The sequence below is a fragment of the Tasmannia lanceolata genome, unplaced genomic scaffold (assembly GCF_043159265.1).
Source record: "Tasmannia lanceolata isolate RefF3 unplaced genomic scaffold, GAP_Taslan_0.1 ptg000003l, whole genome shotgun sequence".
Lineage (NCBI taxonomy): Eukaryota > Viridiplantae > Streptophyta > Magnoliopsida > Canellales > Winteraceae > Tasmannia > Tasmannia lanceolata.
Genome location: NW_027518680.1, coordinates 9918347 through 9979294, shown reverse-complemented (window position 1 = coordinate 9979294; position 60948 = coordinate 9918347). Strand labels below are relative to the sequence as shown.

The 60948-nt window shown below is 38.4% G+C and overlaps 1 protein-coding gene, 1 long non-coding RNA gene and 1 pseudogene across 3 annotated transcripts in view; all 3 read right to left on the bottom strand.

Moving 5' to 3' along the window:
- Nucleotides 1-432: 432 nt before the first annotated feature.
- Nucleotides 433-23552, bottom strand: LOC143864967 (uncharacterized). Its single transcript, XM_077375775.1, has 6 exons — nt 22405-23552; nt 19140-19259; nt 16740-17917; nt 4359-5247; nt 3165-3284; nt 433-1950 (listed from the first exon to the last, which is right to left on the bottom strand). The coding sequence occupies exons 1-6, from the start codon at nt 23282-23284 to the stop codon at nt 770-772; spliced, it is 4368 nt and encodes a 1455-aa protein (XP_077231890.1). The 5' UTR covers nt 23285-23552; the 3' UTR covers nt 433-769.
- On the bottom strand, nt 11760-13039 carry LOC143850527 (uncharacterized). Its single transcript, XR_013236005.1, has 2 exons — nt 12373-13039; nt 11760-12307 (listed from the first exon to the last, which is right to left on the bottom strand). It is a non-coding gene; the product is annotated as an uncharacterized LOC143850527 (long non-coding RNA).
- Nucleotides 23553-40764: 17212 nt separating the features above from the next.
- Nucleotides 40765-60948, bottom strand: part of LOC143864951 (uncharacterized) — a 23357-nt pseudogene continuing 3173 nt past the window's right edge. Inside the window, exons 3-9 of the transcript XR_013241412.1 lie at nt 60297-60948; nt 54615-54885; nt 54168-54271; nt 53698-54055; nt 45345-46290; nt 45089-45253; nt 40765-42208 (exon numbers count right to left, since the gene is read on the bottom strand). The exon at nt 60297-60948 is cut by the window's right edge and continues 525 nt beyond it. The product of XR_013241412.1 is annotated as an uncharacterized LOC143864951 (transcript). The remainder of the gene's footprint in view (nt 42209-45088; nt 45254-45344; nt 46291-53697; nt 54056-54167; nt 54272-54614; nt 54886-60296) is intronic.

Sequence of the window (60948 nt, the reverse complement as noted above, 5' to 3'; positions counted from 1 at the left end):
TTAAAGCATTCCTCTAGCATATACTTCACTAAATATTAATCTGATTCAATATTAAGAACATCTTGGGATTTGTAACAACCCTTAAAAGCAATTTAGAAGAGTATAAATTGATATTTAAAGTGGGGCAATGGTTGTCTTGGCCCGGCGTCCTCTTGGGGTATGCTCAAATCATTTTCCTTGTAATAATGTTTGGCTTGATTGTGAGTTATTTTCATTAGCGGGACAAAGTAAGAGAAGCTTTCCATGACCCAAAATATCAAGTGATCTTAACCCCTTGATTTGTTCCATTTAAATAGTTAATTAGAAAATAAGAAGGCAAATGGTCCATATTCATTTGTGTGGCCCTCTAAAAGCAAAGCTCGTCTATACTAATTATCATTCAAAGTTTTTGGTAAACACAACTGGAATTCGTTTTAAACTATACCAAACCACTAGTAAAACACCTAAAAATGTGGCTTTTTTTACTGTGGTAAAATCCAGGGCTTCACCAAATCAACTAGTAGAAAATGCACCATCTTCTACCTTTTAACTATTCTGATATATGTTTACATTACAACCAAGCAACATTATAGGAAGTCCTACTCAAAGACTACTTAAAGACAACCTTACTACTATTTCACCAAAAGACCACTAGACTACTACTGTAACACTTGACTACTATTGTACCAAGGTAGTTAAGAATACCAAACAGACCCGTAGTCTGTCTTGATATTTTGGTTTGTGAATACTAATTTGGTTTACCGGGTGGTCTTAACAACTTGAAGGGCAATTATCGTCCCATCTCCAATTCCAATAAGTTTTGGGGTCGCAGACTATCTTCCCCAACTCCATGGCTGCTATTGTAGCTTCTTGATGGCTCAGCTAGCAAATATTGGGTCTCTTCATGGTTTTGTTCAACCCAGGAGTGCACCGCCAACCTTCTCAACCCATCGAGCTCGGCAGCTACATCTTTCATTAACGGCCTTTCTTCTCCTTTCACTTTCAAGCACCTTCTTGCAAGTCCAGCAACTGCATAGAGTTGCTCTATCCCTCCCTCGCCCACAATTCGATCGTCCAGGATTTGCAAGAGGCGGTTTTCTTTCATCGATGAAATGAAATACATTGATAGGTTTCTCTCATCCACGGACCTCTCGAGAGAAACTACTTTCTTCCCTGTTAAGAGCTCCACAAGAACCACTCCAAAGCTATAAACATCACTCTTCTCTGTTAGTTGACTTGTTTGAAGGTATTCTGGATCCAAGTACCCTATGGTCCCTTGCACTAAAGTGGTTATTTGAGTATAAACCAAATGAATCAGTTTTGAAGCACCAAAATCAGAAACTTTTGCCGTGTAATTTTCATCTAATAGTATGTTGGTAGATTTGATATCTCTGTGAATGATTGGCAAGGAAGTCGCTGAGTGCAGATAAGCAACTGCTCCTGCGGCTTCAGCGGCGATTCTCAAACGATTTTCCCATGAAATGGAAGGCATATGATCCTCACCATGAAAATGGTGGAAGAGGGTTCCATTGGAGATAAATTCATAAACCAATAAGGGAACTTCAGTTTCCAAGCAACAACCCAACAACTTCACTACATTCCTATGGTTGATTTCTAAGAGAATAAAAATCTCATTTATAAACTGCTCGATTTGCATTCCATCTACTACTTTGGACTTCTTAATAGCAACTATTCTGTGATCTGATAGAATTCCTTTGTAAACCGTACCAGAACCCCCTCGACCAACGATTCTGCTCTTGTCATAATTGTCAGTTGCCTTTTTGAGCTCCTCTTCAGTAAAAATCTTGGTTGTCTCGATAGCACTCTCATGGAAAGGATTTTGTTGTTGTAATAGCAAACCTCTGTTTTGTTGGAAGAATTTCTCTTTTAGTTTGATGACCTTTCTGGTCCTTAGTCCCCAGTGTATACAAGAACCGCTAACAAGTAGAAATACTAAGCTTATACATACACCTGCATTAACACACATGACGCGAGTGAGATATTGAAATCGTAAAGGATTGAGAAATAAAGAGGTGATGGGACCTCCATGCAATCAATTTATGGGAGAGATAAGAACCCCATTGACAGCACCCCATGAGTTGAAATGGCCGCATCTGTTTTCTGCAAAGGTGATGTGGTAAAACTTCGTTTCGATACCTTCATGCGATCGATTTTTGGTAAAGCAAATTACAATCACATATGAGTTCATCATTTTATTTTCTCATATAACAATGAAATCATAATACATAGTTGATAAGGCATTTAATCTACTAAACTCCGTATAATGCTATAACCTGGGTGTCCGTACTTGTTTTTGCAAACACACCCTTTAGTTTAGTATTCTATTAGTTTGAAATTTTCTTCCTTAAGCTTTTTTGAGAATCACTTATTTGGTAAATAACATAGATCATTAGGAAAAATGCCAAATAAGTGATTAGAAAAAATGCCATTCGAAATAAAAAAAAATTAACAAATTAGAAACTAATAGAAAAAATAAAAAACACATAGACCATTAGAAAATAAAAATAAATAAATACCATTCTAACACATGATCATGCTTTTAATAAATTAGAAAAAATTCACGAAAGTTAAAGTAACTTACAACTGCCATTAACAAAAGGAAAATTAAAAGATATCATCAATTTATTCCAAAATTAACAATATACTCTAATGATGGTTTTTTGAACATTGAAAAATAAACAATGTTATTTTAGAAAAAAAAATAATATTAGATGATATCATAGAATTTTTTGGAGAATTTTTTAAAGAATTTTTAGCCATTTTGTAATAAATTTAACTGAGTGAAATGAAAACTCAACGAGGATAAAAGAAACTCAATGAAGTAATTAATAACTCAATTACTTGATGAATTTTTTTGTAAGAAAAATTAGGTACAAATTTCTAGAAATTAACCTAACCTACAACTGTCATTAACAAAAGGAAAATTGAAAAAAATAAATACCATAAAAAAATAAGGGTATTTTGAGAATTTATAAATAAAAAAATATGGCTATTTGGAGAAAGACAAGATGATAAGGATGTTGTACGGTCTTTGAAAATTTTTACTATTTTTTAAGAAATTATAGGCATAAAATTTATCCTTGCCTTCAATTATACTGATACTTTTTTTTTTTGAAGAGTTAGAACAATTATAACCTCTAAAAAGAAGATTAAGAACAGATTACCTATAACAACTTGGGTGGCTGGAAAATGAGTAGAGTCGGGAATGCAACGATAACCTCCTTCAATATTATGGCAATTCCCTTTGATGCAGAGATTTGGATTAAGCGTGCATTCATTAATATCTACAGAGCTCTCACAAGCAAGAACATCTTTCGTAAGTACTTAAATAAATACTCCTATGAGGGGTGATAGATGAAAGGGCCCTCTTTATGCAAGGGCCAGAGAAGGGCCCATGAATAGATCCACGTCCATTTTTAAGTCGTTTGAGAAACTGAATTCGGTTGCACTTGATGACGTGGATATATCCAAGGGCCGTTCTTTAGCCCTTGCATAAAGGGGCCCCTTGCATCTATCATTCCTCCTATGTGGGAAACAACGATAATTTGCCAAAGAATAGTAACTGATTTTCCAAGGTGAAGATCATGTTTGGCAACCATGAAATTTTAAGCTATAGCTTAAGAGGTCCTGTTTTTTTTTTTTTTTATATCCAATGACTCATTGATTTTAAAAATCCACATGTAGGCCAAAACCCAAAAAAGAGGGGCCCCACGCGAGGGGGAGTGTTGGTATAAATGATTGAATCATGTCAACTCTAACCGCTCCTTGCGGCCATATGTCCTCCTTCCACTCTTCGCCTTTAAAGATATTGCGTATAAAGAGAGCTTAAGCTTTTGGAGTAGTTTCTCAATATTAGCTTACAAGTGTTGAGAGAGGGGTATAGGGAGAAGAGGGAGGGGGGGGGGGGGGAGAATTGATAGGACTTTAGTTAGGAGATGGTTCGAAGTGGCTGAAAAATAAGGAAAACAGAAACTCCGTTTTGAGTTTGAGTTTTTCTTTTCCCTGTTTTCTACCCACTTCTCATCCTCACCTCACGCATACTCATAGTAAGGAAAATTCCATTTTAAACGGCCTTTTTTTTTAATAACACGTGTTTTGCAGGTTTGCCATTTAATACTTCATTTAAAACATTTTATGAGAATTTTTTAATAGGCGTTTTAAACACTCTATAAACCAATTAGAGGAGATTCCATTTTCTTATACAAAAGGAGTTGCAAAATGATGCTAACGAGTTATACTTTTTTGTCATCTTTATAATATTGGTGAGCTGACATGAGAAAATTCCCGGTCAACCAACTCAACCAGTTTCTCTACCATGTTTTGGTTTGAGTGTTTGCATAGAGAATGAGAAAGAATACCTTGGCATGCATCAGGAAGGTAAGGGTTCCCTTCGAACCCCTTTGGGCAATAGCAACGATACCCACCACTGTTCGAATCATTACAGATACTTTTCAGGCCGCATCCATAAGTAGAAGGGTTTCTCCGAGCTACTTCGCACTCTTCATTACCTATCACCCAGTCTAGTACCCTTGGGAACTTTCTCTTAGTTTCATCAGAGAAATTTTGAACGGAGATGAGTGGAATGGAGAAATTGAAGTAATCCTTTTGGACTAAAAAGGCGTAGCTACATGGACTGAAATCCTTGGTGCGAGTATAGTTGGTAAAGCTTTGAAGGGAGAGTTGCAAGTACTTGAGATCCTCTGGGATAGAGGTCTGGCAACAGCCAATGCCGGAGCACGTCCCGTTTCTTAAGCGCTCTTTGTTAGCGCAAATTGAGACACATCCAGTAGTGAAGTCTGTAAGACTGGGGCCTCTGATAAAGGCGAGGGTGTCGCAGCCAATGGCAGTGAATATGTTTTGTGTACTGGAAAAAGTGTATGGGGTTCCTGTAAAATTAGTGGACCCACTGGACCGATTTTGCCCGGGGCCCATCTCGGAGTAACAGTCCCATCCCATCCCACCAGCAAGGCGTATTTGCCCTTCTTGTAACAAAATCTCTAGAACCTCAATTTCAGGAAGGTATAGGAATGGCTTAGGAGGGTCAAAGGCGGTGTTGCAGGTTACGTTGAACCAGTCGTTGATGAAACAGTTGGGATCTCCAATGCCAAAAGGATAGGGAATGGCGATGTTACCGCATTTATCTTGGCACCCAGGTTTAGCTATTGAAGATGCTAATGCTGTTGTTAGCCATAACAGCTGAAGCAACACATAAAGTGCCATCTCTCCTTTGTTTTTGTATATCTCTTCTTACCTACTTATTACATAAAAAGAGAGAAGCCCGGATGATATATATAATATTTGATGAGAAAGGTTGTAAGCGATATCATCTGTTTCTACGCACCGAGAAAGAAATTAAGGAAATGTGAAGCAAGGATTGAAGCTAGTGTCATACGCGTTGGATAAAAAATGACACATTTGCATGTTAATACCTTCGTGCAATGGGGACACAAGAATTTCTTGGCAAGGCCCACCACAATCGAACCATGAACACATTTTTCTCAATCTAAGTGAGTGGCGCTAGCATCCTCCAAGCCATATATGACTTCAAGTCTTTGGGATAAGTAAAAGTCACAAATAGCGACAAGTAGCCATGACTGACTAATAACCCGGGGGTGACCAAGACTTATTCTCCTAATTTTTATCGGTTTGCTGACTTCTGAGGAACGAGAAGGAAATTCAGACCCTTGAGGTATCTTCCTTCCTCTTGAGGATTAGGTAAAACCACAGTTAGCAAGACTTTTAAACAAAGCGTGTTTTTATTGGTACTTCCTTTAAAACTTTTACATTAAACAAAACACCATTTCTTTTTAGGAAAATGTTTAAAACGGGTTTTAAACACTTTTTTTTGGCTAAACTTTCCAATTTTACCCCGCCATATTTGTAAATTAATGACAAAATGCAACCTTTTTGGCTTACTATAGGTAAGACCCTTATATTTTGTCTTGTAAAAAATAAGAATATAGCATCACGTGAATGAGGGTTCAAGTCTCTTCCCTTTTTCTATCTTATGGTTGTTTTGGTTTTTTTTTTAATGTTTGTGAGTTGGGGGTTGAGTGGTTTGCTCCTTCAATTTTAAGTGTTGCCATTGATAGTGAGGAAGAATAGTTTCATGCCCATTAGTTGCATGTTGACCCGACCATGTAAATCTTTCACCTCTTGGGTTCGTTTTTTCTTTAATTATTTGGCCGGGTCATATTTTTCTAACAAATTAATGGCGCCGATGGGAAGCCAAAAAAAAAAACAAAGCTTGGCCTAATGTGGGCCCATGCCTTATACAAGTTAAAATTTCGAAGACCCTGACTTTCTAAAAGATCTTTCTTGTTTGGATGGTAGCGGTGGGTGAAGCTTGAACTTTAAAAAAAGGAATACATTCAGTCGTAAGTCTCTCTCTCTCTCTCATTTACTACTGACCTAGAATTTTCAACTATGGCACAACAGCTATGAGAATTTTCATCAGTAAACAAGTTCTAATCCTCTTAAAATTTCACGACATGGGAGTAGAAAATGCAGTCATCTACATGGGAATCAGTCTCGGGGCTCTCGGCAGATAAAGAAATTGAACATAAGACACATTTTGTACTGACCTAGAATACACAGCTCCTCATACGCAGCCCATAGAAAGGGATCTATTGACAAAGCCTGCATAAAGTGATCCACCGCACTTTTCCTTCTATCAGTGTACCTAAGATGGCCAAAATAATACCAATAGATGATGTGCAGAAAATTTTAAAATGTAGCTGAAACACATACAACTGCACATAAAGATATATATAAATGCATTGAATAGTTCAAGCATTTCACATTCATTTGTGACCATGCAATGAACTTACGAAGGGAGTTAATAAGAGCAAAGACCACCAACATAATATTAACTTATTTAATTCATAAAATATATGCAACTCTTTAATCAAATAAAATCAGCTCAGAACTTAGTACAATACAAATACTGAGATTAAACAAAATATTTAACCATAAACGATGCCTCTGAAGCAAAGAAGAATTGAGGAAGACAGTAGAAGTATAAAAATGATTATATTACTTAAATTAATATAATTTCTTTTTAATGACAGACTTCTCCATTTGCTTTCTCCTTGCTAGCACGTTGCAACGCACGTGCACTTTTACTAGTCTCATATAACGGGAGATTTATATGGTGTAAGCCCTTATAGTCCCGTATTTTTTTAAACGTACTGTACTGCTGATGACACCATTGGATGATCCATACCATCCATTTGATGGGCCACGATTTAAATATATTGTGGCCCAAAAATTATTTCCATAGGATGATCCTAGTCCTCCGATCTATAGAGGTACTGCATATATAGATTGGTCATATCTATTTCAGAATACTTTTTGAGTCAGGGTCTCTATACATTTCGAATTGAATTAGACTACCAATAGTGTCTTAGGTCAGAATACTTTTTGAGTCAGGGTCTCTATACATTTCGAATGAATTAGACTACCAATAGTGTCTTAGGTCCTACTTTTTTTTTTGATAGGTAAGCTGGGGTTAGGCAGGGACCCCTACCGGTTTATTTGAATATAGAAAGATGATACAATAAAAGGCACAAAACAATCTATGACTCGGAACATGTGAGAGATGGAAAACCAAGGCTTAGAGCAAATGGACGACAATCACTAGCCCTAAGAGATCTAAAAGCTCAATCCTTGTGAATTACATACTCAGCTAATTTGGTTGGGGTATATAGGGTTCTTTGTGAGCATGTTTGGCCAATTTTTCTTCTAAACTATCTGCCATGATTCATTTGATTTCTCAAGTTCTAGGTTCTTTTCTTCGCATTTATCTTCTTGCTCGGTTTGGATAAGGTGGACTTGATTACGGTCATCCGCCTAGAAAACTTTCTTTTTTTGAGGTTCTCTGGCACCATCTGTGATTGATGGATCATCTTCCCTGTCTGAAGAGGATTCAAATGAGACATCTTCAAGGTTGGAATAGTTAGGACTTTTGGTTGATTTTCTAGGGAATTGTGCACTCTCTTTTTCTTTCTTTTCCTTTGGTTGATTCAAATAAAATATTGCGCAGTCACAGCTATTAGAGACTTTATACTTGGAATTGATTATATATCGTTGATCATAATAGACCCCACCTTTGATTGACCACAATGGAAAAATTGCAACCCCGGGAGGAGGAATGAACGGTTGAAAACTAACACGGGCAAATCTTTTGAGACCACCACCACAAACGGTTGTGATGTAGTGAGAAACTTAACGGTTTCGATTTTGGGACAAAAAGGACTGGGCCCCACAATTGCGGAGAGATGTGGAAAGTTGAAAATTCAGAACAAAATCGTGGAAAGTTGAAAATCGACGGCTATAAAAAAAAGTTTAATTTCTCCATGTAAAATAAATTACAAGAAAATCTGTGATTGGTTGAGAGATTCAAATTCGAGCTCCTATTGGTTCAATGATGACGACAAAAAAATAAAAAACGAGGAATAAAATTAGTTCCTTGCACCCGAAGGAAGTGGTATATCCGCCCCTTCTGATCACCAGGAACACCCCCTGTCAGCGTTTGAGGCAATCATGGGCATTGAATTCTTCAAACAAAAGTACAACAGCTCTTCTTTAGTCATTGATGATGCACTGACAGGGGGGTGTTCTGGCGGATATATCATTTCTCTATAAAATCTCTACGTTTCTACACTTTACACTTTTTGTTTCGTTTTTTTTTCATGGAAATATCATTTCTCATATACTTGCGGGGGTTAAGCTTTTAGGTAGAGAGGCAGCCGCGATACTCACCCTGCGCATTTTAGTTCTTACATTATTAGCTACTCTAAATTACGCCCTAGGTTAAATATGCACACCTTGCTCTTTTTTAAGATTAAGATGAGTCTTTTTTGTTGGCAGAATCCCTGCTGTTGGGTTCCCTGTTTTGGCTGTTGAGCATTGTGTGCCTCTTCCTTCTGCCGGTAGAAATGAAAAATGTGGGTGAAAGACAAATCGAAGAAGGGCAGGAAATTGTGGCGGTGGTGGTAGGAAAAGCAGGAAATGAGGAATTAGGGTTAGGGTTAGGGCTGGTTTTTATGAGGCGGCGATGCAGAGCTACGCAAAGGAAGATGAAGGACGTAGGGTTGCCTCTCCAAGCCGTTTTTGGTTGACAATTCTCTTGTTTGCTTTGGTATCTCTTAGTTCTTTTTTACATTTAGTAGGAGTAATGTCTTGTACTTTGGACTGCATTCTTTTTCAATTGGTGGCATTTCATATTGGGCGAAGATCTTAATGGACGCGTGGTTGTTTTGTTAAAAGATAGGTCTTTGTGAATGACCATCTAACGGGCCCTCTGTGTATCAAAATCCACTTTCATTTAATAAGACAAGCATGGAAGATGGGGAGAAGAATACTGAAGTGTGGTAAGTGGTGTTTGGTTGCATGGCTATGCTCGAGAAGATTAGCGGAAGATCTAGGAGAGAGAGAGAGAAGAATTTTCTCCTCTTCTTTCACCAAAATTCCACCAAAATGGTGAAAGACGGGGAGGAGATTAGAAGAGGGAACATTTCTACCACATAGGCACCATGTAGGAAAAAACACAATTATGATCTCTGGAAGATGTCTGGGAGTCGAATGGAGTTTCAATGCAAAATGACAACCAAACATGTATTGGGCAGATTAGTGGAAGATCATCGGCGTTTCAAACGCCAGTGATCTGCTTGCTTTGAGCAACCCAACCAAATATGGCAACAAACTAGCAATGATTATTTTATGGGTAAGCTGGGGTTAGGCAGACCCCTGCACAAAGAAGCAATGGTCTATATTCACGGGCAATAAATTGGATGGTTTGAAGGAATAGTCCAATGGCAGTTGATTTTGATATGTGGTACATCCATATCAAGATGAATGGTTTGGATCATAAATCAAGTAGCAATTACGGTGTTGATAAATTGATGCAGGGTAAGTGGCCCATGGATGCTAGATATGAGGCAATTGACTTTAACACTCGAAATACAAGGTTCTTATGCAGTTAACTGTTGGTCATTCCACTTAAAATTCCTTGTTTAAGTGCAATTAACTGTTGGTCATTCCACTTACGGTGCGTTTGGATTGCAGGAATCAGGAATTGGTATTGGTATCAAATTCCGTTCCAATTCCTTCGGTAAAGGGAGTGACAATTCCAAATCTCTAGTTTGGTAAGCACGGGAATTCACCCTGGAATTTAGAGAGAGAGAGAGAGAGAGAGAGAGAGAGAGAGAGAGAGAGAGAGAGAGAGTTCATCTTCTTGAATTCACTGGTTCTTCCTCTATCCAATCCCCTACCTCCCTACTCTTCCCTACCTGCTAGGAACCCATAAAACTACCTCCCTCCTCTTTCCTACCTCATGACACCAAGAAAACTGCATTAACATACATCATATGAAGTTGGGAATCAAGAAAAAAAATACAAAACCCACTTCAACAGAACATCAAAATGAAATAATGACAGCAGGAAAAAAATAAAAAACTATAAAACATATCACAATGGAACATCAAAAGAAACTCAGATTAGCTTTGAGTTCAATTGAATGAGCCACCATCAAAAGAATAACAAAAAATAAATCTAGGAAAAGAATGGGGTTTAATCCATATTGCAGAGCACTATTTGCTGCAAAAAATACAAAGTAATAATGCCGGGTTTAAACCAGATTGCAGGGTTTGATCCAGATTGCAGGGCTTAATCCACAATAGAACCCAGATTGGGTGCAATCTGGGTTCCTTCTTATTTTTTTCAAAAAAAAATAAAGTAATAATTCAGGGTTTAAATCAGGTTGCAGGGTTTGATCCAGACTGCAAAATCAGAAGAAAATAAAAAAAAGCGTGCAAAAATCATGGGTTCTTCCTCAATCTAGACGAAACCCAAGCTTTTAGGCGGAAAGCCAAAGTCGTTGATTCAGAGAGATAACCCGGTCTTTTTTTAGGAGAAGGCATTATTTAATCTTGATATTTTTGGGAGATATTTTCTCTAAGGGAGAGATATTTTGAGAGAGAGAGAGAGAGAGAGAGAGTCACTCGGGAATCAACGCCTCCTCTTGGGGGGGGGGGGGGGGGGGGGGGGGGGTTGTGGGTTTGTGTTCCGCCAAATATTCCCCTAGGCTCTGTTTGGTTAGATGAGATTTTAGTGGAAGCAGTAGTCAACAAGGAGGTGACAAGGGTGGGATATGTGTAGACTTGTCTGAGAAGATTAGAGGGAATTTTGGTAGTGTGTTTGGTTAGATGTCAAAACATGTGGGAGAATAGAGGAGTGTCATTAACAAAATAAATAGTAGAACAGAGAGAAAGAGAGAGAAAAGTAATTATTACACATGGCATTTCATATTCTACTCTTCTCTCCTCTAAAATTTACCAAAAACAAGGTTTGGCATTGGAAAACTAGGGGAGGGGACAATCCCACCACATAGGCGCCACCTAAGCAAAAATCTAATAATGATGTCTCTTTTATGTCTAGTAGTCCAATGGGATTTGAGCTAAAAAATGACAACCAAACAACATTTGGTATTTCATAATCCTAGAAATGCTCAGCCGTCTTCCCTACTTTTTGCAACCAAACAGAGCCCTAGATATTCCGCTCGGGTTTCCTGATTACACGCTATTGTGACACCCAAACGCAGGAATTCGTAGAAAATGAAACAAATACCCATTCTATTTCCCTATTCCAGCGTACCAAACGCACCCTTAAAGTTTCTTGTTTAAGTGCAATTAACTGTTGGTCATTTCACTTAAAGCTTCTTGTTTGAGTTTCTTCGAACGACAATTTGAGCACAGATGACTATCAAGAATTATGCAAGAGGAGTTTAACCTTGTTTACTAGACTAAATCCAAACAAATTGTGAGAGTCTGCTCTTTGAGGGCTTAGTTCAAACACCTTGCATGTAGACTTGAATAAAGTTTCAGGATAACAAATTGCTTTAGTATCTCACAGCCCAAATAGAGTACTACGTACGTAGCCTTAGTACTCAAACAGTGCCACTTCAATAGCAACATCAAATGCCAAAACACAAACTTCCACTCAAATTCCAAAGGAGGAGATGGAACACACGCGCAGGCCCTATGGCAGAAAACGACCAACATTTGTTCCAGATCTAATGGTATAGAGGGCTGAAGTTAAATGAAATTGCTGAAGAATTGTAGTAAAAAACTTAGAGGAAGCTGAGCGAAGCGAGGCGGGAATAAGGGAATGTAATGTCGAAAAGAAACGATTGGATGGATGCCCGGGCATTGAGAAGGCCGGCCGCTTCCTTCGGACCCTTGCTCTTTGCGTTATTGTTGGATGGAGAAGAGAAGAATAAGGTTAGACTGTCTCTGGGCAGCGAAACCTACGATTGAGGTCTTTAAGTTTGGGAGCATACAACATAAAAAGAGAGTCGTTTTGTAATCTTACCAAATCGGTGCCCTTGTTGTTTGTTCATGGTGAGTGACCGTCTGTCGCCTTCTCGCTTATCGAAAGGCTTCTCATCCCTTTTTAACTCCCTATGGTACCCCCAATTCTCCTAAGCTCTTAGTTCCATCCATACACAAGCATCCCCTTCTCTCTAACAACAGCAAGTAGGAAACTACCTGTCCTCTAACAAGCAAGTAAGCCAACTACGAGGATGGAGGGCTATTTCAAATCTAGAACTTATGAAGCATCCGATGAAGCGAGAGCTAGCTTTTTAGCTGAATCAGCTGAATCTCTTGTGAATCACAAGTAGATCAAATCAGAGAACAATACTCAGGCGTTCATAGATCTGAGGCACATTGCTCAGGGTTTCTAAGCATATTCCAACAGAACCTTTGGATAGCACATGGCAGATCGAGTTTTTTCACAAATCATCCAAACATTCACATGATTTTTACACCAAATGGAAGAACAAACTGAGGACAATATGTATCACTTACAGGTATGTGTTAGAGGAGGTGATTTACATAGTAAACTCATGAAGAACTCGAATTTTCAGCATCCTTTACAAGCTCAATTCAAGAAAATGAAGATTAGGAAAGGAAGCTTGCAATTCAAGCTTGCAAATGTCAAAGCCTCTTTTTATTCCCAAGCTCAAAGCTTACAAATGTCGAAGTCTAAAATGAAAAATGAAGGCATTTGGCTTTCATAGCCAATTGCAAAAGCATTATTGCCTAAACTACCCCTAGGCTATTAGTAAATGTCTAATAAGGAGAATACTTGACAATTACAAAGAAACACACTAATGCCACACTTACCACTAATGACATAAGAAAAATCCTAACTAAAGAGCAATGAAGGGGATGCTCCTGCATCATAAATTCACCCCCAATTTCTCCTCCGGGCCATCTCATAAAGCAAATGGCGAGGTCACGGCAATATATGTCCTTGATAATTTCATTTACATGTACTGTGGATATAAAAGGACAGTACATACCATTAATTAGATGGGATTTGCTATGGCATTTTACGAATATCAAAATCGATGTAAATCAAAACGTGACATTATTACGATTGAAATTTTGAAATTTCGGTCAAAATTTTGTTTTCCTACTTCCGATCGAAAATTCGTTTTCCTGAGGCGGATTTCTCCAAAAAATCTGGAATTAATTAGGGGGGATAAAATAATACTTTTTTTATTTCATTGGATTTCAAATGAAATTTCAGTTTTGGTGAGTACCAAAACGCATTTGCGAAACCAAAATTTAAAACCTTGCTTGCGAGATGAGTTACATGGAAAGGTACCGCTTCTCCTTGGAGAGTTAGAGTGATTATAACCTCTAAAAAGAAGATTAAGAACAGATTACCTAGAACAACTTGGATGCTTGGAAATTGTTTAGGAATGCAACCTTCCCCGTGTATCCCGTAATTGCCATGAGTGCCATTTGGGCAGCTGCAACAATAACTTCCTTCCGTATTATGACGATTCCCTTTGTTGCAAATGATTTGGATTAGCGGCGCATTCATTAACATCTACAGAATCCTCACAAGCAAGCATCTCTTAGGACTTAATTAAATGTGGGAAATAATGAGAAGTATCCAAAGGGGAGAGAGAGACAGCACCTTGGCATCCGTTTTGTGAGCTAAGGATTCCCATCACAACCATGGTTGCAATAACAACGATATCCAGGACCGTTAGTTGAATCACTACAATTACTCTTCTTATCAAGGCATGCATACGTAGAAGAGTTTCTCTGAGCTTCTTGACAAGTTTCCTCCCTTATCACCCAGTCTAGCTAGTACCCTCGGGAAACTTTCCTTATTTTTATCAAGAAATCTTGAAGAGAAAGAAGTGGAGTAGAGAAACTGAAGTAATCATTATCCACCAAAAAGGCATAACTGCATGGGCTGAAATGCCTGGTCCGGTTATGGTTATCAAAGCTTTGAAGGTAGAAATCCAAGTACTTGAGACACTTTGGGATAGTGGTCTGGCAACAACCAATCCCAGAGCACGGCCCGTTACTTGAGCTCTCTTTGTTAGCGCAAATTGAGGAACATCCAGTAGTAAAATCTGTACCATTGGGCCGCTGATATAGGCTAGAGTGTCGCACCCTATGGCAGTGAATTTGTTTTGGGCATCCGAAAAAGTGTATGGGGTAGCTGTAAAATTAGTGGACCCCTCAGACCAATTGCCTACAGGGTTAGACGCGGAGTAACAGTCCCATCCCATCCAACCAACCAACCAACGCGTATTTGCCCTTCTTGTAACAAAATCTCTGGAACCTCAATTTTGCAAAGGTATAAGAATGGCTTCGGAGGGTCAAAGGTGGTGTTGCAGGTTATGTTGTATCAGTCGTTAATGAAACAGGTGGGATCACTAATGCCGAAAGGGTAGGGAATGGTGACATTACCACATTTATCTTCGCAACCAAGTTTTGCCATTGAAGATGCTAATGCTGTTGTTAGCCATGAGAGCTGAAGCAACACATGAAATACCATCTCTGGGTTTTATTTTCTCTGTCCCTTCTATCCAAATTTCATATAAAGCTGGATATATAACCAACAAGGATTTAGCAGTTGATGAAAGGCCCACGACAATTTCATCATGCACCAATAGTGGCAAAGTCTCTAGTCTTTTGGATATGCTTCTAGTACTCTCAGATTTTAGGATTTATACTAAAGGGGAGAGAGGGATGGTCTGTCTACTCCCCCCAGTTTAATCAGTCTCCGTTCAAAAAAAAGAGGGCTTAGATTTCATTTATTTGTTAGTTAGGGAGTTTACTTGGATTTTTTTAATGAAAGTGTGAGACGTCAGACAAGGCTAATTTGATATAGTAAAAGGCAATCGATCACAAGCAAAGAAAAGCCTCCATGAAAAACAATCTCATTAAGTAACGAAGAATATGAGAGGGTAGTGCCGTAGTGCCAAGTGAGAAAACATATAAAACATATCGGGCCAATGGGAACCCTGACTGAAACACAACTGGTCTTGCTTGGCCCAAAGTAAAGCTACTTATTATTATTTTTGCCGGCTGCCACAAAAAAAAAACGCCAGAAAATATTAATATCAACCGGCACTCTTACAAAGTAGATTCTATATGGAGGACTTCTAAACTCAAGGGCGCCCTTGCAAAAATGGGGTGAAAGGGCGCCTCCATTGGCTGCAAGCGTGGTTACAATACCTCTGTTATATGATGTGTGGCAGTATACATTCTTAACAAGTAGGGTACGGCCCACACAATAGGATGATCCAAACTGTCCATTTGTTGGGCCACAACATAAATTAGTCATGAGGGCAGTATAGGGAATTTCGCGGCCGACTTTTGCATGAGATAAAAGCCACACAGGCCTGCAAGAGAAGAGCCACATGCATCAGCTCTCCCTTGTTTCATTACATCACTAGCCACTTTTCCATGGCTAGTGATGTGATGAAAAGCCTGTGCAGAGGAAGTTAATAATAAGGGAAGTAGGGTCGACATTCCATGTTTTGATAATAGTATACTGAGGAATGCTAGATTCATAGGTACCCCTGCAAAAAAGAGGGCAAAGGGCACCCTTTCAAAAAAGTACGATCATAACTATCTTCAATGGATTTTGACCAATGGGGGAGCCCTTTGTCCCTTTTTTTGCTAGGGCGCCTGTGAGTTAAAGCATTCCTCTAGCATATACTTCACTAAATATTAATCTGATTCAATTTAGAAGAGTATAAATTGATATTTAAAGTGCGGCAATGGTTGTCCTTGTAATAATGTTTGGCTTGATTGTGAGTTATTTTCATTAGCGGGACAAAGTAGGAGAAGCTTTCCATGACCCAAAATATCAAGTGATCTTAACCCTTTGATTTGTTCCATTTAAATAGTTAATTAGAAAATAAGAAGGCAAATGGTCCATATTCATTTGTGTGGCCCTCTTAAAGCAAAGCTCGTCTATACTAATTATCATTCAAAGTTTTGGGTTGCCATGTCAGCTCGAGGGGTGTTTGGTTTGGTTGCCAACTAGCAACGGAATTACTAGGAGATTACTTAACTAGTTAGTCCAACACCTAAAAATGAAGCTTTTTTATTGTGGTAAAATCCAGGGCTTCACCAAATCAACTAGTAGAAAATGTACCATCTTCTACCTTTTAACTATTCTGATATATGTTTACAATACAACCAGGCAACATTATAGGAAGTCCTACTCAAAGACTACTTAAAGACAACCTTACTACTATTTCACCAAAAGACCACTAGACTACTACTGTAACACTTGACTACTATTGTACCAAGGTAGTTAAGAATACCAAACAGACCTGTAGTCTGTCTTGATATTTTGGTTTGTGAATACTAATCTGGTTTACCGGGTGGTCTTAACAACTTGAAGGGCAATTATCGTCCCATCTCCAATTCCAATAAGTTTTGGGGTTGCAGACTATCTTCCCCAACTCCATGGCTGCTATTGTAGCTTCTTGATGGCTCAGCTAGCAAACATTGGGTCTCTTCATGGTTTTGTTCAACCCAGGAGTGCACCGCCAACCTTCTCAACCCATCGAGCTCCGCAGCTACATCTTTCATTAACGGCCTTTCTTCTCCTTTCACTTTCAAGCACCTTCTTGCAAGTCCAGCAACTGCATAGATTTGCTCTATCCCTCCCTCACCCACAATTCGATCGTCCAGGATTTGCAAGAGGCGGTTTTCTTTCATCGATGAAATGAAATACATTGATAGGTTTCTCTCATCCTCGGACCTCTCGAGAGAAACTGCTTTCTTCCCTGTTAAGAGCTCCACAAGAACCACTCCAAAGCTATAAACATCACTCTTCTCTGTTAGTTGACTTGTTTGAAGGTATTCTGGATCCAAGTACCCCATGGTCCCTTGCACTAAAGTGGTTATTTGAGTATAATCCAAAGGAACCAGTTTTGAAGCACCAAAATCAGAAACTTTTGCCGTGTAATTTTCATCTAATAGTATGTTGGTAGATTTGATATCTCTGTGAATGATTGGCAAGGAAGTCGCTGAGTGCAGATAAGCAACTGCTCCTGCGGCTTCAGCCGCGATTCTCAAACGATTTTCCCATGAAATGGAAGGCATATGACCCTCACCATGAAAATGGTGGAAGAGGGTTCCATTGGAGATAAATTCATAAACCAATAAGGGAACTTCAGTTTCCAAACAACAACCCAACAACTTCACTACATTCCTATGGTTGATTTGTAAGAGAATAGAAATCTCATTTATAAACTGCTCGATTTGCATTCCATCTGCTACTTTGGACTTCTTAATAGCAACTATTCTGTGATCTGACAGAATTCCTTTGTAAACCGTACCAGAACCCCCTCGACCAACGATTCTACTCTGGTCATAATTGTCAGTTGCCCTTTTGAGCTCCTCTTCAGTAAAAATCTTGGTTGTCTCGATAGCACTTTCATGAAAAGGAATTTGTTGTTGTAATAGCAGACCTCCGTTTTGTTGGAAGAATTTCTCTTTTAGTTTGATGAGCTTTCTGTTCCTTAGTCCCCAGTATATACAAGAACCGCTAACAAGTAGAAATACTAAGCTTATACATACACCTGCATTAACACACATGACGCGAGTGAGATATTGAAATCGTGAAGGATTGAGAAATAAAGAGGTGATGGGACCTCCATGCAATCAATTTATGGGAGAGATAATAGCCCCCTTGACAGCACCCCATGAGTTGAAATGGCCTCATCTGTTTTCCGCAAAGTTGATGTGGTGAAACTTGGTTTCGATTCCTTCATGCAATCGATTTTTGGTAAAGCAAATTACAATCACATATGAGTTCATCATTTTATTTTCTCATATAACATGAAATCATAATACATAGTTGATAAGGCATTTAATCTACTAAACTCCGTATAATGCTATAACCTGGGTGTCCCCTGCCGTTAAAAACCTTATAAATATAAAATCAATTTTATGTCGAAAGAAACGGAGGAGCCTAACTTGAAAATTCAATCATAAGAACACATATTTTACATGAAACATAATTTTACACACAGACACACAGGTTGGGGCTCATTTGTAGCTGTGTTTTTGCACCCTTTAGCTTAGCATTCTGTCATATAGTTTGAAATTTTCTACCTTGAGCTTTTTTGAGAACCACTTATTTGGTAAATAACATAGATCATTAGGAAAAACGCCAAATAAGTGATTAGAAAAAATGTCATTTGAAATAAAAAAAATTAACAAATTAGAAACTAATAGAAAAAATAAAAAACAGATAGACCATTTGAAAATAAAAATAAATAAATACCATTCTAACACATGATCACGCTTTTAATAAATAGCATAGATCATGCTTTTAATAAACAAAATGTATCATGGTTTCTAATTTTTAATAAATTAGAAAAAATTTATGAAAGTTAAAGTAACTTACAACTGCCATTAATCAAATGATGGTTTTTTGAACATTTAAAAATCTATGATGTGTATGGTATCATAGAATTTTTGGAGATTTTTGTAAAGAATTTTTAGCCATTTTGCAATAAATTTAACTGAGTGAAATGAAAACTCAGCGAGGATAAAAGAAATTAACCTAACCTACAACTGTCATTAACAAAAGGAAAATTGAAAAAATATAAATACCATAATAAAAATAAGGGTATTTTGAGAATTTATAAATAAAAAAATGGCTATTTGAAAATTTTTACTATTTTTTAAGAAATTATAGGCATAAAATTTATCCTTGCCTTCAGTTATACTGATACATTTTTTTTTGAAGAGTTAGAACAATTATAACCTCTAAAAAGAAGATTAAGAACAGATTACCTATAACAACTTGGGTGGCTGGAAAATGAGTAGAGTCGGGAATGCAACGATAACCTCCTTGAATATTATGGCAATTCCCTTTGATGCAGAGATTTGGATTAAGCTCGCATTCATTAATATCTACAGAGCTCTCACAAGCAAGAACATCTTTCGTAAGTACTTAAATAAATACTCTTATGAGGGGTGATAGATGAAAGGGCCCTCTTTATGCAAGGGCCGGAGAAGGGCCCGTGAATAGATCCACGTCCATTTTTAAGTCGGTTGAGAAACTGAATTCGGTTGCACTTGATGACGTGGATATATCCAAGGGCCCTTCTTTAGCCCTTGCATAAAGGGGGCCCTTGCATCTATCATTCCTCCTATGTGGGAAACAACGATAATTTGCCAAAGAATAGTAACTGATTTTCCAAGGTGAAGGTCATGTTTGGCAACCATGAAATTTTTTTGTGTGGAATATTTGTTATAGTATAAATGATTAAATAACACCAACTCTAACAGCTTAAGCTTTTGGAGTAATTAGTTGTTTCACATGCTAAGCTATTGCTTAACTGGTCCTTTTTTTTTTTATCCCAATGACTCCTTCATAATAAAAATCCACATGTAGGCCAAACCCAAAAAAGAGGGGCCCCCACGCGAGGGGGAGTGCTGGTATAAATGATTGAATCATGTCAACTCTAACCTCTCCTCGCGGCCATATGTCCTCCTTCCACTCTTCGCCTTTAAAGATATTGCATATAAAGAGAGCTTAAGCTTTTGGAGTAGTTTCTCAATATTAGCTTACAAGTGTTGACAGAGGGGTATAGGGCGTATAAAGAGAGCTTAAGCTTTTGGAGTAGTTTCTCAATATTAGCTTACAGGTGTTGACAGAGGGGTATAGGGAGAGGGAGAGGGAGAGGGGGAGGGGGAGAATTGATAGGACTTGAGTTAGGAGATGGTTCGAAGTGGCTGAAAAATAAGGAAAACAGAAACTCAGTTTTGAGTTTTAATTTTTCTTTTCCTGTTTTCTACCCACTTCTCATCCTCTCCCCACGCATACTCATAGTGAGCAAAATTCCATTTTAAACGGCCTTTTTTTTTAATAAGATGCGTTTTGTAGGTTTGCCATTTAAGACTTCATTTAAAACATTTTATGACAAAAAACTTCGTATTTATAGGGAATTTTTTAATAGGCGTTTTAAACACACTATAAACCAATTAAATGCGTTTTTTTACCAAATTTCCAAAATTTCCCTACAATATTTTGTAAATGACAGAAAGGGGGTGTCAACGGAACCACTTTGGATTGGACCGTCCTAGGTCTCAGTCAAGATCCATTCAGATCCCTTATCGGTCGGATCAGATTCGGAGTGTTCTTCAGATCCTACTTCTCATGTCTTAGTCACGATCCATTTCAAATCAGACCGTCCATCGGAGTCTCCTAGTAGGTCCTTCTTACATTGCACACAGTTAAAATTCTCAAAAGAGGGCAAGGGCGAGTTGGAGCGGTCGGCAAAGACACTACGGATTAGAGACTTAAAGTCAATGATTAGAGAAGGAAAAGAAGAGGCTGACTTAAGACTTGAGACTAATGAATGACAAAATGCTGAAAATAGAAATATATAGCTCGAAAAATAGATATGGCATTTTTTACCAAAATACCCTTCAAATAATACTTAATGTTATAAAAATTTAAGGGTATTTTCATAAAATAATATAATAACATCGGATTGAGGGCTGTTCCACAGGCTTTTATTACTCGTCTGGATCCGATTGATAATTTTTTCGAATCCTATGATTGGGATCCGAAATATGCGCATGGATCCTAGTAGTGTGTCTACGTTAGGGGTGTCAACAGATCCACTTCGAATCGGATCCGCCTATTTCTCAGTTATGATCCATTCAAATCCCTTATCAGTTGGATCGGATTCGGAGTGTTCTTCAGATCCTACTTCCTGTGTCCCGGTCACAATCCATTTCAAATCGGTCCGTCCATCAGAGAGTCCTAGCAGGTCCTACTTACATTATACACAATTAAATTTTTATAAAGAAATAGCTCCCAAATGACTCAGAGCCCTAGTACTTGCGCAATGATGGAAACCCATGAACAGAGTTGTTCACCAAATGAAATCCAAACAGGTCCTTTGAATACACAAATGGATAAAACTATGTTTTTTTTTTTGTGGTTTTGACTAAAACTCAGAGACAGCAAATAGAAACTGAGCTAAATATCTACACTTTAAGTAATGTAAATTTGTCAACTCAATAATCATAACCGAACATACTTATAAAATGAAGCTTTTACAAATAACCATGGCATATTGAAATTGAAAAAAAAAAAAAAAAAACGGAATGGAATGGAACACTAAAGACCGCAAATCATCAGAACGGCCTGTGAGATTGAAATCCCATAGGCAACCCAAAGGGGGGGGGGGGGGGGGGGGGTGTGAATTGGGTTTACAAAAACTTTTGCTCTTTTGAAAGATTTAAACAAATTAATCCAAAGAACAAGGTAAACAAGAAATGCACAAAGAAGACAAACCAAGATGCGCAAGTAAAGATAAGAAAGAGAATAGAGTGCACCGGGATTTATAGTGGTTCGGTCCTCAACATAGAGGCATGTTCCACTCCACCAAGACACCTTGATGGCTTCATTAACCCAATCTTCTTGTGGTGAGGATTAAACATTTTACAACCGATGGATCCACACCTCACCACTTGCCGTCGGAGAAAGCTTCACATCTCCAACACTCGCTTTTGGAGATGACTCCATGGCTCCAATCACTCGCCAATTAATTACTAGGATAATGAATCAAGAAAGAAGATAACTAATTGCCTTCTAAAGGCTACAATGAGTGGAGATGATGTTTAATCTTGATCCTATGTCCAATCCTTCCTAAAGATCCCGAGAGAGGCACTAAGGAGGTTTATATACTCAATTTGGCCAAGTGGTTGAAAAGTTATGGATGTTTTAGTAAACTGTGTCTGTTAGTCATAGTGTAGTTAATGCATTTGTGAGTTACTAAGTTATTTATAAGTTTAGAAGTCCCTAAACTAGTTAGTGGACTAGTTTGAATGTTTTTTTATCTTGTATTCATCTATAAAAAGGATAGAAAACATTTGTAATGGAATTTTAAGTTGGAGAAGAAAAGATTTTAAGTATTTTCCAAGAATTTCACTTCTTGTTATCCCTCCACAACCCAAAGGATTGAGTTCGTCGATCTGAATGGCATCATTTTGTTTGAGAGAGAGAGAGAGAGAGAGAGAGAGAGAGAGAGAGAGAGAGAACCTTTGCATCCGTTTGTTAGATAAGGGTTGCCACCGTAGCCACTCTTGCAATTACAACGATAGCCAGGCCCGTTAGTTGAATCAGTGCAGCTACTGTTCAACTGATCACGGCAGGCATACGTAGAAGAGTTTCTCCAAGCTTGTTGGCACGTTTCGTTCCCTACCACCCAGTCTAGTACCCTTGGGAAAGTTTCCTTTTTTGTAGGAGAGAAATCTTGAAGAGAAAGAAGTGGAATAGAGAAATTGAAGTGATCAATATCCACTAAAAAAGCATAACTACATGGGTTGAAATCCTTGGTCCGGTTGTGGTAATCAAAGCTTTGAAGGAAGAAATGCAGAAACTGGAGACCCTTTGGGATGGAGGTCTGGCAACAGCCAATCCCGGAGCAAGACCCATTGGTTAAACTCTCTTTATTAGCACAAATTGAGGCACACCCAGTAGTAAAATCTGTACCATTGGGGCCTCTTATATAGGCTAGAGTGTCGCACCCTATAGCAGTGAATTTGTTTCGGGTATCCGAAAAACTGTATGGGGTTCCCGTAAAATTAGTGGACGCACCGGATTTATTGCCTCCGGGGTTAGACACGGAGTAACAGTCCCATGCCATCCAACCATCTATGCGTATTTGGCCTTCTGGTAACAAAATCTCTAGAACCTGAATATCGCCATGGAACAAGTATGGCCTTGGAGGGTGAAAGGTCGTGTTGCAGCTTACGTTGTACCAGTGGTTCATGAAACAGTTGGGATCTCCAATGCCGAAAGGGTAAGGAATGTCGACATCACCGCATTTATCTTGGCACACAGCTGGTTTTGCTATTGAAGATGATGCTAACGCTGTTGTTGTTAGCCATAAGAGCTGAAGCAACACATGAAGTACCATCTCTCCTTGTTTTCTTCTCTCTTGTTAGTTCTTTGATTACAAAACAAGAAAGAAGCCCGGATAATATATATAATATTTCATGAGAGTGGTTGTAAGAGATATCATCTCTTTCTATCCTTGGAGAAAGAAAGGAAATGTCAAGCAAGGATTCAAGTGTCATACGCGTTTGATAAAAAATGACACATTTGGATGTTAATACCTTGGTGCAATGGGGACACAAGAACACGAATGCCGACACATTTTTCTCAATCTAAGTGAGTGGCGCTAGCATCCTCCAAGCCATATATGACTCCAAGTCTTTGGGATAAGTAAAAGTCACAAATGGCGACAAGTAGCCATGACTGACTACCAACGCGGGGGTGACCAAGATTTATTCTCCTCATTTTATTGGTTTGCTGACTTTGGGATAGGAATCTTCTTTGTTAATCAGGGCCCAGCATGCCTTCTGAAGAACAACGACAGGAAGCTGCCAAAAAAAATGAAAGAGAGAGCATAGAAGGAATGTTAGGAATTTCAGACCAGTGAGGTATTATCTTCTTTCCTCTTGAGGATTGGGTAAGACCATAGTACCCTTCCGTTGAAAATTCTGAAACTTAATTTTTGAAATTGGTGTGCCGTTCAATACTTTGGTTTAAAACTATTACATTTATAAAAAAAAAAACATCATTTCTTTTTAGGAAAATGTTTAAAACGGGTTTTAAACACTTTTTTTTGGCTAAACTTTCCAATTTTACCCCGCCATATTTTGTAAATTAATGACAAAATGCAACCTTTTTTGCTTACTATGGGTAAGACCCTTATATTTTGTCTTGTAAAACATAAGAATATAGCATCACGTGAACGAGTGTTCAAGTCTCTTCCCTTTTTCTATCTTATGGTTGTTTTGGTTTTTTTTTTATGTTTGTGAGTTGGGGGTTGAGTGGTTTGCTCCTTCAATTTTAAGTGTTGCCATTGATAGTGAGGAAGAATAGTTTCATGCCCATTAGTTGCATGTAGGCCATTGACCCGACCATGCAAATCTTTCACCTCTTGGGTTCCTTCTTTCTTTAATTTTAGGGTTTTGCCCTATTTTTCATTCCTCTGTTTTTTATTTATCTTGTTTAGGGTTTAAGCGATTTGTATTTTAGGGTGAGTTTTGGAAATAATGCATGGATGGCTTCACTCACTTTTTTGGAAGACAAGTGGTTGTATAAGAAAAAGTTGATGTAATACATGAATGGATGGCTAAACATTTTTTGATTTACTTAAATCTTCTTTTTTTGTAATACACAAATTGGGATGTCAAACATGAAGCACATTTAATGAAAATAACATCCATTTCTTTTGTTATTTCTATCATGAGCAGAATTGTAATGCCATTAGAAGAGTTGCTATAGGCAGGGGGCTTTGGAGCAGAAGGGGTTTATCAACTCTCTGGAAGGGGGTTAGTAACTTTCAAAAGTAGGGTTACCAATTTTTGAATGGGCTTATCAAGTGCTTGAAAATTGGCCGAGGGTTTTCAAGTCTCTAGGATTGGAGTTATCTAGTATAAAAAATGGGGTTACCAATTTCCGAATGGGGTTATCAAGTCCCTGAAAATTGGCCAAGGGTACTAGAGTTTTGGAAGGGGGTTTTCAAGTCTCTGGGATTGGGGCTATCTAGTATAAAAAATGGGGGTTACTAATTTCTGAATGGGCTTATCAAGTCCTTGAAAATTGGCTGAGGGTACTGGAGTTTTGGAAGGAGGTTTTCAAGTCTCTTGGATTGGGGTTATCAAGTATCAAAATGGGGTTACCAATTTCCGAATGGGCTTATCAAGTCCCTGAAAATTGGCCGAAAGTACTAGAGTTTTGGAAGGGGGTTTTCAAGTATTTGGGATTGGGGTTATCTAGTATCAAAATAGGGTTACCAATTTACGAATAGGCTTATCAAGTCTCTTAAAATTGCCCAAGGGTACTGGAGTTTTGAAAGGGGGTTTTCAAGTCTCTGAGGTTGGGGTTATCCAGTATCAAAATGGGTTTACCAAATTCCGAATGGGCTTATCAGCACGTTTTTACTTCCTGTTTTTTTCACTCATTCATTTTCACATTTTTTTCTTTCTACCGTACGATTCATCTTCCTCATCCTCATCCTCCATTGAAAGGGAGAAAGAGAAATGCAAAACCTTAAAACAAATGAAAAACAAAACCTAGATATTGAGAGATAGATGGGAATGAACTCACGTTTCAAATTTTTGAGTTTTTCCGCCTTCAATGGTATCTAAATGATGAAGATGACTGGTAAGGTAAAAAAAAACAAAGTTGAAAATAAAAAAGTAAAATAAAAGAGGGAAAGAAGAGAGAAGAGGAAAAAGTGGAAAAGCAAAACGTGTTGCTTAAGAAAAGGGCATTTTCGTCCCGCTTTTAATGACAAGACATCTTTTGTCCCTCGTGGATAATTTCTGAAAAGCATGAATCATGTTGATAATTCCACCTAATTTTTGTTCCCCATGGGTAATTGATCTAAAAATGAATACATTCAGTCGTCTCTGTCTCTCATTTACTATTGATGATTTGACAACTGTTTAAATAATAGAGATCATGCCAGTGCGCTAGGGGGGTGAAACCCCACCTCGCGCACCAAGCGCACGTTAGTGTATCGTACAACTCTCTCCGTAGGGCAAGTTGCGTTTTGCTTTATGCGTTTTGGTGGGCCCCGGTATGCCAATCTCTTTTAGAAAAGGACAAAATTGTGGGCCCAAACACCTCGTGATCTCGCACATGCCAGCTCACACCCAATACATCAGATGCTTGGAATACGTTAGTACAAGTACGCTTCGCGCCACGTGTTAGGTATCCCCACTGCCGTACGTTCCTTTACAGAGAGGAATACCATTCATTTTAGTCAGACGTCAACGAGACGAAATGACTAAAATAACCTCATTTTGTCTTTGATTTATAATAGGAATTGGGAAATGATATCCGCACTCCTTTTATTTATCTTTCATGCAAGGACGATATAATTGCATAGTTTTGGTTAGGGCTGCAACTCGGGTCGGGTGAGTCGGGTTTTGGAGAACCCAACCCTACCCGAGAAATATCTCGGGTCAGGTCGGGTCGGGTTTTTTTTCGGAAAACCCACGATTCCCAAGCCCGGCCCTACCCATGATAAATCTCAGGTCGGTTCGGGTCGGGTCGGGGTTTTTCACATTGATGCAAATTTTTAAGGAAAATTCTTGTTTGGCAAGGCAACTCAACTCATAGAAGCAGAAATTATACTCACATTACACTTGAATCAAACAATGATGTAATTACACTCACATCACACTTGAATCAAACAATACTGTAATCAAACAATGTTGTAATTACAATCAAACAATGCTGAATCAAACACTTGAATCAACTCAACTCATAGAAGCAGAAATTACACTCACATACAGTAACAGTGGGTGCGTGGGTTTTCACTTTTAACTTTGGGATAATTACATCTACACCCCCTCTAGTTTCTGACACATCCACTTCCACCCCTATAGTTTAAAACGTGACAAATACACCCTGGTGGTTTCAATTTGTTTAAGGTTTGCCCCCTCAGCTGAAGGTTCGTCCATAGATTGAAGGGTTAGGATGATCCGATGGAGCTGATTTTTTGGGCACACCATATCTATGTCAGGACCCATCAAATGAACGCTTTGGATCATCCAAATAATGTGGGCCCCTACCCAAATCCAAACACTACCAAAATATCATCCAAATAATGTGGGCCCACATTGTTTGGATGATCCAAAGCGTTCATTTGATGGGTCCTGACATAGATAGGGTGTGCCCAAAAAATCAGCTCCATCGGATCATCCTAACCCTTCAATCTATGGACGAACCTTCAGCTGAGGGGGCATACCTTAAACAAATTGAAACTACAAGGGTGTATTTGTCACATTTTAAACTATAGGGGTGGAAGTGGATGTGTCAGAAACTAGAGGGGGTGTAAATGTAATTATCTGTGGGACCCGATCCCGCGAGAGGGGTGGGGCGCGAGCCGCCACGCCTTCTCTTGGTCTCTCGTACCCACGCGATTGGCGTGTGCATTTTTATGATTGATTTTAATTCAACTTTTATGTGAACTTGGGATCACTAAGGCAATCCGAATTCCACACAAAAGAGACTGACAGAGTCGCCACCTAGATGTGGGATCTAGGACCCATAATTAACCAGAAATCTAGACTCGCTACCTGGTTACGAGAATGGAATGTATGGGGAGTTATCCACCACATGCATCATTCCTGCCCGATAATCGGTCTTCGATTCCAAAAGCTAACTCTTTTAAATTTATTTTAAATGGCTCATTCAACTCTCTGTTAATATGCGAACTAAGTGACATGCATCCTATGATCTAATTTCAATGTAGATCCTAAGTGTGTATCTGTGGACCCCGATCCGAGGACAGTGCCAAGGGACGCGAGATCCCTCCTGCAATCCTCAAAGATCTCCACAACGTGAAGGAGAGCTCTACCAGGGAACTCTCGAAACTGTTGCCACCCTCACAGCATAGCATGAGTGGCGATATAAAAAGAAAGAGATACATCCTGATCCGGAGCCAGGGCTCGAAACCAAGATATATCTGAAAATAACTCAGAGTCGCCATCCATGGATGCGCCATGGAACCAAAACAAATGCTCTGTTTGCAATGGATAACCAGAGATACAAAAGGTCCGTGCCCGATGATGAATGGAGAAGGTCCGAAGAGCGCCCCCAATTCGCCCGAGTGCGAACACTTGGTCTCTTATGCCATTTATTATTAACCTCGAAGAGTTTTGGGCAAAAATCATGTGAAATGGGAACAATCCTCAGGAGTCGTCTACCTAAGCATGCATTTCCTGAGGATAAAGATAATAAGCACCCATAAAATAAAATGAAAGATGTGTCGCCTAATGATTGCTAGGTTATGAGTGACATACCTAACTGGTGTCTAAGTTCTGGTGGACGAACACATGCATGCTACAACTACAGGTATAAGATCTGCACAAGAAAGTAAGAAAACATAACAAAATATACAATATAACAACACAACAAATCCTAAGACTCTAAACGATTTAGCCTGAGTCCTTGGATGGTCTGATGTTCATCCAAAGAAGCCTACGTATCCCCGCCTCCACGAGAATCAAGGCAACGTAGTTCTTCGCGCCTATTCTAAGCTATGATGCCTAAGACACCTAGCCCTCTATCCTAAACTCGATCTAAAAGACCGGACCAATTATTAAAGTTTATTGTACGATTATTTAAATTCCAGTGAATTGTGAATTTTAAGACACCCTATATGCCCTAACTAAATGCAGATTAGCCCTAAGCTAATACAGGCGGTTCCTACAACCTACGTGTAACTAGGCTGTATGCCCTAAAGAAAACAATAGGATTGCTAACGTATCCAAGACCTAGTCATCAGTCGGCGATATGAATCGCCAACTGACCGGACGGAGGCGCTCCTAGCTAGGACAAACTCCTAACTCTAAAACAAACACACAACAAGCACACAACAAAAGACAAACTCCTAACTCTAAAACTCTCTATCTAGGACAAACTCCTAACTCTAGAGGAAGATCTTATTGAAAACAAGGTTTTGAAGAAAAATGGTTAAAGCATTTATTTACAAAGTTTGGCTGGACTTGAGATAAGAATCTCAAGCTGCACTACGTACCTCGTGGAAGAGGATCAAGCCAACGTAGTTCGAAACGAACTCTCAAACTACGCTATAAACTCAACACTTTAGATTTTTTAAAGGTTTTTGATGTTTTCACCCTTTTGGTCAAAGACCGGAGGGAAAATACAAAACAACAACCTAGAGTTAAAAGGAGAAACTAGGCTCTAATAATACCATTATAAGAGCAAATGAGTCCAAGACTCTCTAATAGCAGTAACTGACGAATAAATGAGTCAAAGACTCTCTAATAAAAGCAACCGAAGGATAAAAGAGTTAAAGACTCTCCAAACTGTTAATGAAGGGTATTTTATGAACATTTAAATCCACTTTGCTGAGTTGGTCCAATGGGGAGTCCTTGCAGCTGGTTTTTGCATAGGAGCACTTCAATTTAGTATTCCTCTTACAAAAATCCTACTAACAACCATAAGCGACTTTATATTTTCCTATATTTGGCCATGTCTGGAGCCAGAAATTTTGTTTCATAGTAAGTTAGTGTCTCCAAGTGATGAGAGAAGGTTAGGGCGGGTGGGAGCAGGAGTGAGATTTGAGAGGGTATGACTTAAGCGAGGGTTTGAAATGGCTAACAATAGGAAACAAAAACTTCAACTCAAAATACAATTGATTTTTTTCTGATTTTCAGCCACTTCTCACCCTTATCAAAGTTGTGACCTCTCAAATCTATTTCACTTCTCTCCCTCATCAAAGTTGTACCCTCTCAAATCTATCTCCTCTCCCCACCCAACTATATTTTTGGGGTGATCCGAGCCGGTCATTTGATAGGCCCTGACGTAGATAAGGGGTGCCCAAAAAATCAGCTCCATAGAATCATCTCAACCCTTCGTACTGTGGAGGTGAAAGAGGGGGAAAATGGACGGGTAAGTGGGCAAATTTGTACCCGCCCATTTTCCCCTCTTTGACCTCTACAGTTTGAAGGGTTGGGATGATCCTATGTAGCTGATTTTTTGGGCACCCCCTATCTAAGTCAGGGCCTATCAAATGACCGGTTCGGATCACCCCAAAAATGTGCTACACATTCCTCATGTAGAAATGATAACTAAAACAGACCTCTGCTTTTCCTTTTCCTACTATCATATTTTCCATGGTGTGAACGCACATCATTTTTACTTATTTCAAAAAAAACGTACAACACTCTTTATTTGTCGTTTTTAGACCAGGCTGAAATTCCGAAATTCAGAATTTGGGAGTGATAAATCGACCCCCATATATCTTAAATCGACCCCTATATATCTTAAATCAACCCCTTTTAACGGAAAACGTTAGGGCATGTGAGCTGTACACTTGTAAGGTGTTTAACAGCATATGAAAACTTTATTCACACGCCCTAACGTTTTAGGTTAAAAGGGGTCGATTTAAGATATATGGGGGTGGAATTATCAATGCCCCTAATATATAATATTTCAAGAGAGAGGTGTTAAGGCATGTCATCTCAAAAGAAAGTGTACAGCAAGGACTACTGAGAGACATGAATTTTATGGCAAGGCCCACCACAATCGCATAGTGGCACTAGCTTTTGGGATAGGAGTCTTCATTTTTAATGGCTGTTGAGAATCATGCAAAGCCAAAAAAGCATCCCACGTCACAGAGACACGTCACAGACAGAAACATCCAAAGAGAAGCTGCATGGTTAAGCCGGTTTCAGTTTTCTTGTGGTTTTAAACCTCTTATTAGCAGGTTTTAAATACAGTTTTCCCAGGGTTTTATCCATTGAATTCTGAACTGATAATTATACACAAAACACAGAATATATCCAATGGTTTAAAACTTGTTATTAGCAAGTTTTAAATTCAATTTTATTGAGGTTTTAAACCTAATATTAGTATGTTTTAAATTTAGTTTTATGTGACCATATGACTGCTTTTATAGATGTATTACACTCCATTCACTGCTTTTAAACTTGGTTGGTATTCACCTAATGTAGAGATAAAATGCACATATACCCTTTAGTTGAGGCTGATACAACTTTATTTTGCCCCATTTTATTTCTTTGTGAAGGTTACAGTTTAAAGAAGTGATCTTTTGAAGATGTTTATTTATAAACCAACAATCATACCATAAAAGGCACAATTTATTCGAATATTTTAAGATATATGCATGAAAATAACCAACTTCTACAGAAAAGCAATTCCGTCAGCGAATGGGAGGCAATTTCTGTCAAATAGGAGAATTGTTCCTTTATTTACAAATGTGATACCACAAAACTTGGTGTCAATCTATGATTGGTTATAATGCTATTGGCACCTCTTTTCCTTTCAAAAAAGGCAAACGAAGATCACATGGCTTCCATTTTCATTTGACATGTCCTGTCTTGAAAAGCCTTCTACATGCATGGCTTGGTCCATACTGTTGGAAAAATAATTCAAACGTCAAAATAGTGGGGGCCCACCTAAAGCCAAAGTCTATCCTTATTTAGAGTATTCTAGAGTTTGAGTCGGTCATGAGTTTCCATTGTGAACGAGTTGTTTATTCAAGTTTTGGTTTTAAAGAGTCCAAGTTAGAAGCAATTCTAGAGTCGGTTGTGAGTCCTTGAGGTTGCATGGTTAAGCCGGTTTCAGTTTTCTTGAGATTTTAGACCTCTTATTAGCAGGTTTTAAATACAGTTTTCCCAGGGTTTTATCCATTGAATTCTAGACTGATAATTATACACAAAAACACAGAAAACATCCATTGGTTTAAACCTGTTATTAGCAAGTTTTAAATTCAGTTTTACTGAAATTTAAACCTGTTACTAGTACGACCATTTGGGACTCTTGCATTTTTTTAAGCATGCTCTTGAGATTTGCATCCACATAGATTTTTTTTTTTTGATAAATCTCATGTTGGAAGGCATACATGCATGTTCAATAGATGTTTGAGAGATGGGAGTTCCTGTAGAAACAGATCCATATTTTAAATTCAGTTTTCTTCATGTTTTAAACCTGTTATTAGCATGTTTTAAATACAGTATTCTCAAGGTTTTATCCATTGAATTCTGAACTGATAATTATACACAAAACACAGAATATATCCAATGGTTTAAAACTTGTTATTAGCAAGTTTTAAATTCAATTTTATTGAGGTTTTAAACCTAATAATAATATGTTTTAAATTTCTGCCTGGTCTACAAACGACAAATAAAGAGTGTTGTTGTACGGTTTTTTTTTAAATAATAAAAAATAATGTGCAATCAGACCATGGAAAATATGATAATAGGAAGAGGAAAAGCAGAGGTCCTGTTTTAGTTATCATTTCTACAGGAATGTGTAGAGAGAGAGAGAGAGAGGTCCAGCTATTAAAAGCATTGCAACAAAAAAAAGAGTGTAATCTATCACGCTAAGCTAACTTCCCAAAACAAACCACATGGTCAATGAGGACTCAGACTACGTTCAAGCGGGTGTTTACCCTCTTGCGCCCCCAGGATCATGAGCCCCCCTTTTAACATGAACTGTGGGCAGACTTTAGTGTGTTTTGATGTCAAATCACGTTAAAAGGGAGGCGCATTATCCTACTAATAAACTAGAAAATAAAAAATGAAATAAGAATCCTTATCTATGTTTATAGATCTGTCTTCTTCCTTTCACTGCTACCGTAAAGAAATCGGGAAGTTGTAAAAATCAAGCAGTGCCAAACAGGAGTGATCGTTCCTTTTTTTTTTTTTTTACGTAGGGTTGTTAACGAGTCCCCCGGGTGGATTGAAAATGTAAATTTGCAATAAATTTACGTAGGAATTAAGAGTTTTACATGGCTTTTGAGTCTTTTTTCTCAAAGAATGTGTAGATTTACATTTCCAATGCACCTTAACTAGTGTCCCTCGTTAGCAAAACCCTAACTATATTTTGTCTTGTAAAAAATAAGACCCTAGTTTCTTAATAAGCCCAACATTCCGTGTTTCATTCTTGTTCTAACGAGTGCCCCCCTTCAAATTTTGAAGGATTTCTTTTTTTTTAAAGTGCCTGTAATCCATGATTCCTCGAAACATGTGCCCACTTCCGTACTTTTCTCTAATATGAGTTATATCCCCTTTTACATAAGGAGAGTAAATGGTTGACAAATGAGATGGTTGGAGGAGAATTTAGGTTGGAACAACCCATTTTAATCACAGTAAATGCTCATAAAGAAGGGGAAGAAGAGCTTGGTGAACTGCGCAGAGGAGAAATAAAAAGTGAAATAAATTTAATAACCTTGTATAAAAAATCTATTAAATTAAAAAGTGAATTCTATAGACAAAATATAGATAGGGTTTTGTTAACGAGGGGCACTCGTTTAGGAGCATTGGAAATGTAAAATTACACAATGTTTGAGGAAAAAAACAAAAAAGCCATGTAAAATTCTTAATCCATAAAAAGGGGTGCATAGGTTCTCGCAGGGGGCGAATTTATAAGGCCATATTTTTTTGTGACAAATAGCGGACAGTAGCCACGAGTGACTTTGCCAACGCGGGGTGACCTGGACCCATTTTCTTATCAACAAATTATTGCTTTGTAGATTTTGGGGTAGTAATCTTCTTTGCCCTCATCATGTTTGGGAAGAAAGAAACTGCCACAAAAAAAATGTGAAATAAAGAGAGCTCATAGGAATCTGTGTTTTCATTGGTAATACCCTTATATTAGGGGGATTTGCTAGCGTCCATCACAGAAGGCATTTTACAGATGGTCTGTCGCATGCTAGACCAGCTACCTCGTGAATGATGACAAAATCTGCTGAAAAGTGATCCTCTCTGGCTACTCTCATATGCCACAAAACATGTGTGAAATGCCTTCTGCAATGCACGCTGGCAAATCATATATTGGGTTACATTTTGTCTTGTAAAAAATAGGACTCTAGTTTCTATATAGGTTGAAATCTCCTCCAACCATCTCGTTTATCAATCATTTACCCTCTTGACTCTAGCAATCCTAGAGAAAAAGAGCCCAATTAATGGGAGAAGAAAATATCCCATTTCATAAACCATATAATACTAATAAGGGGGATGATTTTGCGCCCCCAGAAATTCCGAAAATTCAGAATACCATCTCTCCATAGTTTTTTTCCTCTCGTCTAAAACCTCCTCCTTGATTACATAACAAAAACAGAAGGGAGGATAATATATAAGGGATTTGCTTGCCACCTTCGCAGAAGCTACTTCGCGCTCTGTCCTTTGCAAGTGATGACAGCCATGTTAGATGAATTAAATGAATAAAGCGAAAGTTAACATATGTGGCTGTCATTACTTGCAAAGGACGGGGTGCGAAGTAGCTTCTACGAAGGTGGCTTGCAAATCCCAATATATAATAATTCAAGAGAGAGGTGTTAAGGTATTCATCTCTTTCTAAGCATAAAAAGAAAGGAAGTGTAAAGCAAGGACTGAGACACATGAATTTCATGGCAAGGCCCACCACAATTGCATAGTGAGGCTAGCCTTTTGGCATAGGAATCTTCGCTTTTAATGGTTTGCAGATTTTTGTACAAGAATCTACATGTTAGAGATAAGAGTCATGGCTGTTGAGAATCATGCAAGCAAACCGGAACCAAAAAGGCATCCTACTTTGTAACACCATGCTTTCTCACATCCAAAGAGAAGTTTTCTTGTGGTTCAGGTTCTAAATACAGTTTTCTCAAGGTTTTATCCATTGAGTTCTAAACTGATAATTATACACAAAAACACAGAAAACACCATTGGTTTATACCTGTGATTAGCAAGTTTTAAATTCTGTTTTCTTAAATTTTTTAACCTATTACTAGTACGACCATAGGGACTCTTGCATTCTTTTTAAGCATGCTCTTGAGATTTGCATCTATTTTTTTTTTTTTTTTTTTTGATAAATCTCTACATGAATTGGATATGATGTATGTTGGAAGGTATACATGCATGTTCAAAAGATGCTTGAGAGATGGGAGTTCCTGTAGAAACAGATCTATAATTTAAATTCAGTTTTCTTCATGTTTTAAACCTCTTATTAGCATGTTTTAAATACAGTCTTCTTATGGTTTTATCCATTGAATTCTGAACTGATAATTATACACAAAACATAGAATATCCAATCGTTTAAAAGTTGTCATTAGCAAGTTTTAAATTCAATTTTATTGAGGTTTTAAACCCAATAACAGTATGCTTTAAATTTAATTTTATGTGACGGCCATATGACTGCTTTCATAGATGTATAACACTCCATTCACTGCTTTTAAACTTGGTTGGTATTCCATACCAAGCCAAGTCAATCAGTTGCAATTTAAATCACCTAATGTAAAGATAAAATGCACAGATACCCTTTAGTTGAGGCTGATACAACTTTATTTTGCCCGATTTTATTTATTTGTGAAGGTTACAGTTTAAAGAAGTGATCTTTTGAAGACGTTTATTTATAAACCAACAACCATACCATAAAAGGCACAATTTATTCGAATATAATAGGGAAAATTACATTTACACCCCCTCTAGTTTCTGACACATACACTTCTACCCCTGTGGTTCTAAACATGAAAAGTACGCCCCCTGATGTTTCAAAACGTGACACGTACACCCCCTCCGTCAACGGTCCGTTAGTTTAACCTGACGGGAAGACTGAAAATAACCATGGTTAATATTTTGAGGATAGAAATACCCTCATTTGCAGAGTGATTTGGGTTATGCCATTTCCCATCGCCGCCGTCGCACCTCCGGCCACCACCACCATTGCCACCTTCGGCCACTGCTGCCGTCGCCATCTCCGGACACCGCCGTCACCTCCACCACAGACAATGGAACCCCACCACATGGCTACATCAAACTCACATTTCAAGAAAAAAACATTGATAAAAACAAAAAAAAGCCCTAAAATATTAGGGTTTATATGCAAATCATGATAATGGTGTGAGTGAAGACAAATAAAACTCCTAAATCGAGGGTTTATGTTGATAAATAAACAAGGGTTTGAATCAAACCCTAATTTTTAGTTTTCAAGTCTGAAAACCTTAATTTTCAATTGGAGAAGACGAGGGCTTTTGGTCATTTCCACCTCGCCATCTAGTCCGTCCAATTAAAAAAACCCAATGGAACCACAGGAGGTGTAGTTGTCACATTTAGAACCTAGAGGGGGTGTAAATGTAATTTTTCCTAATATAATAAGATGAGATTTTATATGGCGTAAGCCCTTGTAGTCCCATATTTTTCAAAAAGTACTGTACGGACCACACTATAGGATGATCCAAGCCTTCCATGTGATGGGCCACAACATAAATAATCATTTCCATAGGATGATCCTAGTCTTCCGATCCATAAGGTTTCCTTAATATGTAGTTCCTTTATATAGATTGGAGGGTTGGGATCATCCTATAGAAATGATTATTTGAGCACAACCTATTTACGTTGTGGCCCATTACATCGTTTGGATCATCCGACAGTGTGGTCTGCACAGTACATTCTGAAAAAAAGAGGGACTATAAGGGCTTACACCATATAAAAATTCAAGATGAGGTACATGCATGAAAATAACCAACTTCTACAGAAAAGCAATTCCATCAGCGAAGGGAGGCAATTGCTGTCAAATAGGACAATCGTTCCTTTTTTACCAAATGTGATACCAACAAACTTGGTGTCAATCTATGATTGTTTATAATGTTATTGGCACCCCTTTTCCTTTCAACCAAAGTGCTCAAAATGGCAAATGAAGATCAAATGGCTTCCATTTTCATTTGACATGTCCTGTCTAGGGGTGTAAACGGATCGAATTCGGAGCGGATAGGCTATATCCAAATTCAATTACAGTATACACTATCCGAATTTGGATTCGGATTCGGATTTGACGGATATTTAATATCTATTACCGAATTCGTATCCGCTGGATATTGTTCGAATTCGGATATTATCCGTATCCGTTTATTCGGTAAATTCGAATATTTTACTACGGCACTTTATCTTTTTTCTCCTTCTTACTCGAATGAATTTTCCAAACCCTAAAACTAGACCTCTACATTCTCTTCACAAAATTAACTCTCAAACCCTAAAATATATGAGATCATCTTCTTCCTTTTAAAACAAAGGCAGAGAGAGAGAGAGGGAGGTGGTGGGGATGGATGATGTTGGTAGTGGTTTTTGGGTTTTTTTTTTTTTTTTTTTTTTTTTTGTATATGATGGAATGGGTTTGGGCCATTTTTGTTTTTTTTTTTTTTTTTCTAAAAAGAAAATTCACTTTTCTTTTAGAAACAAAAGATAGTGTGTCATTACTAAAATAAATATTAATGATATTATTAATAATAAATAAAAAGGATTTACGTCTCGGATTCGAATGTTAAACGGATCGGATATACCATTTACCAGATTCGCATCCGCTAAGAGCCGGATATCTCATAAACGGATTCGGATAATATCCGCTTGAGACGGATTCGGATAATATTCGCTTTAAACGGATTCGGATGCGGACTGTAATCAAATTTCCGAATATCCATTTACACCCCTAGTCCTGTCTTGAAAAGCCTTCTACATGCATGGCTTGGTCCAATGGGGCGTCCCGATTATGAATTAAGGGCATAAATGTACAAAAATACCCTTCACATTTTTGTACATTTCTCTATTAATGGGGATTTTCTAGGGACCATTGTAGAATGCATTCCACTGAGAGGCTGTTGCATAAGAGGTATTTTCATGCAACAGCCGGTCCGCGGAATGCTTTTGTGATGGTCCCTAGCAAATCCCCTATTAATGAGGGGTATTTTCATAACATTTAAATTCACTTGGTAAGATGGTCCAATGGGGCACCCTTGCAGCTCGTTTTTGGAAAGGAGCACTTCAGTTTTGCATTCATGTTAGAAAAATCCTACTAGCAACCAAGGTTTTAAATTTCAACTTCGGAGAGCGTTTCAGTCCTCAACGAAACCGAAATTTTAGGCCGAAATTTCAAATTTTCGGGCTAAATCCTCGAAACAAGATAAAAGGATATTTTATTACGTAAACTATTTCGGCCGTTTCGGCTGAAATTTCAAGAAAGCAATAAACAATTTAAAATAGTTAGATATTTCAGTGATATCCCTAAAATGTCACCTGAAATTTCAGGATAAGTGAAATTTCGGTCGAAATAAAGTAACTCTCTCTCTCTCTCTCTCTTCCTTTGCATCACCTTACATCATAAAAAGTGTATTTTTTTAATAAACCACATGGTCGTCGGCCCAATGGCATAGAAGAGGAAAAATACTAGGGCAGTAACTAATATTTGGGTTTTATGGAAGGAAAGGTATGCCAGGATTTTTATAGGACCAATAAAATTCCCTCAATTCCTGTCTCTAAAGATTTTAGCTCTTAATGTTGCCTAGGCAAGAGTTGCCTGACTATCTCTTCATATCAGCTTGTGACCTTCGGGAATGATGGTTAGAGTTATGTAATGGCAAGGAAGTGAGACTGGCCATTAAAACAAGTTTGGGAGCCTCCAGGTAGAGGTTTTCTAAAGTGGATCAAATATGGAGAACCCAGGGCTCGCAGGAGTTGGTGGCCTTCTCAAGGACGAGAGCAGGAATAAGACATGGATACTCTTTGGCACAATTGGAATCTCCAATTCTAATGAGGCGAATATTATTGCTGGACACCAAGGAATCAAGTTGATTAATCTAGAGCTTTTGGACAAGGTCATAATAGAAGGTGACACCATGAACGTGATACAGTGGTTGAAGGGTAGTGAAGCATATCCGTGGAGATTTGATTGTGGATTAGTGAGATCTTGGATATGGTGGCGAGTTCTTCTATCTCATTTCAACATATAAGGAGATCGGCAAATAGCGATGGCGGTAGTGTGGCTCGGGATGGAGTGTCTAGGGCATAGTTGGTAGTTTTTTATTTTCTTCCCCCTTGATATGTGATTATTAATTTTTTTTATCTTTCTGATCATCGTGGTTCTCCCCGAATTTCAAAGAATTTATGTATTGAAAAAGGCTTGCATTCTGTTGTTGGATTTTTTGTGTTTGTAGAAGATTTTCATGGAAGCTGTGATGGTAGATTTTGACATTTTGTGATTTTCATCTTTTTGAATGAGAAAAATAAATTCATTGTGATTGATTGTGAGTTTTCCCTGACCCAAAAGATGAAGGGATATTAACCTTTTGATTTATCCTCTTTAAATTGCTAATTGGAAAATAAGAAAGCAATGGGTCCACATTCATCTGTGTGGCCTTTATGAATAGTCTCTCAGCTAGGCTCTATTTGCTTGCCAAAAAAGGTTCAACTTTACTAGGTATTATTCTCGGACTCAAGGTATTACATTCCTACTAGGGCTTTTTTGTTACCAAATAGCAAACTACAAGGAGATTACTTGAATGGCGTCCATTATAACCTCTGCCAAGCCACTACCAAAACACAAAAAAAATAAAGGTTTTTTATTGCGGTAAAATTCTGGGTTTCACCAAGCCACTTGGAAATGCACCTTCTACTATTTGTTTTCACTATTTTAAAGGACTTTTACATGACAACCAAACAACATTAAGGGAAATCTACTTAAAGACAACTTGATCACTACTATTTCACCAAGAGACCACTTGATTACTACTCTACAGAGACATAGAACGACCAAACTAACCCTTTACTGTTTCTTAAAGTTTCTATTTGTGAATACTGATCTCGTACAGCTTCATTGTCCCATCTCTATTTCCAATATTTCTTGGGATATCAGACTATCTGTCCCAGCACCATGGATGTTGTCACAGCGTCTTGATGGCTCGGCCAGCAAACATTGGGTCTCTCCATGCTTTTGTTCAACTGAGGGGTGCACCTCTACCCTTCTCAACCCATCGAGCTCAAAAGCCAATGTAAAATTCTTAATCCCTACGTAAATTTATTGTAAATTTACATTTTCAATCCACCTTAGGGACTCGTTAACAAAATTCTATGTAAAAAAAAAAAAGGAACGATCACTCCTGTTTGGCACTGTTTGATTTTTACAACTTCCCGATTTCTTTACGGTAGCCGTGAAACGAAGAAGACAGATCTATAAACATAGATAAGGATTCTTATTTCATTTTTTATTTTCTAGTTTATAAGTAGGATAATGTGCCTCCCTTTTAATGTGATTTGACATCAAAACGCACTAAAGTCTGCCCACAGTTCATGTTAAAAGTGGGGCTCATGATCCTGGGGGCGCAAAATCATCCCCCTTATCAGTATTATACGGTTTATGAAATGGGATATTTTCTTCTCCCTTGATGTGATTGCTATTTTTCTTTTTCTTTCTCCTTGGTAATTTTTTTTTTATCTTTCTGATCACCGTGGTTCTCCCCGAATTTCTCTTCTCCATTAATTCAATTCTTTGCCATTCAAAAAATATATGTATTGAAAAAGGCTTGTATTCTGTTGTTAGTTTTTCTGTGTTTGTAGAAGATTTTCATTGAAGCTGTGATGGTAGATTTTGACATTTTGTGATTTTCATCTTTTTGAATGAGAAAAATAAATTCATTGTGATTGATAGGATGATGTTACGCGCTCAGATTTCATATAAGTTTAGATATGTCTGGCTTGATTGTGAGTTTTTTACATTAGCTAGACAAAGTAGTAGAACTTTTCTATGACCCAAAAGATGAAGTGATATTAACCTTTTGATTTATCCTCTTTAAATTGCTAATTGGAAAATAAGAAATCAATGGGTCCACATTCATTTGTGTGGCCTTTAATAGTATCTCAGCTAGGCTCTATTTGCTTGCAAAAAAAGGCTCAACTTTACTAGGTATTATTCTCGGACTCAAGGTGTTACATTCCTACTAGGGGTGTTTTGTTACCAAATAGCAACCTACAAGGAGATTACTTAAATGGTGTCCATTTTAACTTCTGCCAAACCACTACAAAAACACAAAAAAAATAAGGGTTTTTTACTGTAGTAAAATCCTGGGTTTCACCAAGCCACTTGGAAATGCACCTTCTACTATTTTTTCACTATTTTAATGGACTTTTACATGACAACCAAGCAACATTAAGGGAAATCTACTTAAAGACAACTTGATCACAACTATTTCACCAAGATACCACTTGATTACTGCTACTCTTTTTTTTTTGAAAGGTTATTTGGGGTTAGGCAGACCCCCACCAGTCTGATAACCACTACTCTACGGAGACATAGGACGACCAAACTAACCCTGTACCGTTTCTTAAAGTTTCTATTTGTGAATACTGATCTGGTACAACTTCATCGTCCCATCTCTATTTCCAATATTTCTTGGGATATCAGACTATCTGTCCCAGCACCAGTGTCTTGATGGCTCAGCCGGCAAACATTGAGTCTCTTCATGGTTTAGTTCAACTGAGGGGTGCAACTCCACTCTTCTCAACCCATCGAGCTCCGCAGCCACATCTTTCATCGTCGGCCTTTCTTCTCCTTTTACTCTCAAGCACCTTCTTGCAAGATCAGCCACTGCATAGAGCTGCTCAATCTTGCCCTCACAATTCGATTATCCAAGATTTGAAGGAGGTTGTTCTCTCTCATAGATAAAATAAAATACATAGAAAGGTTTCTCTCATTCTCGGGCCTCTCTTGGGAAACTGGTTTCTCCCCTGCTAAGAGCTCCACAAGAACCACTCCAAAGCTATAGACATCACTCTTCTCTGTTAATTGACTTGTCTGAAAGTATTCTGGATCCAAGTATCCCAAGGTCCCTTGCACTAAAGTGGTTATTTGAGTATGATCCAAAGGAACCAGTTTTGAAGCGCCAAAATCAGAGACTTTTGTAGAAAAAATTTCATCTAATAGAATATTGGCAGATTTGATATCTCTATGAATGATTGGAAATGAAGTGGCAGAGTGTAGATAAGCAAGTGCTCCTGCAGAGCTTCTGAAGCAATCCTTAAACGATTTTCCCATGAAATAGAAGACTTACAACTCTCATCATGGACGTGGTGGAAGAGGGTTCCATTGGAGACGAATTCATAAACCAGTAAGGAAACTTCAGTTTCTAAACAACAACCCAACAACTTCACTACATTCCTATGGTTGATCTGTAAGAGAATAGAAATCTCATTTATAAACTGCTCGATTTGGATTCCATCAGCTACTCTAGATTTCTTAATGGCAACTATTCTATGGTCTGATAAAATTCCTTTGTAAACTGTGCCATAACCCCCTCGACCAATGATTCGGCTCTGGTCATAATTGTCAGTTGCCCTTCTAAGCTCCTCTTCAGTAAAGATCTTGGTTGTCTTGGTAATGCTTTCATCAGAGGAAATTTGTTGTTCTAATAGCAAACCTCCGTTTTGCTGGAAGAATTTCTCTTTTAGTTTGATGAGCTTTCTTTTCCTTAGTCCCCAATATATCCAAGAACTGATAACAAGTAGACATAGAAGGCTTACACATACACCTACATCAACACATTTGACACAAGTTAGATATTGAAATTGTAAGGGTCGAGAAATAAAGAGGTGATGGGACCTCCATATATGCAATTGATTTTTCGGAGGAATGAGACCCCCTTTGGCGAGATATATATGAGACAGCACATGAGTTCACATGTTCCCATCCGCATTCCACCAATGTGAAGAAGTGGAGCTCCGTATCGAGACCTCCAAAGGTGGAATAAAGAGGAATCTCATCTCTCATCTTTGGTTATATAGGCGCTATTGAGGGTTCAAAAACAACCTTATCTCAATAACATAATATGGGATTTGCTAGGGAATTTAGCGGCTCACTTTTGCATGAGAGAAAAGCCATCGAGGGTACTTTTCAGTAGATTTTGTCTTATTCATTTATCTCTGTTAATGAAGGGTATTTTATGAACATTTAAATCCACTTTGCTGAGTTGGTCCAATGGGGAGTCCTTGCAGCTGGTTTTTGCATAGGAGCACTTCAATTTAGTAGTCCTCTTACAAAAATCCTACTAACAACCATAAGCGACTTTATATTTTCCTATATTTGGCCATGTCTGGAGCCAGAAATTTTGTTTCATAGTAAGTTAGTGTCTCCAAGTGATGAGAGAAGGTTAGGGCGGGTGGGAGCAGGAGAGAGATTTGAGAGGGTATGACTTAAGCAAGGGTTTGAAATGGCTAACAATAGGAAACAAAAACTTCGACTCAAAATACAATTGATTTTTTTCTGATTTTCAGCCACTTCTCACCCTTATCAAAGTTGTGACCTCTCAAATCTATTTCACTTCTCTCCCTCATCAAATTTGTACCCTCCCAAATCTATCTCCTCTTCCCACCCAGCTATATATATATATATATATGTTTGATTTAGGCATCCACTGCATAAAAGAAAAAATATACATTGTAAACCAAACCATGCCATCCACCACAACTCACTCATTTTAAGTTTAAAAGTGGTGAAATTTCTACCCATCGGAGGTCCACAAATTCCCCATCCGGCCACCACAATGTTGTTTCAAAATTCAAAATTCCTTATATATATATATATATATATATATATATATATATATATATATATATATATATATGAGAATAGAGTTCCTAAGGTGTCACCTCATATAGCTTATATGAGGTGGCGCTCACAAAACATAAGGGCCCACATTTTTGAGGTGATCGAAACCACTCATTTGAAAGACCCTTAGATGGATATGGTGCCTACAAAAAATCAGGTCCATAGGATCATCCCAACCCTTCCATTTATGGAGGTTAAAAATGGGCAGATTTATGGAGGTTTATACCCATCCATTTCAACCTCCACAAATGGAAGGGTTAGGATGATCCTAAGAAGTTGATTTTTTGGGCACACCCTATCTATGTGAGGGCCTATCAAATGAATGCTTTAGATCATCCAAACAAAGTGGGCCCCTTATGTTTTTAAGTGCCACCTCATATAAGCTATATGAGGTGACACCTTAGGAACTCTATTCTCTCTCTCTCTCTCTCTCTCTCTCTCTCTCTCTCTCTCTATATATATATATATATATATATATATATATATATATATATATATATATATATATATATATATATATATATGGAAAGTGTTTCTAAACACGTGCTTAGATAAGCTTATCTAAGCACATGCTCAAAAACACATGTAGCCTACATTTTTTGGGGGATCCAAAGCATTCATTTGGAAGGCCCTTTCATGGATAGGGTGTATCCCAAAAATCAGCCCTATAGGATCATCCTAACCCTGCCATTTGTGGAGGGGAAAATGGGCAGAAACATGGACACACAGTGTCTGTCTATTTTCTACTCCAACTTTGATTGGGTTAGGATGATCTTATAAGGCTGATTTTTGGTACACACCCTATCCATGGAAGGGCCTTCCAAATGAATGCTTTGGATCCCCAAAAAAATGTGGGTCACATGTGTTTTCGAGCACGTGCTTAGATAAGTTTATCTAAGCACGTGCTTAGAAACACTTTTCTCATATATATATATATATATATATATATATATATATATATATATATATATATGAGGAAAGTGTTGGTGAGCTTAAGCTCACCAAACTTATGGTGAGCTTAAGCGCCCCAATCACATGGGTCCCACATTTTCTTTGGTGATCCAAACCATTCATTTGCAAGGCCCTATCATAGATAAGGTGTGTACTAAAAATCAGCTCCATAGGATCATCCTAACCCCTCCATTTGTGGAGGACAAAAATGGGCAGATTTGTGGACAAATAATGTCTGTCCATTTTGACCTCCACAAATGGATGGGTTAGGATGATCATATGAAGCTGATTTTTGGTACACACTCCATCTATGTAAGGGCCTTTCAAATGAATGCTTTGGATCATCCTAACAAAGTAGGCCCCAATGTGATTGGGCGCTTAAGCTCACCAACACTTTCCTATATATATATAATGGATAAATTTATCTGAGGTCAAGCTCAAATAGCTTATCTGAGCTAGCCACTCTAATTAGGTTAGGTGCTTATGTTGTTTGGGTTATGTTAGATATTGATTTTATAGGACATAGCATGGATAGGGTGTTCCTAAGAAATCATCTCTATAGGATGATGCTAACCCTCGATTTGTGGAGGTTTAAAATGGACGGCCATAACATGGGTCCATTTTGTGCCTCTATAGATCGAATGGTTAAGATGATGCTATGAAAATGATTTCTTAGGAACACCCAATCTATGCTAGGTACTATGGAATGAATGAGTTTGATGAGTCAAATAACATGGTTGATGGCCTATTTGTAGTGGATAGCTCAGATAAGCTCTCTCAGCTTGACCTCAAACCCAGCTTACTGACCTACAGTTTTATTGCAAAATCACGTTAAATAGTAAGAGGGGATTACCTAAAACAACTTGGACTGTTGGAAATCCTATATCAAAGCAAGAATCTCCGTCTGTTCCATAATTTCCATGTTTGTCTTTTGGGCATGTGCAAAAATAACTTCCTTCTGTATTATGGCAATCCCCTTTGTTGCAGGGATTAGGATTACTAGCGCACTCATCCACGTCTACAGACCCATCACAACATCTATTGTGAGAGAGAGAGAGAGAGAGAGAGAGAGAGAGAGAGAGAGAGAGAGAGAGAGAGAGAGAGAGCACCTTTGCATCCATTCGTGAGATAAGGGTTGCCATCATAACCATGCTTGCAATAACAACGATATCCATGCCCATTAGTTGAATCTTTACACTGACTATACCGGTAATCGCGGCATGCATATGTAGAAAGGTTTCTCTGGGCTTCATTGCACGTTTTATTCTCTATCATCCAGTGTAGTACCCTTGGGTACCTTCTCTTATTTTCATAAGAAAAATTTTGAAGGGAGATGAGTGGAATGGAGAACTTGAAGTAATCCTTTTCGACTAAAAATGCATAACTACATGGGCTGAAATTCCTGGTCCGGGTGTGGTTATTAAAGCTTTCAAGAGAGACTTTCAAGAACTTGAGACCCTTTGGGATGGAGGTCTGGCAACAGCCAATCCCGGAGCACGACCCATTGCTTAAGCTCTCTATGTTAGCACATACTGAAGCACATCCAGTAGTGAATTCTACATCATCGAGGCCACTTATATAGGCAAGAGTGTCACAGCCAATGGCAGTGAATATGTTTTGTGTACTAGAAAACGTGAATGGATGGGATCTTGTAAAATTTGTGAACACTTCAGATGTATTGCCTCCGGGGTAACAGTCCCATGCCATCCAACCAGTAACCAGTATTTGCCCTCCTAAAGATATATTAAGAATCTCAGGAGGGTATTGAGAACCGTGAGGAATGAAAGGTTTTGGAGGGTTGAAGGAGTGATTGCAGATTACGTCGAAGCCTTGAATGAAACAAGTGGGATCTCCAATCCCGAAAGGGTAAGGAATAGGGACATCACCACATTTATCTTGGCACCCAGGTTTTGCTATTGAAGATGCTGATGCTGTTGTTGTTAGCCATAAGAGCTGAAGCAACACATGAAGTGCCATCTCTACTTGTTTTCTTCTCTCTTCCTCACTCCTACCCTTTAGAGTAGGTAACAAGAAACAAGGCCGAGTTATAAAACATTTCATGAGTTAGGTTCAAGGGACTTCATCTCTTTATAGGCGTAGAGAATGAAAGAACATTTGTTTTTTTATCGGCAAGCTGGGGTTTGTCTGGAATGCGAAATGAGGCAAACAATGCGAAATGCCTTCTGCAATGGACGCTGGCAAATCATTGGGTTATATTTTGTCTTGTAAAAAATAAAACTCTAGCTTCTATATGGGTTGAAATCTCCTCCAACCATCTCGTTTATCAATCATTTACTCTCCTTATATATATAAAAAAAAATAAAAAAAATTTGAAGATCACTCTTGATTTCTTTATGGTAGCAGTGAAAGGAAGAAGACAGATCTATAAACAGAGATATGGATTCTTATTTCGTTTTTTATTTTCTATAGTATTAGTATTATACGGTTTATGAAGTGGGATATTTTCCTTCTGCCACTAATTGGGCTCTTTTTCTCTAGGATTGCTAGTGTCAAGCTTGTAAACACCCGTTTGAACATACTCTGAGTCCTGATTGACTATGTGGTCTGTTTTGGGAAGTTAGCTTAAAGCGGTAAATTACACTTTTATTGTTGCAATGTTTTTAATAGCGGGACCCTTCTCTCTCTCGTGCTACACATTCCTCATGTAGAAATGATAACTAAAACAGGACCTCTGCTTTTCCTTTTCCTACTATCATATTTTCCATGGTTTGATCACACATCATTTTTACTTATTTCAAAAAAAATGTACACCACTCTTTATTTGTCGTTTTTAGACAAGGCCGAAATTCAGAATTCGGGAGTGATAAATCGACTCCAATATATCTTAAATCGACCCCTATATATCTTAAATCAACCCCTTTTAACGGAAAACGTTAGGGCATGTGAGTTGTACACTTGTAAGGTGTTTAACAGCAGATGAAAACTTTATTCACACGCCCTAACGTTTTAGGTTAAAAGGGGTCGATTTAAGATATATGGGGGTGGATTTATCAATGCCCCTGATATATAATATTTCAAGAGAGAGGTGTTAAGGCATGTCATCTCAAAAGAAAGTGTACAGCAAGGACTACTGAGACACATGAATTTTATGGCAAGGCCCACCACAATCGCATAGTGGCACTAGCTTTTGGGATAGGAGTATTCATTTTTAATGGCTGTTGAGAATCATGCAAAGCCAAAAAAGCATCCCACGTCACAGAGACACGTCACAGACAGAAACATCCAAAGAGAAGCTGCATGGTTAAGCCGGTTTCAGTTTTCCTGTGGTTTTAAACCTCTTATTAGCAGGTTTTAAGTACAGTTTTCCCAGGGTTTTATCCATTGAATTCTAGACTGATAATTATACACAAAAACACAGAAGACATCCTGTTATTAGCAAGTTTTAAATTCAGTTTTACTGAAATTTTAAACCTGTTACTAGTACGACCATAGGGACTCTTGTATTTTTTTTAAGCATGCTCTTGAGATTTGCATCCACATAGATTTTTTTTTTGTTTTTGATAAATCTCATGTTGGAAGGCATACATGCATGTTCAATAGATGCTTGAGAGATGGGAGTTCCTGTAGAAACAGATCCATATTTTAAATTCAGTTTTCTTCATGTTTTAAACCTGTTATTAGCATGTTTTAAATACAGTATTCTCAAGGTTTTATCCATTGAATTCTGAACTGATAATTATACACAAAACACAGAATATATCCAATGGTTTAAAACTTGTTATTAGCAAGTTTTAAATTCAATTTTATTGAGGTTTTAAACCTAATAATAATATGTTTTAAATTTCTGCCTGGTCTACAAACGACAAATAAAGAGTGTTGTTGTACGGTTTTTTTTTAAATAATAAAAAATAATGTGCAATCAGACCATGGAAAATATGATAACAGGAAGAGGAAAAGCATAGAGAGAGAGAGAGAGAGAGGTCCCGCTATTAAAAGCATTGCAACAAAAAAAAAAAAGTGTAATCTATCACGCTAAGCTAACTTCCCAAAACAAACCACATGGTCAATGAGGACTCAGACTACGTTCAAGCGGGTGTTTACCCTCTTGACTCTAGCAATCCTATTTCATAAACCCTCTTGACTCTAGCAATCCTATTTCATAAACCGTATAATCCTTACTATTCTAAAAGCCTAAACCCATGTATTTTCGTCAACCTACTTTCTATATAAGGGGGGCTCATGATCCTGGGGGCGCAAAATCACCCCCGCTATTAGTATTATACGGTTTATGAAATGGGATATTTTCTTCTCCCATTAATTGGGCTCTTTTTCTCTAGGTAAGCACCAGTTTGAGCATACCATGAGTCCTCATTGGCTATGTGCACTGTTTTGGGAAGTTAGCTTAACGCGGTAAATTACACTTTTTTCGTTGCAATGTTTTTAATGGCGGACCCCACCCCCGTGCTACACATTCCTCATTTAGAAATGATAACTAATACAGGACCACTGCTTTTCCTCTTCCTACTATCACATTTTCCATGGATTGATCACACATCATTTTTTCCCAGCACAATTGCGTAGTGGGGCTAGCCTTTTGGGATAGGAATCTTCAGTTTTAATGGTTTGCAGATTTTTGTACAGGAATCTACATGTTAGCGATAAGAGTCATGGCCGGAACCATGACTCTCACATCCAAAGAGAAGCTGCATGGTTAAGCCGGTTTCAGTTTTCTTGTGGTTTTAAACTTCTTATTAGCAGGTTCTAAATATAGTTTTCTCAAGGTTTTATCCATTGAATTCTAGACTGATAATTATACATGATGGGGTACGAAAAACAACAACTAATGAGCTGTCGACACGTGGCCCTGGAAGGGCCCACCACAAACCCAACTGCTACGCAGGGGTAATTCGGGAGTGGGTGAACCTAAACTCACAAAAGGTCCGACACTTGTCATGGGGTAGGTAATCCAACCACCCCAGGTCTCCCTCTATAAAAAGTCTCTCAAGGCTCAGAGTAAAAGGTAATAACTTCCAAGCCACCACTCTTAAAATTTGGCTCTGCACTCTTGCTCGTACTGACTTGAGTGTCGAAGGGCCCGTCCGGAGCAACGACTCCAGGTTGGTCTTCTGACTTCCTGTGCAGGGCTCAGCTTCTTCACTTCAGCTCCTCGGGTCCTCCAGCTCAGCTCTTACGTCACTGCCGTATCTGTTACCGATTTTAGGCCTAACTAATACAGGACCACTGCTTTTCCTCTTCCTACTATCACATTTTCCATGGATTGATCACACATCATTTTTTCCCACCACAATTGCATAGTGGGGCTAGCCTTTTGGGATATGAATCTTCATTTTTAATGGTTTGCAGATTTTTGTACAGGAATCTACATGTTAGCAATAAGAGTCATGGCCGGAACCAAAAAGGCATCCTACTTTGTAACACCAGGCTTTCTCACATCCAAAGAGAAGCTGCATTGTTAAGCCGGTTTCAGTTTCTTGTGGTTTTAAACTTCTTATTAGCAGGTTCTAAATATAGTTTTCTCAAGGTTTTATCCATTGAATTCTAGACTGATAATTATACACAAAAACACAGAAAACAGCATTGGTTTAAACTTGTTATTACCAAGTTTTAAATTCTGTTTTATTGTATTTGTAACCTATTATTAGTACGACCATAGGGACTCTTGCATGCTCTTGAGATTTGCATCCACATAGAGCTTTTTTTCTTTTCTTTTTTCTTTTTGATAAATCTCTACATGAATTGGATATGATGCATGTTGGAAGGTATACATGCATGTTCAATAGATGCTTGAGAGATGGGAGTTCCTGTAGAAACAGATCCATATTTTAAATTCAGTTTTCTTCAAGTTTTAAACCTGTTATTAGCATGTTTAAATACAGTATTCTCAAGGTTTTATCCATTGAATTCTAAACTGATAATTATACACAAAATGCAGAATATATCCAATGGTTTAAAACTTGTTATTAGCAAGTTTTAAATTCAATTTTATTGAGGTTTTAACCCTATATGGGGTCGTATTTTCTTGAGATTTGGGATTACTTGGGTATTCCAAAGATCTATCCAGATGTTGCTGGATCTTTGGAGCTTTGTGCCTTGGAAAAGAAAGGGTAAAATCTTATGGAAAGTTTGTTTGCTTGCTACTTGGTGGGTAGTATGGAAGGAGAGAAATGCTAGGGTGTTTGAGGGGGTACCCAAGTCTCCTCATTATCTGTTTATGCGCATTATTGCGGTGGCTATAGCATGGACGAGATGTCATCTATCGTTTCGGTTTGTATCGGCTTATGATCTCTGGGAAGGTTGGTGAGAAGTGTGCTTTAGTAGTGAGAGGGCTAATATCATTGTTCATAGCTGGGAGCCACCTCCTAATGGGATGCTAAAATTGAACTTTGATGGTGCTTGTTTTGGGAATCCGGGTCCGGCCGGGGAGGGAGGCTTATGTCGGGAAGATAGTAGCAAGGTGCTTTGGGCCTTTTGCGGTCCGATTGGAGAGTGTGATGCTACGGAGGCGGAAGTTAAAGCGGCTTTTCAAGGACTAAAAAAGATTAGGAGGGATAGTTTGAAGAACTTAATTGTTGTAGGGGATTCTCTAAATGTGATCCGATGGTTGAAGGGTGGCGTAGTTCCTCCTTGGAGATTCTTGGCTCTTTTTGATGAAATGGAGGAAATAATCGCGGATGCAAATATTGAATTGAACCATGTTTGGAGGTCCGCAAATGAGAAGGCGGATTGGTTGGCTAGGAGAGGGGTGGGGAGCGATTTTTTGAGATGGTTTGGTCATCTTCCTCCATGAGGTGTCCTCTGCGTTGTGCTCTTTTTTTTGTTTCTTTTTTCTTTTTGTATTCTTGGGTTTTCTCTTCTTGAGGCCACCCTTTTTTTCAATATTATTCGCCATTTCAAAAAAAAGGTTTTAACCCTAATAATAGTATGTTTTAAATGTCGTTTTATGTGACTATATGACTGCTTTCATAGATGTATAACACTCCATTCACTGATTTTAAACTTGGTTGGTATTCCATACCCAGCCAAGTCAATCAGTTGCAATTTAAATCAAATAATGTGGAGATAAAATGCACAGATACCCTTTAGCTGAGGCTGATACAATTTTATGTTGCCCCATTTTATTTAGGGGAATGTTATCAGCACTACTGTATTTTGATTAGGGCACTCCTCACTTTATTAAAAGTATGGTATGGCCCACACTATAGGATGATCCAAACCGTCCATTAGATGGGTCACAATCTAAATAGGTTGTGCCTCAAAAATCATTTCCATAGGTTGATCCTAACCCTACGATCTGAATGATAGAGGGTTGATCCTAACCCTCTACAGATTGGAGTTTTGTTCAAAGATACACCTTTATGAATGATCATCTAAGGGATCTCCTTTGTATCAAAATCCCCTTTCATTGAAAGATTCTAACCTTCCAATTTATATCCATTAATTGGTTAGAAAACAAAGAAGCAATAGTCTATATTCATAGCCAATAGATTGGAAGGTTGGGATCGCCCAACGGGAGTGGATTTTGATGAGTGGCACAGACATCATGAATGGTTTGGTTTGGATCATAGATAAGTAGGAATGTCATAGCAGATAAATTCACTTTCTGCTCCAGCCATCCCATAAAGCAAATGACAAGGTGAGGGCAATATTTGTCATTAAAGGCCTTGTAAATCCCATTTACATGTACTGGTGGATAGAAAAGGACATGCAAATCTCACTTTTTGGGGGCAGTGATATCCCCCAAAACAGAAATCGTTTACTTTTAAGGCATCTATCCATCAAGGGGGAGGATATCACTGCCCTTTTTCTCCGGTATGTTCTTCATACGTCCATTGAAAGGGCACCCAAATTAGTCATGAGGGCAGTACGTGCCGTTGATTAGATGGGATTTGCCAGGGCATTTCACCATTGACTTTTGCATGAGAGTTCAAACCACATCAGCCCTCCCTTGCTTGCCTTGGTCTGCACTACGAGCAACACTCTTGGGATATGAGTTACATGGAAATTCTCCATGGCTAGTGATGTAATAGAAAGCTTGTGCAAAGGAAGTTATGATAATAGTAAGCTTAACTAAAAGCAAATTAGAAAGTTTAAATTGATATTTAAATTATTGTGCAATGGTTGTCTTGGCCTGGTGTCCTCTCATTTTCCTTATAATAATACATTAATACTTGGCCTGATTGTGAGTTATTTACATTTCGAAGGCAGTATAAAAGGAGAGATTATATAGTGCCGGACCATCAAAGTCCTGTGTGGGCGGTACGATAAAGTACCACCACATGGGCCTTGACAGTTGGACACCATATAAAAACTCATGTAAGAGAAGCCTTCCATGATTGAAAATATCAACTGATATTAATCCTTTAATTTGTACCATTTAAATGGTTAATCATAAAATAAGAAGACAACTGGTCCGCGTCTATTTGTGTGGGCCTTTGTAGATAGCCTCTTAGGCTATTTTTGGTTACATAAAAGCCCGTCTTTACCAAGTATTATTCAAAGTTGGGGGTGCCACATCCGCTACTAAGGGTGTTTGGTTTGTGATTAGCAACATAATTATTCAGAGATTACTTACCTGGTTGGTCCAACTGGAATCGATCTTAACTCTATTAAACCATTAGCGAAATGCGAAAAAATAAGAATTTTCTTTATTGTAGACTTCTACATGACAATTAGACCCATGCAAAAGACGACTAAAAGACAAGTACAACATCACTACACTTTCACCAAAAGACAAGTACAAAGACACATGCAAGACAACCAAACCAAGAGCAGTCATCATCGCATCTCTATGTCCAATGTGTCTTGGGATTGCAGACTCTCACTACAACTTGGGATGGGAGACTATCTCTCCCAACATCATGGCTGCTACCGTAGCTTCTTGATGGCTCCCCTAGAAAGCATCCAGGGCGCAACCCTAACCTTCGCAACCTATCGAGCGCGGTAGCCACATCTTTTATTGCCGGTCTTCTTTCCCACATTATTCTCAAGCACTCTCGTGCTAGTCTAGCAACTGCAAAGAGCTGCTCCATCACTCTGTCATTACAATTTGATTATCAAAGATTTGATCAATCCCGCTATGCTTCATCAATGAATTGATATGGAGCGCTATGTTTAGATCCTCAGACCTCTCATGAATAATTGTTTTCTTCCCAGTTAGGAGCTCCACGAGAGTGATTGAGAGTAACGAAAAAAAGGCCGTCAATGAAAGATGTTGCTACCAAACTGGACAGGTTGAGAAGGTCGGCATTGCACCCAGTATGCTTTCTAGTTGAGCCATCGAGCAGCTACGGTAGCAGCCACGGTGTTGGGAGAGATAGTCTGCAATCCCAAGTTGGTAGTTGGTAGCGATAGTCCGTAATCCCAAGACACATTGGAAATAGAGATGGGATGATGACTACTCTTGGTTTGGTTGTCTTCACTTTTATTCACAAAGCCCAATAGCTTTTATTCAAATAGAGATCCCAAATGTCTTTTCCCCACTCCAACGGCTCTTGATGAATCCAGATCTTTCCTTCCACAGTCAGCGACAGCTGATTCACAGTCCTGCCCGTTGTCTGCGCTTGATTTTGCCATTAGAGCTTGTCGTCCTTCAACCGGATGGAATGCAGAGAGGGCATGTCCTTCGTCTGTAGACAGATCTATGTAGATCTGTGGTAGTGCCGAGATGAAGACTGACGCAAGGAGCGTGAGAGCGGCAACACCAAGATAAAGATCAACACGAGCAGCATTAAAATAATCTCGTGGGGATATAAAAACCCATGCCACAGTTTGGAGGAAAACTCCAATATCACGTGAAAGGAGCGAAGCTCCTTCACCCACTTGACAGAGCCAATGTTCTCTTCACAAGTGATATCCCAATAATAAACTTTATTCAAATCTGTCTTTCTTTCCTCATGACATTACATAATATAGAGAGTCAAAATCTAAGAATAGCAACAATAAATACTAACTTAAGACCTAAGCAATTAATTCCATCTAAGGTAACAAAAACAAAACTTAGAAATATTACTAATAACCCTAAAATAGCAATTTCGTAATTGACCTTTACCATAACCTAAAAATGATCATAACTTGGTCAAATCAAGTCCAAATAGCGTAATCTTGGGCTCTTTAGATAGGTAATCGAAAAATCTTTCTAAAAACACCAAAATCATGCTAAAAGAACAAGATTTGACGTCCCAAAAAAAAATACCACAAATAAAATGACGAAAATAAGAAATAAAAAATAAAAGATTTGATCAACGCCGCATGTTCTGCATCATTCACCCTCGCTTGAAGAAAACTCGACCTCGAGTTTAGGCCATCGTCCTCCAATCTGATTTTCGGCACCGCATCAATCTTCTATTCTTCATTCCCCCTTTATTATTATTTTTTTAATTTTTTTTCTAATCCCTTACATGATGCTTAGCCATGAAAAGGGTTCTCGAAGGCACTCTCAGATCCATGACAGTCTTCTCATGGATGCGGGCTTCGAGTAGCGCTAACTGTGTGAAAGTCTTCACCCATTGTTGGAGTTCTTCATTCTCCGCGGCTAGATCAGGTTGGCCGACGTTAGACGCAACGACTTCTTCATCCCGTCGTGCATTCGTCGGAGATCCCTTGAGCTCTGATACCAACTGACGCAGGGAGCGTGAGAGGCAGCAACACAAGATGAAGATCAAAATCATGCTAAAAGAACAAGATTTGACGTCCCAAAAAAATACCACAAATAAAATGACGAAAATAAGAAATAAAAAATAAAAGATTTGTTCTGCCAGATGGAATGCAGAGGGGGCATGTCCTTCATCTGTAGACAAATCTATGTAGATCTGTGGTAGTGCCGAGATGAAGACTTTGGATCATAAAACATAGCATGGGTTGATACTCAGCTCTGATACCAATGATGAAGAACGTTAGAGGAATTAGGTCAAGTAAGAGGTTGCTTGAAGCATTACACCCAGGGTATCTAATTTGGAATACCAAGTTTGTTGCCTCCAGCCCCTATATATTAGATACACTAGGGTTTTAATAGGTTAGTGGGCTCTAGCCCAAATAGGCCCACTACATAGGTAGATTATCTTATTAGGCTTATATTAGAACATACATGGATTATATTATATACCCAACAAAGAAGAGGATGATGATGAAGGTTGTAGGGAGGGGGAGGGGGAGGGGACTATGCTTCCAGCCATGTAACAGATGAGGCCAAGTGGCCATCACATCACCTCAACAGTAGATGCATGGTTGGTGTTTGGAGATGGTTTTTGATGACTTGAGGAGGGGGGAGGTGGTTTATAATCTTGGACTTGTTGCACGTGAGATGGGTTAAAAATAAGTTGGAATGAGGAAGTAACTTTCTCTCGCCGCCTTCTCTTTAAGGGCCGGGAATCTCTTTTTCCACCCATGTACTTTCTACACCGCCTTCTTTATTAAGGGCTGCGTATCTCCCACTCCATATGCTCTCTCTCTCTCTCTCTCTCTCTTTCAGCTTTTCATGTGGAGACGAGAGTTTTCAAGTTATTGTTCTCATTATTTGATGGACCACACGTAAAAGTGGAATGATACATTCGCCCCATTTCTTCCCTGGGCCACGCAATTCTTAATGTCATGAATACACTGACTATAGCGGGTGACCCTTGTAAGACATGGGGTAAATATATCACCTCTCTACTATATGACCCGTGAAGTAGGCCATTGAATTTGATTGATATGGTGCGGGAGAAGAGAAGTGTGTAGATTAAGTCACTCACTGCACATGACCAACCAAGCCATTTGTGAGCGAACCATACGTCTTCAATAATGGGTGGGGCCCTCGATCCTCCTAGATTTGGACTTAGCCCATCGGCTTTTTGTGGCCCATCTGTGGACTCATATGAGGTAAACCATGTCCACTTATTAAACAGGCTGGTCAGTTTCAATGGGCCCATATTCAACATGATTTCAGAGCTTGTTGGTCTCTTAAAGGAAAAGTATCATCATCATCCCATCCCTCAATCTAACGTTGCTGCATCCAATCTTCTTGGAACCTGATCTTTGCAAGGGCACCCTTCTTTTTTCATTCTAGCTAGTAGGTTTTAAATTCAGTTTATTGTGACCATATAACCATTCATTGTGCATATTGTATGTGTACGCATTTTCCCCTGTTCTTTCCTATAGCCTCAATGTCTGCTATTTCCTTGGCATGGGGTATGAAATCAATACTGCTTTGTTCTTCTGGGATAACATGTTACGTGCCTAATCGGCCGTAACGGAAATAAACAAAATAAAAGAGAAATAGAGGGGGGGAATGGTTGATTTGAGGCAACCGGATCTCCTAGCGGCTCGATTCGAGAGGACCCATGACTCTCCAAAACAAAGTCTCATTTGCTGTAAATTATCTTCTCTTCTTTTTCTTTCATTAGATTACTACTACATAAATACAAGCAAGAGAGAGTGCCACATCACAAGCACACTTACCCACTAGCAAGACACATCACAAATAACTAACACCCACTACTTAACACATACACCATAACTAACACCCATAACTCTAAAAACACATTCCCACAACTAACACCCACACCATAATTATTATGCACATAACATAACAGGGAACAGATTTTGAGCTTTTGAGAAACTGAGTTGATTAAGAAATGCCCTACGAGTTTCTACATGCTCTATTAATATATGAAGCCTATTTTGAATTTGGGGCTCAACAATCCGACTTCAGCTTAGTGAAGTTGGTTGGTATTCCATACCAAGCCAAGTCAATCAGTTGATGTAGAGATAAAATGCACAGATGCCCTCTAGTGGAGGTTGGTACAACTTTATTTTGCCCCATTTTATTTATTTGTGAAGGTTTCATGACTGGAAATATTCATACAAATTACAAATCAGAAAGCAACAAGAATGCATGAGTCAAATAAAGTGGGTCCTCTTTATCTAAAGATGGTGCAAGTCAGAGTCGAATAAAGTAAGTCCTCTTTATCTAAAGATGGTGCAAGTCAGAGTCAAATAAAGTGGGTCCCTATTTAAAGATTGTGCAAGTCTCCACGAAACTTCTCTCTTTGGGTGGAGTGAAGAATACAAGTCATCTTTGATTTTACACGAAGCTAATGGCCTTGTTGTTAATTTCGTACAAGAGTTGCTAAGAAGGATATTCCGAACAGCCTTTCTTTCCATGCGACCTGTTAAACGATCATATTCTTGGGAAAAGAGTTTTCAAAAGTGAACTAATATCCGCACGACCATGTCATTTCGTTTTTGGTGAACAACTTATTTACTCTGTGTTCCATCTTATGAACGGTTTGGATCATCCTATGATGAGGTCCGTACAGTACATTTTGAAAAAATACAGGACCATAAGGGCTTACTCCATATAAAAACTCCTTGAAAGTATAGTTCACTTTTAAAATTATAAAATTTTGAGCATATTTGAAGGGAGGTTTTATATGATGCCGACAGTCATGTACCTACGGCCCTTGATATTTGATCCATCAGCAGATCACTTTTTAAGAGGCTGCTGTTGGATCAAATATCAAGGAATCTACAAGGGACTTGATGGTCGCCCGGCATATAATTATGTATTTGACGGTGATTGTTAGGTGCTTTTTCTAAATATCATTTTCGGGCCCCACATGTCCCAGGTGGATGTGATTGGGTCTACTCATTTGATGGGTGAACACAATTATTACATTGACAGGAGGATATGGTCTTTTGATCTATTAGTCTTACTAAAGGTATTTTACAATGAGAAATTATATGATGGCCGAACGTGAGAACATAAAGGGCGGAAGGAGACAAAATATTCTTCCTTGATTTTTGAACAAAGGAAAAGTGAACACAGGAAGGGAGAGAGTTTCTCTCTCTCTTCGAGCTTTATATTCACTGTCGGCCACCATATAAGTTCTCTTTTACAATTTGTTTATCTTATAAGATATAAGGGACTTGGTAGGCAATTTCACAAAGAGCCATTTCGCTTCACGTGAGAGTAGCCGTCTCAGATGAATTAAATGCATAAGACAATCTGCCAAAAAGTCAATGTGTGTGGTCGTTCTCACGTGCAAAAGCCAGCTGCAAAATGGCTTTTCGCAAAATTGGCAAGAAAATACAATGTTTTCATAACTGCACTAATTCATCTTGTCTTTTTTACTAAAACAGCTGTCAAATGTTATTACAGTTCCCAAAGAGCTCCCAAAAGCCAATTAAAAAAGGAAATACAAGCCAAGCTTGTGAAATTATGCAAGATTTGAAAGATGCGTGGTTATTTGAGTATAGTCTAAAGGAATTGGTTTTGAAGCGCCAAAATTAAAGACTTTTGCCATGTAATTTTTATCTAACAGTTTGTTGGTAGATTTAAAATCTTTGTAAATGATTGGAATGGAAGCTGTAGAGTGTAGATAAGCAAGTGCTCCTGGAGCTTCTGTAGCAATCATTAAACTGCTTTCCCATGAAATGAAAGGCATATGACCCTCGTCATGTACACAGGGGCATAGAGTTCGATTGGAGATGAATTCATAAGCCAATAAGAGAACATGGGTCTCTAAGCAACAACCCAACAAATTGACTACATTCTTGTGGTTGATTTATTCGGGAACTTAGTGCCATGTTTTGAAGGCTGGATGACTTTCCATCTCAGGAAATTTTCAAGATCCAACCTATTGGTTCAGCAGATTACACGTTATTGCCTTGATTGAATGGTCATCCAGTTTTCCTTGGATTTTGAGTGATCTTCTTTAGATCTGGTGAAAAAATTCCATGTTCGTTTTCAACTAGTGTGCTGATTCCAATTTTAAGGCAGCAAGTGCTGAGCTCAAATTCAGAAATTGATCCAAATTCATCCAATCCACAGCTTCGTAGTGATAAAGATAAAGTATTATCAGAGTTCAACTCCAATTAGTGTGGAAAGATAGGTGAATTGTATTGCTGTTGTTATTTGGATCAAGGTTCAGTTTACAGAATTTGACAAATACATTAGAAAGGGAAACTTCTGCTAGTGTTATTGTGTTTTCTTTGAGGCTATTTTCAGATCCTTCAAAGCCTGGTATTGAATTAGTTAAGGAGTGATCCATTTTCTGTCAACTGATAGAAGCTACTGCTCGATACAAGGTTCGCCCAGTGACCTCTTAGACTGTTAATACTCATTGTAAGCAAAGATATATGGCATATTGGTCACTATTGCCGTGCTTGTGTTTTAACATCGTTGCTAATTGAATTTTCAAAGGCTCTAATCATTAAGTCTAAGGTGATCGGTGTATTAGGTGTTGAAAATCGACTACCTACTAATGCTGAGGGAATCTATTGAAGTAGCTGTTAATAGAGCATTTCATCTTCAGGACTTGAGCCTAAGGAACAGGACAATTCTGCCCTCAAAGAAATTGCCAGGCCATTTAATTACTATCACATTGTTGGCACTTTTCATAATGCTTCTCCAATAGTTTTTGAGATTTCTTTGCAACAGGTTGATAAGAGAGAAGAAAATTTACTGATAATTTGCACTCCACTCGAGAGTTTAGATGACTGAGAAAGAGTCTACTTGCTAGAATATGAGTTGATATCTTGGCTTCTAGTATGTGACTTGACATGAATGATTTTACCTAGTACATGGGCTGAGAACCTGTAGAGTGTAAGTGGATTAAGTAATTGCCCTATCAACCAAATGACCCACCAATTGAACATTATTCGCGAGCCATCAGTTTCTCCAAACTGATTGCGGCATCACTTCAATCCCTGCGACACTTTTCCAGCATCAGGTTGCCACATAGCAAACTACTAGGAGATTACGTGGTTGGTCTACCTGACATCCATTTTAACCTCTGCCAAACCACAAACAAAACACTTAAAAAATACTTGTTTTTTATTGTGATAAAATCCTAGGCTTCACCAAACCACTTGAAAATGCACAAGCTTCTATTTCTTCACTCTTATATTACACTTTTACATGACAACTTTTGGGATGTCTACTTAAAGACAACTTCAGTACAATTTCACTAAGAGACCACTTGATTACTACTCAACGGATCCACAAGACAACCAAACATACCCGAGTATTTCTTAAAGTGTCTAGAAATGAATACAGATCTGGTATACCTGATGGTCTTAACAACTGAAACAACATTCATCGTCCCATCTCCGATTCCAATATGTCTTGGGCTATCAGACTATCTTTCCCAGCACCATGGAGGCTGTCGTAGCCTCTTGATGTCTCAGCTAGAAAATGTTTAGTCTCTTCATAGTTTTGTTCAGCCGAGGAGTGCACCTCCAATCTTCTCAACCCATCGAGCTCCGCAGCTACGTCTTTCATCCTTGGCCTTTCTTCTCCTTTCACTTCCAAACACCTTCTTGCAAGTCTAGCAAATGCATTGAGCTGCACTATCCCTCCCTCATCAACAATTCGGTTGTCCAAGATTTGAAAGAGGTGGTTTTCATTCATCGATGAAATAAAATACATAGATAGGTTTCTGTCATTCTCAGAACCCTCTTGAAAAATTGGTTTCTTCCCCGTTAAGAGCTCCACAAGAACAACTCCAAAGCTATAAACATCACTCTTCTCTGTCAGTTGACTTGTCTGTAAGTACTCTGGATCCAAGTAACCCAAGGTCCCTTGCACTAAAGTGGTTATTTGGGTATAGTCCAAAGGAACCAATTTCGAAGCGCCAAAATCAGATACTTTTGCCGTGTAATTTTCATCTAATAGTATGTTGGTAGATTTAACATCTCTGTGAATGATTGGCAAGGAACTCGCAGAGTGTAGATAAGCAAGTGCTCCTGCAG

What these genes read in the sequence shown, in the direction of transcription:
- LOC143864967 (XM_077375775.1), bottom strand. Translation starts at nt 23,284, where the DNA reads ATGGTACTTCATGTGTTGCTTCAGCTCTTATGGCTAACAACAACAGCG. An exon ending in TCTAACAAACGGATGCAAAG is followed by an intron (nt 19,260 to 22,404) that starts GTTCTCTCTCTC and finishes AGAGCTCTGTAG; the next exon opens with ATATTAATGAATGCGAGCTT. An exon ending in TGGAATTGGAGATGGGACGA is followed by an intron (nt 5,248 to 16,739) that starts TAATTGCCCTTC and finishes ATAAGTAGGTAA; the next exon opens with GAAGAGATATACAAAAACAA.